The 72,089-nt window shown below is 41.3% G+C and overlaps 1 protein-coding gene across 3 annotated transcripts; it reads right to left on the reverse strand.

Annotated features, from left to right (window-relative positions):
* Window positions 1–2,163: 2,163 nt before the first annotated feature.
* Window positions 2,164–23,623, reverse strand: ALKAL2 (ALK and LTK ligand 2). Of its 3 annotated transcripts, none has more exons than XM_033935515.1 (6): window positions 23,215–23,623; window positions 22,286–22,597; window positions 20,849–20,902; window positions 20,659–20,739; window positions 12,139–12,214; window positions 2,164–2,897 (listed from the first exon to the last, which is right to left on the reverse strand). In XM_033935515.1, exons 2-5 carry the CDS (start codon window positions 22,551–22,553, stop codon window positions 12,150–12,152), a joined length of 468 nt encoding a protein of 155 aa, XP_033791406.1. In that variant the 5' UTR covers window positions 22,554–22,597; window positions 23,215–23,623; the 3' UTR covers window positions 2,164–2,897; window positions 12,139–12,149. The 3 variants fall into 3 exon arrangements, with proteins under 3 accessions (XP_033791406.1, XP_033791407.1, XP_033791408.1); XM_033935516.1 differs by lacking the exon at window positions 23,215–23,623 and adding an exon at window positions 23,072–23,174; XM_033935517.1 differs by lacking the exon at window positions 23,215–23,623 and adding an exon at window positions 22,824–23,024.
* Window positions 23,624–72,089: the final 48,466 nt, after the last annotated feature.

The following is a 72,089-nucleotide window of genomic DNA, read 5'->3' on the forward strand; positions in this document are numbered from 1 at the left end:
CCAACCTTTTTGGCTGTGGAGGCCATTGCAATGGACCCCAGTCCAGGGATGATGGTCAGCCTCCCAGATAAAATTTTCTATCAACAGACTGGAGCTTTGGGCTATTCAATTGGCATTACAAAATCTGGAAAAACAGGTGGTCTGAGTCTTCTCAGATGATGCAACAGTGGTGGCATATGTCATTTACTAAGGAGGCACAGCTGAGCTTGGAAGCCCACTTATTCTGGTGGGCAAAGCTACACCTATAGGTGATCTCCAATTACCTAAGCAGGCAGACCTTTGGCCTGAGAGAATGGATGCTATCTGCAGCAGCATTACAATCCATCATTCTTCAATGGGTCGGCCAATTTGATCTGATGGCTATGGCAAGAAACAACAAAGTAGATCAGTTCTTCATTTGAAGGTCCAAGTCTGGAAGTGAATGTCTGGATGCCCTAGTCCAGCCATAGCCAAAGAATAAGCTCTTGCACATGTTTCTTCCATGGCCCATGATAGGGTGAATACTTCACAGAATAGCAAACACTCCAGGGAGGATAGTTCTCATAGCAGCGGATTGGCCATGTAGGTATGTGGACCTAGTGCATCTTCAGAGGGACAAGAGTCTCAGGCTGCAAGTACAGCCCAATCTTCTATCTCAAGACCCAGTGATCATAGATCTAGATTGCTTTGGTCATACAGCATGGCTCTTGCGCGCAGTGTTTGAGCACAAAGGATACTCATATCTCTGCTTACATTAAGGCATGGGAGACGTTTCAACACTACTGCATGAAAGAGATGGTGGAGCCGTTTAGTGCTCCAATTGCGATGGTGCTAAATTTCCTCCAAGCACGTCTTGACAAATGCCTTCCTGTGGTGTCCCTCAGGATCCAAGTGGCAGGCCTCTCATGCTTCAGAGCCCATGGCCCTGGCTTCTCATTCAGACATAGACAGATTCCTAAAAGGGACACTAAGTCTCAGACCACCAGTAAAACAACCATTTCCATCATGGAACCTTAACATGGTTTTACATGGCCTCAGTCAGGCTCCTTATGAGCCTATTCAAGAAGTGTCCTTGTTGGATTTTGCTGTCAAGACTATTTTCTTCATGGCCATTACGTCAGTGAGATGAGTCTCAGTGCTGCAGACCTTGTCATGTGGGGAGCCCTTCTTCCGGATCCAGAATTTCTCCATCTCTTATCTCCTGTCCCCCTCCCATGGTATGGCATAACTCCCTCTCTCCATCTGTGGGTCCAGCTAGTTTTCTCCTTCCCCAACCCAGTCTCTCTCTTCCCTCCTTCATTTGAGGGAGGGAGACACACTGGATTTGAGTTGGGGAGAAGGAGAGAGACTATTGTCTGGCTCCAAGAAGAGTGCCTATATCACCTCTGCCTAAGAATGGCCCTGAGCAAGTATGTCTGCTCACTGTAATGTCAGGGGGCTCATTTGACAAGGGCCAAATTGTGGACAGGCCCTTTTATCAGGGGCTTTTTGTCAGGGCAATTTTGTGTTAGAGCTGATTTGTCATGACTATTTTGGTCTGTACTCTATTGCACTATTCTGTTTTTTTTATATTACAGTTCTAATCTAATCTAATTTCCATTTTATATACCGGATCATTCCGGCAAGGACTCGAGCCGATTAACAAAAATTTAAAAGAATATAATATAAAACAATAATGAAGGTAATTGAAAAATTTTCAATAAATTAGATCAGTCCTCAGTTAAGAATCTCTGAAAGAGATAAGTTTTCAGATTTTTCCTAAAAAGTGATAGAGATAATGATGTTCCGATAATCGAGGGAAGATCATTCCAAACTTTTACCAAGGAATAGGATAAGGAATTGAGAATTTACCTAGGGTCTTAATCCCTTTACCAGAAAGGAAGAGCAATTTAAATGTATGTGTATTCCTGGTAGTGTGAAACCAAAGAGAGTTAAATAATAGAGGTAATAAAGGCGAAAAAATTCCATGTAAAATTTTAAAAATTACATTGGCACACTTAAATTGAATTTGCCATTAAACAGGAAGCCAATGCAGTAACCTCAACAATGGAGAGGCATGATCACATTTATGTCTTCCAAAAATTAATTTGACCGCAGTGTTCTGAATGTTGTGTGCTATGAATTCCTTTAACATCAAAATTTGCTACACCTCAAAAGGGAAGTCAAAATATATTTCTAAAAGTGTGTAATATACCAAACACATATTTTATTACACTCATCTTATATACAGTATTTACATATTGCACATATTAGCTGACTTTTTTTATACATTTAATGTACAGAGAACTAATGACATTTGCCTGAATATGCTTATACAAGGTCACCCACAGTTCTCCCAGAAGGTACAATATAATACACTGCATTCTTCATTTTACAGAAAGTGAATGTTAGCTAGTTCCTTCTCCATGTAATGGCTTCTGGTTCAATATGAATTTCTTGCAAGGCAAAGGAAAATATCACATCATTCATAAGTTGGACTGAGAGTACATGAGTTGGCCCTAACATTAAATTAACAAGTAAAACCTTAATCAAATACTGTTTTTGATTGCATTATGTATGAGATCAATTATCAAGCTGGTGCTATAAAGCAGGTTCTGGTGACAACAAAAAATATATTTTGAAGTATAAATTTAGTAGGTGGTATATGATGATATAGTTTTTGACAGTACAGCACATTAAACAGGAGTGTCATCAATTTTGTTCTTTAAAGTATATCTTATGCCATTGGCAATTATACTAATATACATATTATAGCTCTGCAAACAGTGTTGACAACATACAAAATGCATTTTAAAGAAATTAATCTGTAAAAATAAATCTTTGTTCACAATGGATTGCTACAAACATATTGATCTATTTTCCTGTTGGTTTCCAAGGCACTTTTCTTGGTTCTTGGTGTTGCTTTGTGATATTGCCATCTGGTAAAAGAGAAAAATACCAAATTACATTATAATTTTGTACTACTATGTATCCATCCTAAATTTCTGCCTCAAGCTGTGATACATTATCCATCTTAGAGAACCTTTTATTAACCTGCATTAGGCACTATGGCCCTGATTCTCCAAAGTGCCGTCCCGATTTTAGGCAGCTGTAGGCATCCTACAGCTGTCTAATCAGCCAATCGGGATGCACGATTTTTTTAAAAAAAATGCTCCCCAGGCAGGCCTGAAGGCACCTCCGGGAGCCTAGGGAGATCCGCAAGATGCCTAAGCTCATCTAAGGGCCTTAGGCGAACCTAGGCGGCCCTACGCGTCTCCCTAGTAGAGGAGAAGCTTAAAATGTAGGCCAGCAAAATGCTGGTCTACATTGTAAGTAGACGCGGCCGCTATACTTATCGCGGCAAGGGATCTCTCTGCCGCTATGAGTATAGCGGGCCGCGGCCTGTCCGATCGCTGGCAGGAGGGTGCCCAATCCCTCCTGCCCGAAGACACCCCCCCCCGGCGCTAACAACCCCCAAACCTCCACTCCACCAAACCTGTTCTTACGCCCAGATGGGTCTTGCACGTCCAGCCAGCAGGCACGCCTCGTCAAAATGAGGCGGGCCCGCCCCTTCCCGGCCCATCCCGCCGAAGCTTAAGGCCTGATTGGCCCAGGCTCTAGAAGTCTGGACCAATCAGGCCTTAGGCATAGCGGGTCCGCCCATCCCCACTAAGTCTAAGGTCTGATTGGCCCAGGCTCTTAGGCACCTGGGCCAATCAGGCCTTAGACTTAACGGGGATGGACCGGGCCCGTCTCATTTCTCTGATTGTAACACTGTACCATTTTCGCTGATTGTCCAGCCCTTCTTCGTTGTAAACCGCCTCGAACTACTATGGCTTTGGCGGTATATAAGAAATAAAATTATTATTATTATTATTACTTGTTAAACGCTTACCTGCAGATAAAGAATGATCTTAATAGACTGTGTCCTATCATACAAACATGATGGCAGATAAAGGTCAAATGGCCCATCCACTATCTCCTCCTCTCCCTAGGAAATCCCATGTGCTTGTCCCGTGCTTTCTTGAATTCAGACACAAGTGAAAACGGGCAAAAAAAAGCACGAGCAGAATCTCAAGTCTCACAAAGAAGATAGCAGCAAATCAGAGAGAATTGTATAGAATGCCATTGGCAAGTCCAATTGAATCCAAGGAACATCAAGCCCCTCGACTGAACTCTGAGGACTTTAATAAGAGATCAGTTTCCAAAGATGACCCTTGAGGGGAGGAATGCTGGCCTAGTGCCTAACCCTCAGTAAGCCTGGTTCTAAGAGATTGGTTGTAGAGATCTGCATTAAAAATAGTTTTCACAGCAATCTGTGAACTACTTTCTGCCCTTTCTTTTTTTTTTTTTCCTTCCAGTAAGTACTTCTGCACCACAGTATGGCTGGGAAACATCGTATCACCAAAGCTGCTGCTCAGGATACAACTTCTGTCTCTGTGCAGACAGAAAGTGTTACCCAGGCAGAAGGAGTAGTTCCATGTACAAGCTGTCCAGCTTGAATCCCTCATGAAGGAAGTAAAAGAACTGAGAGAGGAGGTGGCAAGACTAAGAAGCATCCGTGAGAATGAGAGGTACATTGATGAAATGGTTCATGAGGCGTCAAAAATTTCCAGCAGTGGGGAAGAGGAGGCTGTGCTGAGGGAAGGCAGCTAAACTCAGATTACGGAACACTGTGACTCCCCCCTCCCTTGAACTGAATCTCATGAGAATCTCGGAGAGGGTGAGAGCCAGAAGGCCTTGAGCATGCACAGATGCTCAAGGTCCCGCAGCAGCCCAGCAGAGAACCGGCGGAAGGCACTTTCAGCACCGGCGCACAGGTAAGTACAAGGTCGGTCAGTGGGGAGAGGAGGTAATCTCGGTCGCGAAGGGAGGGAGCAGCGCCGGTGGCCTCGGGGAAACAGCAAAACCGGTTCCCAGGGTGGGGACTCACAAATCGAGTCAACACTCAGCTTGCGAGTTACAGTTTCCTTGAGTGTTCTGCTCGTCTTGCAAAACACTCGCAAACTGTGTTACTTGCAAACCGAGGTCTGACTGTATATCTAAAAAAGGGGAAGTCTTGCTAATAGGTGATTTAACATGCTAGATGTTGAGTGGGGTATCCCTATTGCGGGGTCTTCTAGAAGTAGGGAGATTCTGGATTCTCTAAAAAGAGAACTGTTCCAGCAGTTGGTAATGGAACCCACGTGGGTTGGGGGTCATACTGGACTTAGTGCTTACAAACAGGGAAACTGTTTCTGATGTTACAATGGGTGATCATCTGGCATCCAGTGATCACTGCATGGTATGGTTTCATATTAACATGGGTATAGAGAGGGCTCATTCAAAAGCAAAGGTTCTAGACTTTAAAAAAACGAACTTTGTTCGGATGGGGGTTTATGTCAAGGAATTGTGTGGGTGGAAACTAGTGCTGCCCGATTCAGAGAAAAATATTTCGATTCGATTCACCCTGTTGAATCGATTTTTCAATTCGATTTGATTCACTGTTAATGACACAGCTTTTTAAGTTTAAACATTTTATTTAACCAAGGCAATATCATGTCAAAAATAGGAACATCCAAACTATAACATAGCTGTAAAATTAGAAACATAGATTCACAGCTTCCCCAAAGCAAATCATCCCCAAAGTTTCCCCAGCCCCACTGCCTGATTCTCAGTTTTTCCAGGCCCCTGCCAATTCTCAGCTTCCATCCCCAGCCCCCAAAACTCACCAGTCCCCCTGCTGATTTCAGCTTCTACCCCCAGCCCCCAAGACTCACCAGCCCCCCTGCCGATTTCAGCTTCCATCCCCAGCCCCCAAGACTCACCAGCTCCCCTGCCGATTTCAGCTTCCATCCCCAGCCCTCAAGACTCATCCCCAGTCCCCCTGCCGATGTATTTACTTACTGCCTGGACTGGATATTAAATCGCGGGGAAGAGCGAGCCAAATCCAGTATTTGTTGCTGCCGAGTGCCGAGGTCTGCTGCACGAGGTCCACTCGCTCGCCGCTTGACCATTCCTTTCGTTTCTTCCAATGTAACTTCCGGTTTCGCAAAACCGGAAGTTACATTAGATGGGAAGAGTCTGGCGGCCGGCGGCATGAAATAGCCCAAAGTTCCCCGAACTCGTCTTACGGCTGAATCGGTGAGTCCGGTTTTTATAAAAAACGAACCGATTCGAATCGATTCACCTGATTTGAATCGGTGAACCGATTCGAATCGGGCAGCACTAGTGGGAACGTCTGGAAGGAGCGGAAATGCGGTGGGCAAAACTAAAAAGGAGCGATTGTAAGGGCGACAAACCTTTTTGTGAGGCAAGTAAGTAAAAGTAAGAGGAAAAGAAGGCCACTTTGGTTCTCAAAAGTAGTAGCTGAGAAGGTAAGGAATAAGAGGTTAGCTTTCATAAACTACAAAAGATCGCAGAAAGAGTTAAGAGAGGTTGGTCGTGTAGTCAGGAAAGCAAAGATGCAAATGGAAGAAAAAATAGGTGACACGGTAAAATGGGGAGACAAGACATTTTTTAGATATATTAATGATAGGAAGAAATGCAAAAGTGGCATTGTGAGACTCAAAGGTGAAGGGGAGAAATATGTAGAAGCTGATAAAGATTAAGACTAAATTGCTTAATACATATTTCTGTTCTGTGTTTCTAGCTGAAGCACCAGGAGTGGGACTGCAGAAGGAAAACACAAATAGGGATGGAAGTGTGGTAGACCCTGATTGATTTTCAGATGTGTTCTTGAGGAGCTAAACTAAAAGTGAACAAAGCAACTGGGCTGGATGGTGTACATCCGAGGGTATTGAAGAAACTTAGGGAAGTTCTGGCGGCTAGGGTTTCTCTTTTTATTTTCTTAACCTTTTGGAAATTAGGTTTAGTATACAATATATATATATATATATATCAATGGAGATCGCTCTGAGGAAAGGGATATTACCAGTGCTGTGCCTCTAGGTTCAGTTCTTGGGCCTGTTCTTTTTAACATTTTTGTAAGCGATATTGTTGAAGGACTGACTGGTAAATTTGCCTCTTTGCAGATGATACCAAAATCTACAATAGAGTAGGCACTCCTAATGGTATGGATAACATAAGGAAGGATCTAATGAAGTTTGAGGAATGGTATGAAATTCGGCAGCTAAGATTTAATGCTAAGAAATGCACGGTCATGCATTTGGGCTGCAAAATCCAAGGCAGCGATACATAGGGAATGAAGAACTTTTGCGTACGAAAAAGGAATGAGATTTGGGTGTGATAGTATGTGATGATCTTAAGGTGGCCAAACAGGTTGAAAAGGTGATGGTGAAAGCTAGAAAGATGCTTGGGTGCATAGGGAGGGGAATGGCCAGTAGGAAAAAGGAAGTATTGATGCCCCTGTATAAGATTCTAGTGAATATAGAATATTGTGTACAATTCTGGAGACCACAACTTCAAAAAGATATAAACAGGATGGAGTTGGTATAGAGGAAGGCTATTATAATGGTTGGTGGTCCTCATCATAAGGTGTATGGGGACAACCTTAAGAACATAAGAATAGCCTTACTACGTCAGACCAAAGGTCCATCAAGCCCAGTAGCCCATTCTCACGGTGGCCAACCCAGGTCCCTAGTACCTGGCTAAAGCCCAAAAAGTAGCAACATTCCATGATACCGATCCAGGACAAGCAGTGGCTTCCCCCATGTCTTTCTCAATAACAGACTATGGACTTTTCCTCCAGGAAATTGTCCAAACCTTTCTTAAAACCAGCTATGCTATCCATTCTTACCACATCCTCTGGCAATGCATTCTAGAGCTTAATTATTCTGAGTGAAAAAAATTTCATCCTATTGGTTTTAAAAGTATTTCCCTGTAACTTCATTGAATGTCCCCTAGTCTTTGTAATTTTTGACAGAGTGAAAAATCAATCCACTCAGGATTTTGTAGACTTCAATCATATCTCCCCTCAGCTGTCTCTTTCCCAAGCTGAAGAGCCCTAACTTTTTTAGTTTTTCCTTGAAAGAGAGAAGTTCCTTCACCTTTATCATCTTGGTTGGTCTTCTTTGAACCTTTTCCAGTGCCACCATATCTTTCTTGAGATAAGGAGACCAGAATTAAACGCAATACACCAGATGAGGAAGCACCATGGAGTTATACAGGGGCATTATAACATTCTTAATCTTGTTAAACATCTCTTTTATAATAATTCCTAGCATCTTGTTTGCTTTTTTGGCTGCTGCCACACATTGGGCAGAAGGTTTCATCGTATTGTCTACAATGACACCCAGATCCTTTTTTGGAGCACTAACCCCCAATGTGGACCTTAGCATCCAGTAATTGTGATTCGGGTTATTCTTTCCAATGTGCATCACTTTGCTTAAGGGCTCCTTTTACTAAGGTGCGCTAGGGCTTTAACGAGCGGAATAGCGCGTGCTACATTGCCACACGCGCTAGACCTTAACGCCAGCATTGAGCTGGCGTTAGTTCTAGAAGCGTAGCTTGCAGTGTAGCGCACGGTAATTTCCTACGTGCGCTAAAAACGCTAGCGCACCTTAGTATAAGGAGCCCTAAATTTCATCTGCCACTTGGTTACCCAGTCTTCCCATTTCCTAAGGTCTGCCTATAATTTTTCACAATCTGCATGTGTATTAATAATAATAATAATAATAATAATAATAATAAATTCTTATATACCACCAAACCTTCAGTTCAAAGCAGCTCACAGCAAATAGAGATGAACATACAATTAATTCCAAGCATAAGCATTAAAATGTTTCTCGGAAAATACAATTACAATTAAGTCAAGTATTTCTCAAACAAATAAGTTTTAAGAATTTTTTAAAATAAATAGTAAGACTGAGCTTGGAGGATTAGAGCATTCCAACATGAATTCATTATGCTAGCCTGAAATGCAAGGGTTTTCCCCAAGAATCTCTTGCTGCAACATGCTTTTACTGAAGGAAACATAAACCAACTAATTCTTCATGTATTATTTTTTGGATTATGAAATTCAACTTTAAACAGTTTAGTGTCATCTGTAAATTTAATCACCTCACTCATAATTCCAATTTCCAGATAATTTATAAATAAGTTAAATAGCACCACCAGTCCCAGTACAGATCCCTGCGGCACTCCACTGTTTACTCTCCTCCATTGAGAAAAATGGCCATTTAACCCTACTCTCTGTTTTCTATCTGATAACTAATTCCTAATCCACAACTTAACTTTATCACCTATCCCATGACTCTTTAAATTTCTCAGGAGCCTCTCATGAGGAACTTTGTCAAAAGCTTTCTGAAAATCTAAATACACTACATCAACCGGTTTACCTTTATCCATATGTTTATTCACACCTTCAAAGAAGTCAAGCAAATTTGTGAGGCAAGATCTCCATCAGCTGAATCCATGCTGACACTGTCTCATTAAATCATGTTTGTCTATGTGTTTCATAATTTTATTTTTTATAATTGTTTCCACCATTTTGCCCGGCACTGAAGTCAGGCTTACTAGTCTGGATCTTCCTTGGAACCCTTTTTACAAATCAGTGTAACATTGGCCACCCTCCAATCTTCAGGTACTACAGACGATTTTAGCAACAGATTATAGATCACTAACAGGTCAGCAATTTCATGTTCGAGTTCTTTTAGTACCCTGGGATGCATACCATTCGGTCCAGGTGATTTATCATTTTTTAACTTGTCGATTTGGCTTAGTACATTTTCCAGATTCACCAAGATATCTTTTAGTTCCCCCGCATCATCAACCTTGAAAACCTTGAATCTTGAAAATTTCTGGTTCAGGTAGATCTCTTACGTCTTCTTCCTTAAAGACTTAAGTAAAGAATTCATTCAGTCTCTCTGCTATGGCCTGAGCGTCCCTTTTGCTCCGTGATCATCCAACAGTCCCACGGATTACCTCAGAGGTTTTCTGCTTCGGATGTACCTAAAAAAATTGTTATGAGATTTTGCCTCTTATGCAAGTTTCTCTTCATATTCTTTCTTAGCTTTCTTTACCAATGCTTTGCATCTAACTTGCTAGTGCTTGTATCTCTTCTTATTTTCTTCATTCGGATCCTTTTTCTGTTCTTTAAAGGATGTTTTTTGGCTCTAATAGCCTCTTTCACTTCACCTTTTAACCATGCCAGCTCTCGTTTCCTCTTCTTTCCACCTTTGCTGATATGTGGAATACATCTGGCCTTGGCTTCCAAGATGGTATTTTTGAATAACATCCACACCTGGTTTACAGTCCTAAACTTTGCAACTGATCCTTTTAGCTTCTTTTTAACCATTTTCCTTATTTTATCAAAGTCGCCCTTTCAAAAATTAAACTCCCCTACAGTAGATTTCTTTTGCGACGTCACTCCCGGAATCAGCTCAAATTTGATCACGTTATGATTACTGTTTCCAAACCCAACACAGTTAATTCCTGTACTATACCTTGCATTCTACTAAGGACCAAATCTAAAATAGCTCTTCCTCTTGTTGGTTCTTGGACCAGTTGCTCCAAGAAGCAGTCATTTATGATGTCTAGGAATTTTACCTCCTACTCCCCGATGTAACATTTAACCAGTCAATGTTGGGGTTTTGGGTATGTGGCTTGCAGTACCCTGGACTGGAGTTTTGTTTTGGAGGACAACTCGGGTGCTTCAGGATTCCACGATTTACAAGCTAAGTGTGTTGGTCTTTCACCTAAGCAGGATATTGGACTTGCACTGTGCCTTTGAGTACACTTTTCTGTTAAGAGGAGTGCCCCTTCCACCAGAAAGACTGTATTTTTCATCATGTTTGAATGTATGAGCAGCAGATTTACTGTGCTTTATTAAGTGTTGGTTTTTTTGTGTTTTAATTTTTTTACCAATAAAGCGGAACTGAGGTTTTTCCCCGCTTCTTTCATTTTTTTATATGTTTATATGATTGAGTTCTGGTAGTTATAGGTAGGGGTTTCAAGTTTTATTTAAAATTTGATATACCACTTAAAAAAATTGTCTAAGCGGTGTACAAAACTAGAATATAAAATATTAAAATCTATTGGGAGACATAACTAAGACGTAAACAATATCAAACGCATATATACAATTGGGAAAGGGGGGAGAAATACAATTTGTAATAGGATAGAAGAACAAATAAGGCCAGCACAATAGGAGGGGGGGAGGCTATGCTCTTCCTTCATTGATTATCTATCTCTAATGGTAGTTATAGATTGTAGGCATCCTTAAATAAGAATGTTTTTAGATTTGTTTTAAATTTCTCGGTGTGGATCTCTTCCCGTAGATTCTAATGACTTGGGGGCAGTAACTGAGAAGATCTTTTTTTCTTGTGGTGTCACAGAAGAGGTGACGTAGTAAGGGCACATTCAGAAGGTATTGATTGCTGGATCGGAGTGTTCTGGGCGAGCTGCAAGTGATTCTATGGGTAGCCAATGTGATTTTATTGGGAGGTGTGACGTGATAAAATTTTTTGCAGTTGGTGTATGTTAGTTTCCTGCCTTAAAGTTTGTTAAGTCAAAAATCTAATATACTGTAGTAAAAGACACCCATATTCTTATATTTTGCAATTAACCATGGAAAATTCAGAGCTGATTACATTACGAGCCAAGCATTTCTTGGAATTGCAACTAATTAAAATTAACATCTTATAAACTAGATTAAGATATCAAGATTTTAATATAGAAGAGAAAAATGACAAGATTCTTCCTAAATTACAAATAATAAAGTTATACATTAAGAAATCTCTTTTAAAAAGATTTTAATTTCTTTATAACTCTTGCTTAGCTGGTTTTGGAGTTAACTGCAAAGGGCAAAGAGTTCCAGCATTTCACTTCTTGATATGACAATGTAAAGACAAATATTATTTTAAATGTTATTCCCTTAGCTAATGGAAAACATAGCAACAACTAGTTGTTGTTTTCTGTGACTATTTGAAGAAGTAAGAGTTATAAATCAAGTCAAATAGAATGCAGCTAAAACAAATAAAGAAAATTCTATATATGAATTTACAAAGCTTAAAGTAGCAACAGGCATAGATAGAAAGCACAAGTAACTCTATACCCAAGGGAGTGGCACTATCAAGCTTTCTAGCCCTAAACACTAAACTAGCAGCTGTATTCTGCAGTATTCAAAGTTGCTTATGAATATTTTACAGTTTTAATGCAACATTCAAATCTTTTATACCACAGCAAAAAAAAAAAAAACAACAAAAAAACAATTGTAATTAACCATAACAGAAAGCTTACCTTTGATTACTTTATCCATCCATACACATAGGACTCACTGCCAGTCTAGTAAGCAATCTGGCACATCGCTTGTAGACTGCCAAGAAAAACAAAAGTCTATAAAATTGTGCAAGCAAAGGGTTTTGTCATGGGGAATAGGGGTTTGCATGAAGAGGACAAATCTAAAAAGGCACGGCCATGGGTAAATTAAATTTTTATATGCATTAAGAGGTTTTTTTTTTTTAATTGAATTGCTCCTCCAGCCAAGGTGTAAAGTATATGAAGACAAGCCTGTATGCACAGACGTTTTATTGCACTTAAAAGGATGGTCATGGATGGGGCTATATAAACACCAGTGTATGTGTATACTTGATAAAATATTATATAGATATGTAAGTTGTTTTTAAAAATGAAAACATGTCTGCGGCAAAGCAATGCCTCTGCTGGGTCAGCCCTAAGGTCCATCATGCCCAGCAGTCCGCTCACGCGGCGGCCCAACAGGTCCAGGACCTGTGCAGAAATCCTCTATTTATACCCTTCTATCCTCTTTTCCAGCAGGAAACTGTCCAATCCTTTCTTAAATCCCAGTACCGTACTCTGCCCTATTACATTCTCTGGAAGCGCATTCCAGGTGTCCACCATGCGTTGGGTAAAATTTCTTGTACTAAACTTTCAATGTTTGGAAAATTTGCTTTTACCCACAGTGATATTTACCACAAGTTACTAATCTGAGATACCTTAATACTGCAGGATAGCAGCTTGCATGTCAATACAAATTTGTGTTGCTGCAGCCAGAAAAATTGTGTATTCTTGGCTGCAGTAATGCAAAAGATAGCATGGTCTTGTTTTAAAGCGGCCCATGATGTAACCAACTGCTGACATGAACAGCCCCTTTCTGCAGTACCTTCCCACTGCCAACAGCCCTGGCAAGAACAGAACACCTACCAGGATCTCCATGATGACTAATGGGTGGGGGTGAGGTTGGCATTTAAGCCACTGCCTCCTTTAAAAGGTACCTCAAGAGCATCAGACCATACATTGTTGAGCCAATACTCTAAGGAAGAAAAGATAACTCCAACTCAAAGTTGACATTATCTTTCAATGAATAATGCAGCTTGTGAGGTTAAATCAGGGATGAGCAATCTTTATAAACAGAGGGCTCCATGAATCAGTACTATTTCCAGCAGGCTGCAAAATTATGAAATGTCAAAACTGAAAATCCATGGAGCTCCATAGACCTTCTGTGATAAATAAGTAAAATTTTAACTGCTAGAGTGACTATTCTGGAAAATTTTGCAAAGTACAGTATTTAAAATCTCCAAAATTCTAGTTAATTACATTTTCTTTGTATACTTTCCGTGGTCTAGAAGGTCACATTCAGTCTGCGGGCTGCAGGTTGCCCACCCAGGATTAAATAGAAGTTGTACTATATAGTCTGCTTTGCATCTCATCATTAGGTGATATTTGAAACAAATTTTGCCATTTAACATGTGTTATTCCTTTCATGTACCTTAGTAACTACTCCTTTAATTGTGTATATTCATACACTAATCAATTAAATGTACATTATCCCATAGATTAAGTCAATTTGCATGTGTTAATTGTTTTTTATTATACAGTACTCCCCTGAAATTCGTGGGGGTTACGTTCCAGGAACCCCCACGAATTTTGAAAAACTGCAAATACGGTTTTTAGGCAGGGGAGACAGGAGAGAGCAGCTGGGGAGACAGGATAGGGCAGCTGGAGAGGACAGCCGGAGCGCCGGAAAGTGAAGGAAATCACTCGCTGTATGCTCCGACCGCCTCTTCCTGTACTAAAGTCGGCCTCACCAATCAGGAGCTGCTTTGACACGCAGCTGCCCTCTCCTGCCCCGTCATTCGCAGTCAGAAAATACCATGAATGACCGGGACTGCAAACAGCCGAGTGCGAATTTGCGGGGGAGCACTGTAATACACGTTAGGCAAAAAGCAAACATGAACCAAAAAACAGAAAAAAATTGCTCTGTACATATCCCCATTATTTTGTATTGAGTTTGTTAAAGGTAAGAATTGGTAATACTGTAGGTTCCTACCTTTTACTTTCCTTTTCACACTTTGTTCAAATAAATTAGATTAAATAATTAATAGCTGAATATTGACCTTGGTTTTGCTAGCTGCAACAGTAGAAGAGTTATAATTTTTTGTCAGGGAACACAACCACTATTGGAAATATGCTATATTGGCTGATTGCTACTTTGGTATCTTGGGGAAATTGTTTGAGAATGGGTTGTGTTCATCAATTCCCATTGTAGGGGGTAAAAGGCTAGAGAAGCTAGCTTATTTGCTATTTGCCTCTTGACTCATCATATGTTTGGAAATTCAAAACCTTCCTGTAATATGTGCATTAGGTATACTATAATCTGCTCCAAACTGGTTCATTTTCATTTTGTTTATTTCTTCTATACCATATCACTAGTACGAGAGGGTGCTGAAAAATGTTCAGGCCAGCCAACCAACTTCCTAAATTCTGAGTGTTATTTTGCCACTGTAGCTCAAAAGAGTTTTTATCTTATTTCGTTAAATGCCAATTTGCAGAAACAAAAATCTATGTTTTGACATTAGTTTAGATAATTGATTGAATCATATCCACGCCATTCTCTTCTTGGTTGGACTGAGAACTTTTCAGCAGACCCTTGTAAACAATGCTCCCTGTTGTGTAATACCTTATGAATCTAATACATCCTTAAGATCCTCTGGACAACATCTACTCTGGATTTCTTCTTTAAAAATAATAAATACCCGTAGAACAACAATATTCTCAGTTACCTCACCCACACTCTGGAACGCATTACTCACTTATCTTAAGGCAGAGCAGAACTTAGATATATTTAAAGGAGCTTTAAAAAGCTTCTTATTCATTGATGCTTTCGGCTAACTATACTACTATTCTTTTCTTATTGAACCCCTTAGTCCTTTTGGGTTTTTTTTCAAATATATGTTCTCTTTTCTGTATTTATTGTAGTTCTCCCCCCCTATCCTTTTTGTTCTTATTACATTTATTTTGTATCTTGTTCGTCTGAGTATATTTCGTCTGTTTAATATTGTTGTTTTTAATTCTGTTTTTCCCCTACTTTAATGCTGTAATACATGTGGAGGGGCATAATAAAAAAAAAAAAAAAACACGTCTAAGTCCCCTTTTGGCCTAAGGCCCTAAATGTTGAAAGTAGAAGCAGGGAAAATGTCCATTTTCAAAAAAAACATCCAAAGAGGTTTTTTTTAAATAACGGCCTGCCTCTACGTTCAGCTGTTTAAACGCCCAGACCACCACTACGTCTACACTAACAACATATAATCAAACAAAAAAAAAGCCTAAGTCCCAAACGCCCAACAAAAGCTTTTAGGCGAAGGAGGAGCCCCTTAGTATTTTGATAAGCGTTTAATCAAATTTACACTAAACTTGGAATAAAGTACAAATTCCACAATAAATTAAAGCACAAGCATCTCATAAGCTGCCCTCAGGGACTCCTATTAAAACCTGATATCCTAGCCTGCTACCTCCACCCACCAGCAGCTGCAGCATCATGGCTCTTCATCTCCCATCGAGCAGTATCTCTTATTCTCCATCAGAAAGCCACATTTTCAGGAGGGGGTTGTTGAAATTCAAGGTTGGTTAAAGTTTTAAATGGATATTTTTTTATCAGTACTTTTTGCATGAAATGATTTTGGTTATGAAACTGTCACTTGAACTACAGACCAAGAAATTTGTGATAGGCCCAGGCAGATGTTTCTTTAATGGCAAGGCAGCTTCAGTAAAGCATGTGTGAGGGTAATTCTATAATTGTGTGCCTATATATAGGCAGCTAGGGAGAAATTTGATAAAATCACGCTCAAAAATGGGTGCTGGAAAAGATAAGAACATAAGAATAGCCTTACTGGGTTAGACCAATGGTCCATCAAGCCAAGTAGCCCGTTCTCACGGTGGCCAATCCAGGTCACTAGTACCTGGGCAAAACCCAAGGAGTAGTAACATTCCATGCTATCTATCCAGGGCAAGCAGTGGCTTCACCCGTGTCTTTCTCAATTACAGACTATGGACTTTTCCACTGTTCCCACAACCTCTGGCAATGTTTAGTGCTATCCTCTATAGCAGTGATTCCCAACCCTGTCCTGGAGGAACACCAGGCCAATCGGGTTTTCAGGCTAGCCCTAATGAATATGCATGAGAGAGATTTGCATATGATGGAAGTGATAGGCATGCATATTTGCTTCATGCATATTCATTAGGGCTAGCCTGAAAACCCAAATGGCCTGGTGTTCCTCCAGGACAGGGTTGGGAACCACTGCTCTATAGAATACTACGTAGCACTGGTTCCCAGACCCAAGGGCACCAAACTTGTGCCTGCTGAAATCTGGTCTACATCCCAGTTGGGTGTAGAAACCTAATATTCTATAACACTGCACATGTGAATTTACGGAACGTCCATGACCTTCCTATATTCCTCCTATAGCCACACCCCTTTTGGGTCACATGGTATGGAATTTAGGCGCTCAGTGCTATAGAACAGAACAGACCCAGATGTATTCATAAATTCTAATTGGTGGCAATTTATTAATTGATCTTGCTCTTTAAATTTGTGGGAGTTGGATAACAAAAGCGGCCATGGGGGACCCTTGAAAAAACATTTGTTGCGAAACATGTGAATAACTAAAGATAAGTGGTGCAATTTATAAAAGTATTGAAATGCATAGCTCAAAAATTTAGAAATGCACCACAACATGGTATGGTTCAACATCAAGAAAGGCTTCACTAGATCAAACATAGCAACAAAGGTCCTCGACTTTCGGGGCACTGACTTTAAACCCATGGGAGACTTCGTCCATCGGGCGCTACAAAACCAAGCTGAAACCGATAATGTAGAGGCTATGTGGTCAACCCTGAAATGCACCTTCCATGAGGCAACAAACCGCTATACAAAAACAGTAAGCAAACGACGGAGGAAGAACAAGCCCCAGTGGTTCCCTGCAGAGATCTCGGATCTTGTTAAAGAAAAAAGCTTTTATTTCCTAAGCAAACAGGGTGGTAAAAGAAGACTATCTGACCAGGTCTAAAGCAGTCAAAGCGGCAGTCAGAGAGGCCAAGATTCAAACAGAAGAACATCTAGCAAAACACATTAAAAAAGGGGATAAATCCTTCTTCAGATACATTAGTGACAGGAAACGGAACACAGATGGGATAGTATGCCTCAGGAAAACAGACGGGAATTATGCAGAATCGGATTCTGATAAAGCCAAACTACTAAATGAATACTTCTGCTCAGTCTTTACCTGCAAGGCGACGGGGACCGGTCCACAGCTGCAGGCAAAGCAAACCTCGGAAGACCCGTTTCAAAATTTTGAGTTTACATCCAGCAGCATCTACTGCGAACTATCAAGACTCAAGGTGAACAAAGCCATGGGACTGGACAATCTACACCCCAGGATTCTTAGGGAGTTGTGTGATGTCCTGGCGGAACTGCTATCCGTGCTCTTCAATCTTTCCCTGAGTACCGGAAAAGTCCCCTTGGACTGGAAAACGGCTAACGTCATTCCACTGCACAAAAAGGGTTGCAGGACGGAGGCTGCGAATTACAGACCGGTGAGTCTCACCTTAATAGTGAGTAAACTCATGGAAAGACTTATTAAACACAAATTAGATACAATCCTGATTGAGGAGAATCTACAGGATCCCCACCAGCATGGATTCCCAAAGGGAAGGTCCTGTCAATCCAATCTAATCAGCTTCTTTGACTGGGTAACAAGGAAACTGGATATGGGAGAGTCTCTGGACGTCGTATACTTGGACTTCAGCAAAGCTTTTGATAGCGTTCCACACCGCAGATTGTTGAGCAAGATGACGTCAATGGGATTGGGAGCAACATTGACGACATGGGTCAATGACTGGTTAAGCGGTAGACTCCAGAGGGTAGTGGTTAACGGTACCCCCTCCAATACATCAGAGGTGACCAGTGGAGTGCCACAGGTCAACATATACATAAGAGACCTGACTCAGGGGCTTCAAGGTAAAATAACATTATTCGCCGACGACGCCAAACTATGCAACATAGTAGGTAACAATGCTTTGCCCGACAGTATGGAGCAGGATCTGCTCTTATTGGAACATCGGTCCTCGACTTGGCAGCTAGGCTTCAATGCTAAAAAATGTAAGGTCATGCACCTTGGCAGCAGAAACCCGTGCAGAACTTACACTCTAAATGGTGATACCTTAGCTAGGACTAAGGCAGAACGTGATTTGGGAGTGATCATTAGTGAAGACATGAAAACTGCCAATCAGGTGGAGAAAGCTGCATCCAAGGCTAGACAAATGGTGGGATGCATCCGTAGAGGTTTCGTCAGCCGGAGGCCCAAAATCATAATGCCCTTGTACAGATCCATGGTGAGACATCATCTGGAATATTGTGTTCAATTCTGGAAACCACATTATCAAAAAGATGTGCGGAGAATTGAGTCGGTTCAACGAATGGCCACCAGGATGGTCTCGGGACTCAAGAACTTCCCATATGAGGAAAGACTGAATAAATTGCAGCTATACTCGCTCGAAGAACGTAGAGAGAGGGGGGGACATGATTGAAATGTTTAAATATATCACGGGCCGCATCGAGGTGGAAGACGATATCTTCTTTCTTAAAGGACCTTCAACCACAAGAGGACATCCGCTGAAAATCAAGGGCGGGCAATTTCATGGCGACACCAGGAAGTATTTCTTCACTGAAAGGGTGGTTGATCATTGGAATGAACTTCCACTGCAGGTGATTAAGGCCAGCAGCGTGCTAGATTTTAAAAAGAAATGGGATATGCATGTGGGATTTCTAGCGGGATGAAGTTCGGAGGGTGGGTCATTAGAGTGGGCAGACTTGATGGGCTATGGCCCTTTTCTGCCGTCATATTCTATGTTTCTATGAACGGGTACAAGTGGATCGATTTTTAACTCTGTCAGAAATTACAAAGACTAGGGGACATTCAATGAAGTTACAGGGAAATACTTTTAAAACCAAAAGGAGGAAATTTTTTTTCACTAAGAGAATAGTTAAGGTCTGGAACGCATTGCCAGAGGTTGTGGTAAGAGCGGATAGCGTAGCTGGTTTTAAGAAAGGTTTGGACAAGCTCCTGGAGGAAAAGTCCATAATCTGTTATTGACAAAGACAGGGGGAAGCCACTGCTTGCCCTGGATCGGTAGCATGGAATATTGCTACTCCTTGGGTTTTGGCCAGGTATTAGTGACCTGGTTTGGCCACCGTGAGAATGGGCTACTGGGATTCATGGACCATTGGTCTGACCCAGTAAGGCTATTCTTATGTTCTTATGCATGGCTTAGGTGGTGTTAGGCATTTTGTGGTAGGCACCGGTAAATTAGGCCAGGAAAAATAACAATGCCTACCATTTGGATGCCTAGCGATACCTAAGTGAATCATGCTGGTAGGCATGCTTCTGTAAACAGCACCTAGTGGTTGATTTGACAACCGTGCTGAGCAGCGCCTAGGAGTTAGGCACCGTTATGTGTCATTTATAGAATCAGGTCCAAAATGTTTAGTCTAAGTTGTATGCATAAGTGGGAGTCCTGCCTATGCTCTACCCATGTGCATGCCTACCTACTAAATACATGCAATGTAAGATATGCATATATGTGCAGTATGTAGAGAATAGCACTTAGACCAGTGTCTTGCAAACTTTGCGAGCCGTGGCACACTAAACTGGCGGTCGCAGCTCAAGGGCACCTGGAAGTGCATGGACATTGATGCAATGATGTCACGCATATGCATGACATCATTCCCTCGATGTCCACGCATGCGGAGGTCCTCCAGATGGGGGCCCTGAGCCGCCAGTGGGGAGTGCAAAAAAGAATAGGCAGTGGAGAGGATGAAGAGACACCAGGGAGGAGAGGCGCTGGTGGCGGCCGACTATCTACAGGATTTGCCTATCGCCGCAAGAGGCATGTCCTTTAGGCAGTCAGCTGATGCTGGCACCTCTCCTCCTCCCCGGCGCCTGGCGGCACATCTGAAATCTCTGGCACACAGTTTGCGATACACTGACAGGCAGATTTTTGTCATTTATGCATGTCACTATTCAGAAACGTTTATTTATTTATTTAATTTGATTTATACCCGTCCACCCCAAAGAACCCAGAATGGGCTACATGGTAACTTGTGCAATCAGCATGTAATGCTAGCATCTGTTTTACTGAATTACATTCTAGATGCCTAGGCATGTTTTCCAAGAAGCTGCAATGCACCTTATATACTCTTCCCCTCTAGTTTCATGATGCAAGCCAAAGCCTATTTTTTTTGCATAGACAGTCAAATGTGGTAGTTCACTGGGCCATGGCCTCTCAAATATCTTTCTTAAAGTCAACATCAGCAACTAGAAAGCTTGGGAGCAAAGCTCAAGATTGATTTGTTTGATCCCTCTAACCAAAAAAAAGCACAAGGACTATTGGATAGCCAATGACTTTGGTCTGTCTCCTAATCACTCTTTAATCAATAGCACAAGACATGCCCAGAGGACTTACATGCTGGAATTGTGCAGTCTCGAGTCGTGTGGTAAAGCCTATGAAAGTGTTTACTGCATTTTGGACTAAAGTAGAGAGGACCTGCAATTCAAAAGAGAAGAAAATTATAGTCGGTTGACAAGTAGAAAAGTAAGAAAAAAAAAAAGAAGTGGGGTCGGCAATTGCCATAGCCTATGCACACTGAACAAACCTGTTAAATGATTTAAGAACTTGTTTTTCATCCTTAGGTCTCGAGGAACTATTTCTGTGTAAGAGGAAGAGAAAAAAAAGACAAGAGTATTAACTGTACCCAACAACAAAGGTTACTTTAGTATGTTCAATCAAAGGACATGTAACAACAGTATGAGCCTGCATGATCTGCTGTCATTCGCAATAAAGCAGCCAAGGAACACAGAAGTCTTGGCAGCCTATTTTCTTGATATCTTCCTTCACCTGAAGGCAGAGCTCCTAGAACTCGTAGGGTTGGGCTCCCATAAACACCCACACTAACCCCCCCCCCCCCAACTTCCTTCGTCTCAGTACCTGGCAAGGGGATCATACCGTCCTTTACGCTTGGAACGCCAAAGCCCACATTTTCCCAGTAAACTCTTTACAATTCTCCACTACAGTCACGCAACCCTCTTCCCCAACCCCCCCCCCCCCCCCCCCCAGCTCTGGCAACCCGTTTGAGCGCTATAAATTTCCCTTTAGTTCCCAAACTCCACATCCCTCCAAGCTCCAACAAAATGACCACAAAAAGGATATTCTCCACTTTCACATATTCCACCTCCCCCTGCAGACTGGCAGCAGCAGATGAGATCCACCTCCTTTACAGCTACTGTTACCTTTTGATTCTAGTTTCAGCTAGTGGCTGATGGCCTGCTGTATCCTATGTCACCATTTGTTAGTTCATCTGACATGCCCTTTCCAGCGCTTTTATTCCCCTGGTACTCTGTACATCAGGCAGACCCGAACCGTTTAATCCATATTTAGCTCAATTGCTTTGCTCCAATATTTCAACGAAAGTCACTCCATTTATAGTTTGGCTAATTGCGAATGACCTTCGCATTTCTGGGTTGCAGATTGCAGGGCAATACCGGCTACTTGGAGAACTTTCCCATGACCCAGGCACGCTGGGAAAAGGCTACAACGACGGACACAAGAGGTTCCCCCACCCCCAATCACTTCTTTCTTTTCTGCGCGCGGCAATTACTTGCGCTGAAGATATTAATTAATCCTAGTGAATCATCGAGTAGCGCTCACAGGAAGTCATACTGCAATGACACTGAGGCTTTTTCAGAGGCTGCTTGCTTTTTAACTTTAAAAGAGTGCCTTTTTTTTAAGTTCATCTCTCCATCACGTGCTGCAGTTTATCTCTGCGAAAAAAAAAAATCTCTCAGCGTTGCCTTTCCAAAACGGATCTGGAATAAGCGTCTATGACGTCTCGCTTTCGAATTACTTTGTAAATGGGTGGGGTGGGGTTGTTGGTTTTTTTCTTTTTTAAATTATTATTACTATATGTTTGATGATGGGAACCCTTACCGTTTCACATAATACACATGCATATCAATCCAAGTCTTACATAAAATCAAACATCCTAGACTCGTCGTAAGGAAGATGCAGAAATAGTTGGAAGGGCGAGACTTACCCACTCGTCGCTCCTCGTGGTAAAGTCCATAGTCAGGTAACGCCTCGCGGTCGGACACGTGGTCGTCTTCGTCGTCTCCTTTGGAGAAATACTCGACGCTGTTCGATTCTCCCCCCTTGTACCCTTTCAAGTTTTGAATGATCTCCATAATGAAACTCAGGAGCGTTTGGTCCTCGATCTCCGTGGCCTCGGTCCTTTCTTTGCAATATCCAGCCGACAGCATTAAAAAGGCTAGAGCTAACAACACCGGACACCGCAGCGCGTTCATTCTGGTTCCACCAAAGGTGAATTGGAGCACTCCAGTTTGAGCTCCTGTTATATTTAAGGGAAGAAAACAAAAAAGAAAAAAAAATATGAGGCGTTTTGGATGCTGCGGTGCTGCTATAGAGACAACAGGCAAAGAGGCGACTTTTGCGCCGATTGTCAAATTAGTCTTTTCGCTAAACCCCTAAATACACAAGATATTTCCATCCAGAACCCCCTTTTCAGAAACAACTATTTCTCATGCTATAATAACTGTCTATTTAGAATTAACTACCTTCGTTTCTTTTCTTCTTCTTTTTTTTTAATTACTTTGAGTTTTGGAGCATTGGTTTCTTATTCTAAAGCATGCACACTATATATTTCCGGCCACAGTAAACCAGTTTAACTCTGAAAATACTCCGTACGCATCTGCTTCCCTGGCTGCAAACGGAATACCGTCGTCTCAGACGGTCCCTAGCATCTGAAATAAGAGAATAATGTTGTCTATGTGCCATGTAAGAGAACTCTGTCCCCTTCTTATACCTTGCCTTTGCTTCCCTCGAAGGCGGATTACTTTTTGCGATCACCTTTCCCCTGGCTCCCCTTTCCCTATTTGCTAATAAGGAAGAATCAAAGAGAGAGAAAGGAAGGAAAAAAAAAAAAAAAAAAAAGTCAAGCAGCAGCACCTTCTTGGCGTAGAAAACTTTGCAAGATGCCCGCAGTGTCCCTCAAGACTACACCATTCCCGTCCCAGCGCTGCCTCTTATATACTCCAAGATGTTTCTGAGGTGGCTCGATCTGATAGTATCGACTTAAGAAGTGGGTGGAAAACAATAAAAGTCCACTCGGCGGTCCCCTTTTTTTAGCTTACTGCTGAAGTTGTTTTTGTTTTTTTTTTTTTCTCCCCCCCTCACTTCTGCGTTTTTGGCAGGAAACGCAGTCACTTCTCATCCTGTAAGACGTAAAAGAGCCGGTCCCAAGCGAGTGGAAGCCCGACTGGTCTTTAATTACAAAGGCGTTAACAATCTTCTGAAATATTAATTCCCCTTTCCCGATCGTCAGATCTCTTCTTCGCCGCTAACCTTCGGGCAGGCTTCGTTTTGCCTCTTTTTTTTTTTTCCGCCAATTCATGTGGATGATGAAAGCTGCGTGTTTACCAGGAACTTTTTTTCTTTCTCTCTCTCTCTAATCTTCTTAAACCGGAATGGTACTATGTGTCACGGGTCTTTATTAAGAAGCCGCGTAGGTGCAATGGTATTTTATCTCCTAATTTTCTTGTAAAGGATGTCTCTCAATCGATATCAGCTTCAGGAGATATTTTGGGTTTTTTTTTTCCTTTTCTTTCTGTATTATGATTATTATTTTCTAGCTTTACTTTCTGGGCACTGACTGGAAGTGTTCAGCAGAATAGACCTAATTGTGATAAAAAGTACCGGTAGAAATTAGATGTCTGGGATAATTAAATAAAAAGACTGTTGTGGTGCCCATTATGAAGCCCTTCCTCGCTGAAGGGATAAGAAAGCTGAAATATGATCTTGTTGAACTTTTATGTTTGCTTTCACTTGTTTATCTACCACTCCCAGCTAAAGAGCAAATAATAAGTTGGATCGCTCAGCCTGCAGATTCTATGAACATTAGGGATATATAAGGAGATTTAAAACAAGAAGTAACTTTTAGAAATATACTCAATGTACGATAAAAGAATAATTTCAGTTGTTAATTGAATTGTTTAGAAACAACTGTCCTACACCATTGCACAGTAAAGTGACAGCTCCAGCTACTGTCATGTTTAGACAGTATGGACTGCTGTCGCATAGTGGCCAGAAGGGGAAAGTCAATCTTAATCTCTAGCTGTCTCGTATCATCATTAACATAACAATACCTAAGATCTAGTGAACTTGCATTGGGAAGATCTGTATACTGTACATTTGTCTCGTCTGTGTTTACATTCTAGCTTGAGAATTCATATTTCCTGTTTTAGATAAAATGGGTAAGGCTAGATTTTCTACTTTTTCCCTTTTTGTGTTTTATGGTCTTGTGTGATTGAAAAGTCATTTTTGTGGCTATTTTTTAGAAGCCCTGTTTATGATTTGGATAAACCAGCATTTAGATGTGTATATGGCCCTACATATGCAGAGCCTAATTTTAGAACGCTAGGATATACATTTAGGTTCATAAAGCAAAGGGGTGTGTGGTCTGGGGATGATTTGGGTGATATTAAAATATATACAGGTGCATTTTACATTTCAGGGATTTTGGGAGAGATTAGGGAAGATCACCACCTTTATTGCCAGTGTTTTGCACGCGCGCACACACACACACTCAACATAGTGAAAGCAATACTGTTTGCTCTGAATAACTACATGAACAGATTTCATACCCCTCAGCTCTTTCTTCCATCTCTAGAGGAGACCAAGGAAAAGACTACCAGATACAATTTGTAGTATAAACATTCAAGGCCTTGGGAATTCTTGGCATCCAACTAACTGGTAGAATACCAACCAAGAATCTCCTGAAATTACAAGTGACTGGCCATTTTATTGGGAAACATACGTAGTTAATACATCTTCCAACTGAATTACAATTGTTTCATTAAAATCCAATGATAAATTGCATACTCCAGCAATGTTCTTTTGGTTAATTTCCATCACATGATTTCTTGTCAATATTATTTCATTAGTAATTTTCCCTAGCAACAATAATGACTTAGTTATCACATGCTACTTAATTTCATTCCTTTCAGCAATAGAGGGGGTGTTCTATTTCAGTGCATTAAACGTCTTGTAACAACGTGTTCATTTAGAGCACACTGACCTTAGGCACTTCCTCTTAATGGAACAGGATATATTATTTATTTATTTTTATTATAAAAATTTCTTCTCTGTTTAATACCTAAGTAGATTACAGTAAAACAGACATAATCAACAACATATAGACTCAAACAGAAGAAAAACATTATCACTTCAACCTCTTTCCTACAAACCTTATATTACATCAAATATACTTAAAAACAATACCATTCTAATTTAAAAAAATTTACAAATGGACTGTGAAAAACTGCAGGAAGACCTTAGGAAATTGGAAGACTGGGCATATAAATAGCAGATGAAATTTAGTGTGGAGAAATGCAAAGTGATGCACATTGGGAAGAATAATCCAAATCATAGTTACCGGATGCTAGGGGCCACTTGGGGGTCAGCGCTCAAGAAAAAGATCTGGGTGTCATCGTGGACAATATTCTGAAACCTTCCACCCATTGTGTGGTGGTAGCGGTGGCAGCTAAGAAAGCAAACAAGATGCTAGGAATTATTAGAAAAGGGATGGTAAACAAGACTAAGAATGTTATAATGCCTTTGTATAATCAATGGTGCGACCTCACCTTGATTATTGTGTTCATTTTTGGTCTCCTTACCTCAAAAAAGATATAGCAGCATTCAAAAAAGTTCAAAGAATGACCAAGATGATATAGGGGATGGAACTCCTCTCGTATGAGGAAAGACTAAAGAGGTTTGTGCTCTTCAGTTTGGAAAAGAGGCAGCTGAGGGGAACATAAGAATTGCCGCTGCGGGGTCAGACCAGTGGTCCATTGTGCCCAGCACTCCTCTCCCGCGGCAGCCCTTAGGTTAAAGACCAGTGCCCTAACTGAGTATAGCCTTACCTGCGTACCTTCTGGTTTAGCAGGAACTTGTCTAACTTTGTCTTGAATCCCTGGAGGGTGTTTTCCCCTATAACAGCCTCCAGAAGAGCGTTCCAGTTTCCCACCACTCTCTGGGTGAAGAAGAACTTCCTTACGTTTGTACGGAATCTATTCCCTTTTAACTTTAGAGAGTGCCCTCTCATTCTCCCTACCTTGGAGAGGGTGAACAACCTGTCTTTATCTACTAAGTCCATTCCCTTCATTATCTTGAATGTTTCGATCATGTCCCCTCTCAGTCTCCTCTTTTCAAGGGGAAAGAGGTCCAGTTTCTCTAATCTCTTACTGTACGACAACTCCTCCACCCCCTTAACCATTTTAGTCGCTCTTCTCTGGACCCTTTCGAGTAGTACCGTGTCCTTCTTCATGTACAGAGACCATTGCTGGATGCAGTATTCCAGGTGGGGGCGTAACATGGCCTGGTACAAAGGCATGATAACCTTCTCAGATCTTTTTGTGATCCCCTTCTTAATCATTCCTAGCATCCTATTTGCCATTTTCGCCGTCGCTGCACTTGGCTTCATCGACCTGTCAACCAGCACTCCCAAGTCTCTTTCCTGGGGGATCTCTCCGAATACTGCACCAAACATCCTGTATTCGTGTATAAGATTTTTGTTACCGACATGTATCATCTTACACTTATCCACGTTGAACCTCATTTGCCATGTCACGGCCCATTTCTCAAGCGTGTTTATGTCACGTTGCAGATTTTCACAATCCTCCTGCGTCTTCACTACTCTGAATAACTTAGGGCTCCTTTTACTAAGGTATGCTAGCATTTTTAGCGCATGCACAAAATTACCGCGTGCTAAACTGCGCGGTATACTTTTAGAATAATGCCAGCTCAATGCTGGCATTAAGGTCTAACGCACGTGGCAATTTAGCACGCATTAGTCCATTTAGAATTAAGTCCAGAACTGCATTAGTAGTATAATGGGTACACCTCGTCAAAATGATTGACAGCTGTCAGAGATAAGGATCGACCAATCAGTGTTCACTTCCGGGTTAAGCCCCGCCCACACCACGCCCCTGCCTGCCCATTGCCCAGCCCCACTCTGCCCATGCCCTGCCCCTCCCATAGGAATGAATGGTGGTAGCCCCGCCCATGCCCACGGCCCTGCCCCTCCCCTCCCATAGGAATGAATGGTGGTAGCCCTGCCCATGCCCCACCCCACCATGGCCCCGCCCCTCATGCCCCGCCCATGCACATGGTCCCGCCCGGAAATGCACTTTCTGATGACATCACCAGAAATGGGGGCGTGTTTGACCCCGGAAATACGCTTTCTGATGACATCACCGGAAATGGGAGTGCCTGCCCTACCGGAAGTGCACATTCTGATGACGTAGGCGGAAATAAGGTAAATGAAGCGACGGAAATGCGCTTTTCTGACCACGTAGGCGGAAATAGGGGAAACAGACTTAGTCAAAACCCTCCCGGAAATGATGTGGCCAGAAAAAGAAGTGTCTTTATTTTAACAGTTTTTAGTTAAAAGACAGGGTTTAAGAGCTCATGGATAGAGCAGATCACAAAACAAAAGACATTCACAAAATCTTTCCTGTTTTTAAAACAGACCAGGGGCAGAAACAATTGAGAAAAGGTTGCATTTATTTATTTATTTTTTCTTTTCTGGTTTTATCACACTTTCAGTAGGAATTCTGAGCTAATGGTTAATGGGCCAGCTCCCCTATTGTCATGGTAACAGCTGATAAGCCCCTTGCAGTCCCCCCCCTCCCCTGATAAAGCCAAGGAGGAGAGGTGGAGGTGTGTTTAAACATGTCTGAACTTATCCCAGCCCCCTACTGTTGTCTTAACAATCTGAAAAAAAACAACAAAAGCAGCTTTCACCTAACAGGGCTCTGTTAAAAAGGCAAAGTTTTAAGACCAATTTTTTTTTTATTTAGAGCTATGAAAGAATCTTTATTGAAGCAAATTTATTATGATCCATAGGCGGCAGGAAGCTATGGAGGCATTAACCCTCTACTTCAAGCGGCTAAAAAGAGCGATATCACAGTCCGGAGAAAAGATGTAGTGGATTGGGTCACCGGTCAAAACGCATACAATTTACACAGACCGGCTAGAATCCATTTTAAAAGAAATAAAACAATTGTGTCGGAAGTTGACAGACAGTGGCAAAGTGACTTAGTCGACATGTCAGCCTTTGCCCGTTATAACAACGGTTCCAAATACATCTTAACGGTAATAGATATCCTGTCAAAATATGCATGGGTCGTGAGTTTAAAAACAAAAACCGGTCACGAAGTTACCAAAGCCTTTGAAACAATATTTAATTTAGGGCGTACACCTGAAAAACTTCAAACAGATAAGGGTAAAGAATTTTTAAATACGTCTCTGAAGTATTTATTAAAACAAAAAGGTGTTAGCCATTTTGTGACCCATAATGATGTTAAAGCAGCTGTAGTGGAAAGATTTAACAGGACTTTAAAATCCAAAATGTGGAGATATTTTACAGCCCATAATACCTTTACTTATCAAGACGTCCTACAGACTATAGTGCACAGCTATAATTATAGTTTTCACAGAACGATTCAGGTGAGGCCTGTAGATGTGACACCCTCAAACTCTTTGCAGATTTGGAAAACAGTCTACGGCAGTAACATCAAACGCGATCCCACCAAGGATCTCTTAATGAAAGGAGACCATGTGAGGCTATCAAAAGTTAAAGGAAAATTTCAGAAAGGTTACGAGCTGACATGGACAGATGAGATATTTATAATAAAAGATGTTTTAAACAGGGGTCAGAGAACAATATACAAGATACAGGATTACGATAGCAAAGCTATACAAGGTTCTTTTTATCCTGAAGAATTACTAAAAGTCAAGCCTCTAGAGGACAGAATATACCATATCGAAAAGGTTCTAAAGGTAAAAGGAGGGGGTAAGAACAAAATTTGTCTCGTGAAATGGAAGGGGTGGCCTGATAAATTTAACAGTTGGGTGAAGGCCTCAGAGATTCAAGACATCTGATTTTGTCTTTTGAAGCAGCACAGAGAGAGAGAAAAAAAAAAAGAATGACGGTGGCTTTTATATCACATTGCCTAGCAATGCTTCAGCAGCTATGTTTCCCCATAATACCAGCTCTAATTTCACCATACAGATAGCTAGGCCTTTGGACTTACAGGGTCCGTGGGAAGCGGGGCTGGTGGAAATACAATACCCACATACTTGGGAAAATATTAAGGAAGACATAAAGTATGTTGTCACCTCTGGAGAAGGAAATGTACACCAATTTACAATCCAGAGAGGATATTATGCGACCATGGGGAGGTTATTGGAAACCATGAATCATGACATTAGATGCGCCTATGAGTCCGAGAGACTGCCGAGAATCATATATGACCCCAATACGCAAAGAATTCATGTAAAATCAGAGGATAAGTCTGTTATTTCTGCAGGGGGTGATTTGGCAACCATTTTGGGGGTAAAGGCTAACGTTAATACAAGGCATTCTCATTTCTCAGCAAATATCGAGGCCGGGTTTAATACCCTCTATGTGTACACCAATATTGTAGAGCACCAGTTAGTAGGTGACCATTTTGTACAACTGTTACGCTGTGTTCCAGCTCTAGGGTCAGCGGATAAGTTTATCACCCTCACATACGATAAACCGCACTATGTACCTGTGAACAAGCAGCACATTGATACCATCACATTTGAAATAAAGACGGATCAGAACAGGAACGTCTCATTTCGTTACGGGAAGGTGATCCTTAAGCTTCACTGCGGCCCAGGAAGACTGTTGTGTTTTAAAATGTTGGTGTCTAAAGATTACGGAGACCCCAAAGCATACAAAAATTATTACACAGCACAAGCCGGTTATGGACTTTCAGGATATCACGGGGCCCCTGTCATGTACGGTGCCGGTGTAGGTGGCGTATTTCGTAGTCTCTTTAGAAAAGCAATACCGCTTTTGAGAAGGGGTTTTGAAATTAATAAACAACATGTGAAAGGAGCCGCAAAAAACATAGCTAAAGATGTCATGGGTCATGTCGCAACAACCGTTCTAAATAAAATAAACCATTCCACAGAGCAGGCAGGGTCGGGACTGGCTGTGGTTAGACAGGCTGTTAAAAGAAAGAGGACCCATCCTCAAGAGATTCTGCAAGGACCTCCAAAACCTTTTAAAAGAAAGAAACCCCAAGGTAACAAATCACAGAAGCTATCCAGTGGATCCAAGAAGAGAAGGACTCGTTCTACGAAGCGTGATATATTCTAAAAAACCATGGCTTTTGTATACAACGGCTCTGAAGAATGCGTTAAATCAGAACTAGATCTGTTTGAGCTATCCCCAACCCAAACCAGTATCGAAAAAAGCATCTATGTGGAAATACCACCATTATCAGCTTTATCGGAAACAACACCTTTGGACTTCTACATAGCGGGGCACGGTGAAGACTACATTGATTTAAACAACACTCTCCTGCATCTGACCTGTAAAATTGTGAAAGAAGACGGTTCAGACATTGACGCAGCCGCCAAAGTAGCCCTGGTAAACTACCCGATTGCATTTTAGCCAATTGGATGTTACCCTGGGAGACCAGCTGATTAGTCAGAGTAATAACTGTTACCCCTACAGAGCCCTCATAGAGCTGATCCTCAATTACGGTGAAGGAACCCTCAAATCATCGTTCACAAGCGGCCTGTTTTATAAGAATACAGCTGAACATCACGACGTTAGAGATATAGGTGCACGTAATGTGGGTTTTACCGAAAGAGCTCACTTTACAGCATCTAACCACAAGGTGGAACTGTTGGGACATTTACACAGCGATCTATTTTTTCAAGAAAAGCTACTCATCAACGGCGTAGATCTTAAAATAAAACTGTCTCGTAACAAAAACTCTTTCTGTTTAATGAGCGGTGATGCTGACCAAAATTATAAACTCCTTATCCTAAACGCTGCCCTCTTTGTAAAGAAAGTTAAAGTGGCCCCTGGAGTGCGCTTGGGACATGCTGAAGCTCTACTGAAAGCTAACGCCAAGTATGCGATAGACTGTGTGGGCTTGAAGGTGTTTAGCATACCGGCCGGCGCCCGTGTGACTAATCAGGAAAATCTCTTTTTGGGACAGTTACCAAAGCTCATCGTGTTGGGCTTTGTGGATAACGACGCTTTCAGTGGTAATTATGCTAAAAACCCTTTCAATTTTAAACATTACGATATTAATTTTGCAGCTCTGTATGTAGATGGTGAACAAGTACCCGGAAAACCTCTACAACCCGACTTTAAAAATGGAAATTGTGTGAGAGAATATATGCAGCTGATTCAAGTGACCGGTAAACATCTGAAAGACAACGCCCTCCTGATTGATCGTCAGGAGTTTTACAAAGGTTATATGCTGCTAGCCTTTGACCTATCGCCGGACCAGGAGTGCGCTGACCACTACTCGCTGATCAAAACCGGTAACTTGCGGGCTGAAATACGTTTTGCCAGAGCTTTACCTCACACTGTGAACATGATTGTGTATAGGGTTTTCGACAACGTGATAGAAGTTAATCATAGAAGGAATGTTCTTTTTGACCATTCTTGAACACCGTACAGATCTTCCGTGTTTTAAAGAAGGACTCCTGTGTTGCAGAATCTTTTTTAGATGTACTGCCCAGTGACTAGTTAACAGGATTAGAAATACCAAGGAAACCCGTGGGAATTGTCGTGAACACACACCCACACAACCTACCAGGTGAACACTGGTTGGCCCTCTATGTGACCGGGGACGGGACAGGAGAATATTTTGATTCTTACGGACAACCACCGGATAGTTTATTCTTTCCTAACAGCATTATGAACTTTTTCAATAAACACTGTAAGGCCGTATTATATCATAACAGACAGTTACAACACCCGCTGTCTGAGGCCTGTGGCTATCACTGTGTGTTTTTTTTACATCATCACTGTAAAGGGCAACCTTTTGAAAATATTTTAGAAATGTATTCTGAAGATTTAATGCAAAATGATGAAATGGTACTGAAATTTGTAAAAAATAAAAAACAAGTCTTGTGTAGACCTTTTCAAAACCCGTTTCATACACCCCAGGGCTGTGTTTCCTACCATGAATGTCATGCTGTTTCTAAAAAAAAAAAAAAAAAATCTTAAAATCAAAATGTCTGCAGTCTTTTATTTTCATTTTTAAAAAGCATTATTTTATTGAAGATATGTTTTTATACACTCAACCACCGGTAACTGGGTAATAATTTACGTCTTTTATGAGGAAGGAGTTCTTTGGTCTTTGCAGGTTTTGTATATAGTTCAGGAACCTTCATAGCTGAGTTCTCCTTGAGGCATAACAGTACATCTCTGTTGGCTGCGTTACCCACAACCGAGGAAGGCATATTTAATTCAGCTAAGGTTTGCATGAACTCCCCCCAGCCTAGGTGCCTTCTTTGCTCTGAAAGAGCATGGGTCTGCGTAACACTGTGAACGAGGTCGAGCAAGTTAGAACCACTGATAGGTTTTCCTTGGTATACAAATGTACCATCTCCCTCCCAGGATGCAACACTTTTGTTTTTTGACAGTTTGTTAAGCAGGACTTCGGCATTTTTCTTATAGCGCGTATTGATGCTGTTTAACACTTCTTGAACCACAGAGTCGGGAGGTATACTATTTTCTGGAGCGGGGGTTGTTGAAGCATCAACTAGTCCCTGTAGAAACACATTTAGCTTTTCTTTTTCCATATCCCTTTGTCTGTTCAACACGAGATAACGTTGTAACACTTCTGAGTAACGTTTAACTTTTTCATGGTCTCTGCAGTATGTTTTTCATTTCCTCGTCTAACCTAAGTATGGTTGAGGTTCTAATATTTTCTTCCCGATCTATGGGGTTTCTCAAGCGCTCGAGTTGTTGACCAGGGACCAGGTACATTTTTTCAGCATGATGCATCAGCGGTTTGTCAGAAGACCCGTTATCAACGGTATAGCAAAACTTAACAAGGGCCCTATAAATCCGCCCGATTGTTTCACCAACTACTTCTTTTTTTTCTTAAGGGTTAATCTTTTATCACACAGTCTTTTTATAGCGTGCGCTTCCCTTTTAAAACCTTTATCTGGTTTTGTGAAAGCGGGATGTTACCTTTTAGGGTGTTGAGAGCGATTTCAGCTATAGCAGCCACCAAATCATCAGAAGCTGTATTCAGGATGGCTTTTCTGTGCTGCGGCGAGGCTTGGACTAAAAGTTTTAAAAGGGGCAGGTTTCTCTTTACACGGCTAGACATGTTACCTGAGACACTCCCCAGCATATATGAAGGGATCTGGTTGTGTATTCACAGCCTTTTACGGGTTGATTGTGGTTTTACACAATATACTGTTGTCCTGTCTGGCGGGAAAATATCCGTTCTCAATCTGTAAGCCTCAGGCGTTGTGGTATTTAAGTCCACACAGAGATAGCCATACGGCTTTCTGGTGGCATCCTCGAAGGCCTCTAAAAAGAATTGTGATTTTCTGCCTAGCCAGAATGGCTATCTGTAACTTATCTCTAAGATTCTTAAAGAGAACCATGTATTTGGTGTTTAAAGTTATAGTCCGGCTTGTTTTACCCTGGCAGAAAACATTCTGAACTATATATATGATGCTCAGGTTTCTGTGATGTACGTACTTAGTAAAGGCATTCTCTATTTCGCCGCTTTTACAGGCAGAATCCATTAGATCATCCATAATAACCAAGTTTACTTTATGGGTTGGAAACATTCGGTCATCGTTAAAAGTATCAGGCAAAATGTCCGTAAAAGCAATAAAAGGATATTTAACATTTCTTTATACAAAGGTTGCCAACAACTATAACACCAAACAATATTGTCAGGTATGACAGACAATACACGGCCAGCGTGTTCTAACAGTTTTTTAACAAAGAAGCTCTTGCCTGAATTGGACGGTCCTGCTAATATACAAAAGAAAGGATGCGACCAGCGGACATCCACAGTGCTAGTATCTGTAGGGTAGTGTGCTGAACCCATCCTCCTCCTTCACTCTTTTATCATACACAACTTGCTGTGTTTTTTAAATCACACCGGTCTCTATAGCCCACCTCTTTTTGTTTCTTATAATACCGGTTTGTTGCACCCCTATCTTTTTCTGGGGTAAACCCTCTGCACCTGGTTTGTAGTCAAAAACTAGATCTTTTAAACTAGTAAAATTGATTTTCTGGCTGTTTTCTACATTTAACGTTATCCCTTTCACTTTCATACAGGTCTTTCCACTTGTCAGTTTGTAACTGTATGTTTTAGGACCCGCTGATACATACTCAGTTATATGTTCATCGGCAGGTATCTCACTGGTGAGCTCCCCTAAATAATCACCCAGAGGGGGGTTCCAGTCACCCTCATGGCTCACAAATATCACAGAATCTGTATCGTGGTACAGACAACGTTCTTGTAGACTGTCTAGAAGTTTGTACAACTCTAAACGAGCATAGGCTGTTGTAAAACAGGCTATGAAAACATTAGTGTTACCGGGCAAAGTAGTGCGGTCTTTTGAATGCTTCCAAGACACGCAGGCCATTTCATCATCGATAAAGTCACACGATGAAACCTCAAATTCAGGGGAAAACAGATATTTAAAGAGATCATCAGGCTCTCTGACAATGCTAACGGTAGGCAGGTTTGTCCTTTGACCAAATTTCCCCCACAGAGAATTTAAGAAAAGTTTTGCTATTTGGCGTTTAGCAGGGTTTAGCTGAATATGGTCTGCCTGCAAAAGTACACCTTCTTTTCTATAGAAATCAGAGATGTACATGTTTTGTTTTTCTGTATCATTGCACCACCGGGGGTAGTCAGAAGCCTCTTGTTTTTGACGGAGGTGTATTTTGATGTATTCAGAAAAGAGACTGTCAGATTTTTGCTCGAAATGCCAGATTTCATAGATTTCAACAACCACATAACCTTTTGCAATGGCAACATCCATCTCCACCGTGCACCAAGTCCCCACGAAAGCTCTCTCCTCATCCGTATGGGCACACGTTTCCTGTTGCCGTGCGTTGGCGCACGTACAGCATAAAGGAAACATAAGCTTACCGCCCACCCTGACGGGTAACACCGGGAAAAAGAACTTTCTTGGAGGTTATACTTTTGCTTTTATAAAACCAAAGTAATTTGTGGGTGGACCAAAGTTGTCATAAATGATTTGCGGATGGCATGTTGGATATTCCTTTGTTTTATTGACAAAAGGGTATAGGCTGGTAAAATTGTAGTAGTGTATTTTTCCCCAGGTTTTGTTTTGTAGTATAGAGAAACAGCATTTGTTCTACCCCCAAAAAGGGCATCTCGTGGGACCAAGTGTTGCGGTAATGCAGCGCTAGCCAGGAAGTCTGCACAGCCCCTATCATTTTCTTTGACCATCCGTTTCCACTCATGCTCCCACAGACTTACGACCTTGAAGCCCAGGCTTTCCAGGTAGGCTATCTTTAGCTGCTTTTTGTAATAAAGAAAGCCATAGGTCGTGGCTGCTACAGGATTCTGGTCTTTGTCATTATAACAGACCGGACAGCCGAGATAAAAGCAACTATTAAATTCAAAACCTGTTTCTACCCCATCAATGACAGCGTAATCGTCAAGAAAATAAGACCCCACCTTTCTTTCACTCCCGTTCAGAGCATGCATTATCTGTATATTTTGTGCAGCCTCTTGATACAGCAACCATTGAATAGAGGGGGATGAATATCTCTTTTTGTGTCTGTGATAGTTATCCGGGGGGGATGAGCGCCACGGTCTTGAGTTCTAAAAACATAAATCTGAACATGGCCATACATACAGAGGCTAGGGTTATATATTGGAAAGGGTCTAAACAATCCATTAGAATTTCTGAAGTACCCTCACATTCTACAACCACATCTTTCTGTGTCATTTTCATGATTTCTGCTCTGTAGAGAACACAAGCCTGTCGCAAAATAGCCACATCCTGTTGACAGTAATAAGCCAGCTCTTTTTGCAAATCAAATGTCTTGTGCTGGTTGTCCTTGTACCATTTTAAAAATTCCTCTTTTTCTTCAGGCATCATGTTTCCCACACCATAATGCTCCATATCCGGCATATGCCCCACATAGTTTTGATTTTCCTGAGTATTAAAAAAATGCGGGAAATAACCCTTACAGCCTGAAAAACGTAAGGCCTTTGGAAGTTTGCTAAGTTTCATAGGTAGGAAATTTAGAGTGTCTATGAAACGAATAGCTAAAGGTTCTACTGTGATTTGTAAAAGCTTACCACCTTGAACCAACAGATCTGTGTACATCTTTTCCTTTAACAGTTGGCATTATGGGCTATGAAGGTATAGTCTTTAAATTTTTTGTCACTAAAAATCTGTATAAAGTCAAAAATACACTCAAGACTCTTGAATTCCCATTTTCTTGCTTCGTACAAGTCCTCGGCATATATGTAATTAGGAATGTGCCAGCCCGTTTCCTGCATACATTCGCAATTGTAAATAATATACTTTTCAGATGTTTTGAGTTTATCGATGGGTGTCATAAAACATAAGTGTATGTCATTACCGCTTAAGGGTTCATGGCATAGCTTACACATCCTATCCTTACATTTATGTTTTTCGTTCACATAGGACTCACATTTCAGACACAGTGTTTTAGATAAACACTACACTTCTTTTTTCTGCGCCAGCTGCATATGTCTATCTAAACAGTCTTTAGAGCGACAACACATCTTGCAATTAGGACACCTCTGCTGTATACCGTCATTGTTCAAACACGTCTGTGTTGAACAAAGACGACACCATAACGTACAGGAGTGGTCGTGACTATAGGGCTTCTGGCAAAAAGTACAGAAATTACGCTCCCCGTATAATTTTTTGACATCAGTTATGCCGTAGAAATGATCGTCATGTAGCAATAAGAAAACCGTTTTTGGATAAACGGGCTGGTCTGATGTTTTAAAGCAACACCACGAGTTTGTATAAAATACAACTCTTATATTTATCTTTAAATGTTGTTCTATGGTTGCTACATCATCGAGCATGACTTTATTATGTACCGACCACCCCAAATCATTATGTAGCTTTTCAGCACCTATTAACAGTTCAGCATCTGAGAGTTTTACGGGGGACATAAGTGCTGTAAGGCTACCGGCAAAACACAGGTTATTGCCTGTGTTATTCAAATCTATTAAATACATCCTTTTTTTCTGCAAAATCTGTCTAAACAGTATAGATTTTAACACCCTACGACCCCCACCACCCTTGTTTCTTATTACAAGTACAACAACACGGAATAAATCACAGACCTGTATTTCTCTGTGACTTTGAAGGAGTTTAGCAACCTGGTCTAAGAAATCATCAGCATCTAGCGATTCGGGATTTAATTTACCAGAAAACAAGGAGTTGTGAAAAAGTGACGAATGCAGATGCACTTGTACGTAGTCACCGGGCGATACTCTGTTGCTAACATCGTCCAGAATATGTTGAATGCCTTGGCGTATAGCATTTTGAGCATCACGTAATGATGTTATCCTGTCTAAATTAATGAAACGAAATTCTTCTGAATAAAGTACACCATGAAACTTGTCCAGTTTACGATCCCATCTTTTCACAAACTGGACATAGCTGATTGGTTCTGAATCTCAGAAAGACCTAATGCACCCTTATTTAAACCATCCTCTGACACTTTGCTGCTATTAGAATAATTATCAACTTCATAACATTCTCCTTCTTCTGTGCTGTCCGGCTGTGCTTCTGTGCTGTTAAACTTTTCTGTCGGCTTCACGGTATCTGCTTGTGACTTTCTAACATTTTATTGATCTACAATTTATAACATAGCATGACCGTTAATACTTTTTCCCCTTTGAGGATCTATCTGTGCTTAACATTTTCTTCATCAACCATTATAAAAGTAATGACATTTTCTTTTACACTAGTCTCCTTACAAAATCAGAATACTTACTATTTTGTTTATCTTTTGGTTTCCTGTAAGCACCTTTCGGCTCTGGTTCCCCATCTAAAAAGCTTTTACTATGCGATCTTTTCCTGTTATACTTTTCCGTCAGGTTCATGGTATCTGCTTGCGACTTTCTAACATTTTCCCAATCTACAATTTATAACATAGCATAACCGTTAATACTTTTTCCCCACCCTTGAGGATCTGACTGCCTAATATTTTCTTGATCAACCATTATAAAAGTAATGACATTTTCTTTTAACCCTAGTCTCCAGGATACCTACTATTTTGTTTATCTTTTGGCTTCCGGTAAGGAGCCGGTTGTTGGTTAGAACTTGTCGATGTAGAAGGTGTCGGCTCTCCAGCCGTTTCTTGGTCTAATCATAACGTAAAAAAAAAAAAGAATGTTTTGTAGATGCTGTATTTAAAAACCAACATATGTGCCAGATAATACATTTGTCACTTACTGTTTAATATCTGTTGTCTTTTTCTGATAAGAGATAGTTTATTTCTACCATCAGATCCCCGTTCCTGTTTTTAAATGCAATGATAGATTCAGAGAAAGAAAAAATGATATCCCTAAAACCAAAAATAAAAGCCCCTTTTCTACTCACCATGTTAGCAGTTGATGTATCCGGGGTCCGGTGTAACACCCACAAAAACCAGAACGCTTGCTGGTCTTCTCACAGCTTATTTTATACACTTACAAACCTCTATAGAGGTTATCCATTCACAAAGGCTTTATTGTATGTCTAAGGCCTCTGCTAGAGCTTGTTTGTCTTGGTTAGTCATTTTAGATATCAAAATGACCCCTACGTGTCTAGAGTCTAGTTCCTTATAACCTGTCACACCTTCTATTGTTTTAGTTTGGGCTGATAATACATGTGGCTAGCCATTTCTAAAACACACCACACATTTTGTAATTTTTAAAAAATCTTTATTTTACAACAATAAAATGTTTAAACTTTTATACAAACAAACATGCCGTTACACACTGTATTTCCCATAATCCCGAGAATAAAAACATGTTTTAAAAAGCATTTATTTTGAAGAATGATTTATAATCGGTGTCACGGATTAAATCATTTACAATCTCTACATATTCACCATCTCTCATGAAATTGACCAATCTATTGAGTAGTCGTGGCCCGTTTATAGAGGTCTTAATATCTCTGATTAAATAAATGATTATATTAATGCTTTCATTACAAAGCATCAATATTTTCATTTTTTAGCCTACAAAAGTGACTACATTTACCACACGTCCTAGGCACAGCATGTCACAAGTTTTTTTGAGTTTCTGCCGTATTTCCTTATGTCCCCATATCAAGCAATCGTAGTGTTTTTGCTCCCCAGCACATATTAAGCAGGCTCCACAATCTTCATGCTTCACGCTTTGCAGACATTTATTTAGAATGCAGTATACAGCTACTTTTATAACTGATTTAAGTTCTGTTGGTGTTTTGGAAAGGCCTATGCCGGTCCACAGACCATAATCACAAGAATCTTCAGGTTTAGGCTCATTCAATGCTGGTTCTCTTTGAAACGAGCAGAAAAAACACAAATATGATAGATTTATCATCGGTATGTACACCTTGTCCACAGGTTTCTGTGATCGTGAAGATCCGCCACTTCCCTACAAAAAAAAAAACCATACAGAAATAAATTTTCCTTTTTAAAACACATGAACACATTCAGCTTCATAAACCCTTCAACGACCCCTGATAATAAAAAGTGTATGTGTGTGTCTCTCTCTCTCTTACCGTGGAAGATCCTGGCTTTACCAACATGTCTGTTGCTTCTGCGTCAGCAGCAGCTTCATAAAATTTAATATCTGAAGTATTATCCTCTGGTAGTTCATCGCCTACATCTTCATTTTCTATGTCCAAATCATATAGCTTTTGAGCATCTGGAAACTCTTGTATTTCAGAATCTATTAATTTGTGCGTATGCTCCCCGGTATCTGCCGTCGCGTCAATCGGTTTGTCAGCCGCATTACAGTCTTTAAGAAAGTTACGAGGCCTTACCTGCGTGTTAAAGGGGTCCATGTTTTCTTTGTCTGATTCGTACAGTTTTTCTGTCTTCAGATAACCCTCTTTTTCTATATCACGATCTTTAAGAAAGTAACTCAATCTACGAGCCTTCGTGACAGTCATTTTGTTTGACGGCTTGAGAACCTTTATTTCTGTTGCTAACAGCTGTGAGAACTTTTTTATTTCTGATGTTAACAGCTGTTAAAGATCTAAGACATACGTCATCATGACAACACCAGGGGGGGGGCCGGGACAGGTTTAAACACACCTCCCCCCTCTCCCCTTGACTTTATCAGAGGGCCGTAAGAAGGATGAACCATTGAGCTGTAAAGTCCTGTTAAATCTTTCCACTACAGTTGCTTTAACATCATTATGGGCTGTAAAATATCTCCACATTTTGGATTTTAAAGTCCTGTTAAATCTTTCCACTACAGCTGCTTTAACATCATTATGGGTCACAAAATGGCTAACACCTTTTTGTTTTAATAAATACTTCAGAGACGTATTTAAAAATTCTTTACCCTTATCTGTTTGAAGTTTTTCAGGTGTACGCCCTAAATTAAATATTGTTTCAAAGGCTTTGGTAACTTCGTGACCGGTTTTTGTTTTTAAACTCACGACCCATGCATATTTTGACAGGATATCTATTACCGTTAAGATGTATTTGGAACCGTTGTTATAACGGGCAAAGGCTGACATGTCGACTAAGTCACTTTGCCACTGTCTGTCAACTTCCGACACAATTGTTTTATTTCTTTTAAAATGGATTCTAGCCGGTCTGTGTAAATTGTATGCGTTTTGACCGGTGACCCAATCCACTACATCTTTTCTCCGGACTGTGATATCGCTCTTTTTAGCCGCTTGAAGTAGAGGGTTAATGCCTCCATAGCTTCCTGCCGCCTATGGATCATAATAAATTTGCTTCAATAAAGATTCTTTCATAGCTCTAAATAAAAAATAAAAAAATAGGTCTTAAAACTCTGCCTTTTTAACAGAGCCCTGTTAGGTGACAGCTGCTTTTGTTGGTTTTTTTTTAGATTGTTAAGACAACAGTAGGGGGCCGGGATAAGTTCAGACATGTTTAAACACACCTCCACCTCTCCCCCTTGGCTTTATCAGGTGAGGGGGGGGCTGCAAGGGTCTTATCAGCTGTTACCATGACAATAGGGGAGCTGGCCCATTAACCATTAGCTCAGAATTCCTACTGAAAGTGTGTTAAAACCAGAAAAGAAAAAATAAATAAATTACATTACATTACATTAGTGACTTATATTCCGCCTTTACCTTGCAGTTCTAAGCGGATTACAGTGTAAGACAGCTGGACATATCCAGGAAGTTACAATTCAGGGGATGTATACAGATCAGGCATAGAATAGAGGGGGATAGCTGGGGTTTTCTAGGAAGTTATAATTGGATGATGCTTACATAATAGATGCCGGAAATTACAATTTAGGAGAAGGGTTTAGGCTCGGTTGCTTGTTAGTTTCGGTTGGGAGGTTGTATAGTTTTTTTGAAAAGTAGGGTTTTGATTTCCTTTCAGAATGATTTAAAGTCGATAGTTGTTGACAGCAAATTGGAGATAAAGGGGTCCAGTTTCGCTGCCTGCGTTGCTAGGAGGCCGTCATACATCTTCTTTCGTTGAGTTCCCTTGAGTGGGGGATAGGCAAATAGGTTCTTGGTTCTTCTTGTTCTGGATGAGAAGTTGAAATTAAGGCGGTTGTTAAGGTAGGTGGGTGCGGATCCATTTATTGCTTTGTATAGTAGACAATAAAATTTGAATTGGATTCGGGCACTTATTGGTAGCCAGTGAGAGGCTAGGTAGGCATTGGTGATATGGTCAAATTTTCCGAGGGAGTAGAACAATCTGAGGGCTGTGTTTTGAATGGTCTGCAATTGGTTTAGCAAGTTTGTGGGGCATGGAAGATAAAGGATGTTGCAATAGTCCACTAGGACTAGGGATTGAACTATGATCCTGTAGTGGTCTTTTTCGAAGAATTTTCTTATTTTTCGGAGGTTGCGCATGATGAAAAATGCTTTTTGCGTAGTTTTATTGATTTGTGTCTGCATTGTGCAGCATCTATCTATCGTCACTCCAAGGATTTTGAGGGAAGGTTGTATGGGGTATTTGGTGGCGTTAATTACTAATTCTGTTGTGGATGGGGTTTTGTCTTTTTCGAGTAGTAGGAAATTTGTTTTGTCTGAATTCAGTTTCAGTTTGTGTTTTAGCATCCAATCTTCCACTGCTTCTAGTATTGTTATTATCTTGCTTAAAGAAGTGGGGTCTAGGGTATCGAAGGGGAAGAGTATGGTTATATCGTCTGCGTAGCTGAAAGAAGTTGCGTTTAGGGTATCAAGAGTGAAGCCCAGGGAGGATATGAAGAGGTTGAAGAGCATAGGCGATAGTTGTGAGCCTTGTGGAACTCGACAGGGGTTGGACCAGGGTTCCGATTTAAGGTCGTTTGACTTGACTCTGTAGGATCTTGATTTCAGGAATCCTTGGAACCAGTTGTACATTGCTCCGGAGATCCCTATGGCGTCCAGTATCTGGAGTAGTATGGTGTGGTCTACTAGGTCGAATGCTGCTGAGAGATCGAGTTGGATTAGTAACATTCTTCCTCCTTTACTAAGGTGCAACCTTTTCTCAATTGTTTCTGCACCTGGTCTGTTTTAAAAACAGGAAAGATTTTGTGAATGTCTTTTGTTTTGTGATCTGCTCTATCCATGAGCTCTTAAACCCTGTCTTTTAACTAAAAACTGTTAAAATAAAGACACTTCTTTTTCTGGCCACATCATTTCCGGGAGGGTTTTGACTAAGTCTGTTTCCCCTATTTCCGCCTACGTGGTCAGAAAAGCGCATTTCCGTCGCTTCATTTACCCTATTTCCGCCTACATCATCAGAATGTGCACTTCCGGTAGGGCAGGCACTCCCATTTCTGGCGATGTCATCAGAAAGCGTATTTCCGGGGTCAAACATGCCCCCATTTCCGGTGATGTCATCAGAAAGTGCATTTCCGGGGCAGGACATGAGGGGGTGGGGCCATGGGCATGGGCGGGGCATGAGGGACGGGGCCATGGGTGGGGGGGGCGGGGCATGAGCAGGTCAACCACCATTCATTCCTACGGGAGGGGCGAGGGCATGGGCAGGGCTACCACCATTCATTCCTATGGGAGGGGCGGGGCATGGGCAGAGAGTGGGGCTGGGCAATGGGCGGGCAGAGGTGTGGTATGGGTGGGGCTTAACCCAGAAGTGAACGCTGATTGGTCGATCCTTATCTCTGACAGCTGTCAATCATTTTGACATGAGGTGTACCCATTATACTACTTGCATTTCCTCTCGTATTTTCCTTGGCATGTTGTTCCAGGAAGCTATCGCCTACAGCATCCAGAAACTTGGTCTCCCTACCACAGCCAGAGGTGTCTAAGTTCCAGTCTAACCCTGGATAATTGAAGTTGCTTCCCTTGCAGTTGCGTTTAATCTTGTCCTTGATTTCTCCATCAGTTTTTTTGGACTGCCCTGGGGATCGGTAGTAGATGCCGATCTTCATTTCCATTTTATTTGTTCCCGGAATTTTGGCCCATAGAGCCTCTATCTTATTTTTCATTTTGGCGTGTTCTCTCCGGTAGACTCAATTCCCTCTTTGGCGTATAGGGCAATACCCCCACCTTTTTGACCCATTTTGTCTCTGCGGTATAGCTTGTAACCCAGTAGCACAGTATCCCAGACGTTTTCCTCATTCCACCATGTTTCCGTGATGCCGATGATGTCAAGGTTATCTTTTTGTGCTATAGCTTCCAATTCTCCCATCTTATTCCTTAGGCTCCTTGCGTTCGTGTACATACACTTGAGTTTGCGGCCTGTTAGTTTTATGCTTTTCCTCCTCTCTTGTGTCTCTTTTGATCCATTAGGATTTCTGCCTTGCCTATGATCCAGTGAGTCTTCCCTGCAAACTTCCTGCACTGTATCCTCTGAGTATACCGTTTCTCGAACCATTGACTCTTGGTCGACTGTCAGCTTTCCCCTTCTTCCTAGTTTAAAAACTTCAATTTCTTGCTTGATGTTGCTTGAAAGTAACCTCATTCCGTCTCCGCTGAGGTGGAGTCCATCCTTCCTGTATAGCTTGCTCTTCCCACAGAACGTTCCGTCTCCACTGAGGTGGAATCCATCCTTCCTGTATAGCTTGCTCTTCCCACAGAACATTGTCCAGTTGCGTATGAAGTGGAATTCTTCTTCCTCACACCAGCGCCTCATCCATGAATTGACTGCTTGCAGCTCCATCTGCGTCTTCTCATTGGCCCTGGGTACCAGCAGGATCTCTGAGAACGCTAACCTCGGCGTTCTGGTCTTCAACTTCCTTCCTAGCATCCGGAACTGGTTCTTCAGTACTTCCCTGCTGTTGTTCCTGGGATCGAAGTCTACAAAATCCTGAGTGTTGGAGAATGGGTATAAGTGGATTGATTTTTTAATTGCATCAAGATTTACAAAGACTAGAGGACTCTCAATGAAGTTACAGAGTAATACTTTTAAAACCAAGAGAAGGAAATATTTTGTCACTCAGAGAACAGTTAAGCTCTGGCATACGCTGCCAGAGGATGTAGTAAGAGTAGTTAATGTAGCTGGTTTAAAAAAAAAAGGTTTGGACAAGTTACTGGAGGAAAAGTCCATAAGCTGCTGTTGAGACAGACATGGGACAAGCCACTGCTTGCCCTGGATCAGTGGCATGGAATTCTGCTACTATTTGGGTTTTTGTCAGGTACTTGTACTTGGATTGGCCTCCATGAAAACAGGATACATTACATTACATTACAGATTTCTATTCCACCATTACCTTGCGGTTCAAGGCGGATTACATAAGAATTATATGACATTAAGAAGAATTTAAGGAATAGTCTGAATATTTTCTAATTTGCTAAGGAGTAGATAGTATTTCAGGTGAAGTTTGGGACATGTTTGTTTGTGTTATATTGGTTTTATATATTTTTTGAAGAGTAGGGTTTTTGTTTCTTTTTTGAAGGTTTTGTAGTCTGTGGTCGAGATCAGTAGATTGGTGATTTGTCTGTCCAGTTTTGCTGCTCTGGTGACCAGAAGGTTGTCATATAGTTTTCTTTGTTTGACATTTTTTGGTTGGCGGGTGTGTGAAAAGTGTGTGGGTTCTCCTGTGTCTGGTTAAGGTGGATTGAATTAGTTGATTGTTCCAGTAGGATACTGGGCTAGATGGACTATTGGTCTAATCCAGTAAGGCTATTGTTCTTATGTTCTTATATATATACTGGTGTCTTTTCAGGTTTCCTGCTTAATATTATTATTGCCATTAGCCTCATTCTCCCCCCCCCCCCTCTTTTTACTGTAACTATCCTTCAACTTCATCTTTATATTGTTCTTATGTTCTTATTTATATACTAGTGTCTTTTCAGGTTTCCCAGTCAAGGGGAGTCTCATATATATTGGGTTATGGGCCCCCCTTATATCCTGCTTAATACTATTATTGCCATCAGCTTTCCCCCTCAGATTCCAGGAGGAATCATTGATTTGCCCCAAGTGTGTCAATCCTATTCAGGAGGGGTACAGTTTTCTGTATTCTTTAGCAAACTCTCCAGACCGATATAGGCTTCTTACAGATGGGTTATATTAGAGAATGACACGGGGAAAAAATCTGTCCCCGTCACCGCCCCGTCACCGGCCCACCATCCTCTGCACCGCCCCGTCACCGCCGATCCCTTCATCGCCCCGTCACCGTCACCGCCATCCCTTTCACCGCCCCGTCACCGCCACTGCCATCCCATTCACCGCCCCGTCACCGTCCCCGCTGCATCCATATAAGCCTTTTTCCTTTCACTCCCTCCTTCCAATTTGAGCCGGGAACACTAGCGATCGCACGGTCCCCGCGGCCACTACCTGCCTGCCCGGTCGATCCTGGTGTTTGGCCGGCTCTCTCCCTTCTCCTCACCTTGGTTTGTGGGTTTTCTTTTTCGGCAACCTGCGCGCTTTCCTAGGGAGCCGCACACGCGCGGCTGCTCAGTGTTCGATCTTCTGCTCTGCTGCAACTTCCTGTTTCCGGTTGCGTCAGAGCAGAAGATCGAGGCTGAGCAGCGGCGGGTGTGCGCGGCTCTCTGGTAGCGTGCGGGTCGCCGAGGAGGAGGATCTGCGGACTGGGGTGAGGAGAGGGGAGAGAGCTGGCTGGACACTGGAATCGATTGGGCGGGCGGGTGTGAGCTGCGGGGACCGCGCGATCCTTCATGCCTCACTGCGGGGGACAAGACCATTCACCGCCCCGCGGGCGGTGAATGGCCTTGTCCCCGTCGCCGCAGCGACTGCTAGTTTTCTTCCCCGTTTTCGGCGGGTGACCCGCGGCTAAAATGCGGTGGCCGCGGGTAAACCGCCACCGTGTCATTCTCTAGGTTATATCTCATCATGACCAGTAGGTGGAGGCTGAGACAAAACTTTGAAATAGTACATAATAGGTGTCTCCCTATCTCCTTCAGTCTTTTCTCTATATTATCAACCCTACAACATCTGAATAGAGAAGTATGTGTGAAATAATTCTTCATTCCAATATATTATCCACATAAAATACTATTCTTATACATTTGAACACTTAAATATACTTTTTGTTTTCATCCTGTCAAGAGTTTACTGTACCTAAGGAAACAAGTTAACAAAACTTTTCACTTCAAGCCAGACTGTTTCTCTGCTCTCCTAAGAAAGCTGTGACCAGTGTAGACTAGGTTACTTCAGATTGAAGAGTTGTTGTTAACTTCGACACTTCAATCTGTGAGCATTACTTGAAGATGTCTGGGTGACCATGATAGGATCTCTTATGCTCTCATGTTCAGCAATGCACCCTCCAATCCAGAAACCTCCATTTCTGGACAGGATAAGTGGTTGGGTTTCAGTCATGAGGCAGTATCTGTAGCAGCAGCCATGGCCTCCATTCCTTATCAGTCAATGGAATCCTTATCTTCCTTCACTGCACTTCACTCCAGCTGGGCAACAAGGAGGGCATGGGAAGAGTCTCTTGAAGTGGGAAAAAGATAAGAACATAAGCAATGCCTCTGCTGGGTCAGACCTGAGGTCCATCGTGGCCAGCAGTCCGCTCACGCGGCGGCCCAACAGGTCCAGGACCTGTGCAGTAATCCTCTATCTATACCCCTCTATCCCCTTTTCCAGCAGGAAATTGTCCAATCCTTTCTTGAACCCCCAATACCGTACTCTACCCTATTACGCTCTCTGGAAGCGCATTACAGGTGTCCACCACACGTTGGGTAAAGAAGAACTTCCTAGCAATCGTTTTGAATCTGTCCCTTTCAACTTTTCTGAATACCCTCTTGTTCTTTTATTATTTGAAAGTTTGAAGAATCTGTCCCTCTCTACTCTGTCTATGCCCTTCATGATCTTATAAGTCTCTATCATATCCCCTCTAAGTCTCCTCTTCTCCAGGGAAAAGAGACCCAGTTTCTCCAATCTCTCAGCGTATGAAAGGTTTTCCACCCACTTTATCAGGCGGGTCGCTCTCCTCTGAACCTTCTCGAGTAACGCCATGTCCTTCTTAAGGTACGGCGACCAATATTGGATGCAGTACTCCAGTTGCGGACGCACCATCGCCCGATACAATGGTAGGATAACTTCTTTCATTCTGGTTGTAATACCCTTCTTGATTATGCCAAGCATTCTGTTTGCCTTCTTAGCGGCCGCTGCACACTGTGCCGTCGGCTTCATTGTCATGTCCACCATTACCCCCAAGTCCCTTTCTTGGGTACTCTCATTTAATAACATCCCTCCCATCGTATAGTTGTACCTCGGGTTTCTGTTTCTCACATATAATACTTTACATTTCTCAATGTTGAACTTCATCTGCCATCTCGTTGCCTATTCTCCTAGTTTGTTCAAGTCCCTTTACAATTCTTCACAGTCCTCTTTAGTCTGAGCTCCACTAAATAGTTTGGTGTCGTCCGCAAATTTTATTATCTCACACTTCATCCCTGTTTCTAGATCATTTATGAATATATTAAATAGCGGCCCGAGCACCGAGCCCTGCAGGACCCTACTCGTGACCCTCCTCCAGTCCGAGTAGTAGCCCTTCACTCCTACCCTCTGTTTCCTACCCGCCAACCAGTTTCTGATCCATCTATGTACGTCTCCTTCCACCCCATGGTTCTTCAGTTTCCGGAGTAGGCATTCATGGGGCACCTTGTCAAAGGCTTTTTTGAAATCTAGATATATGATGTCTATGGGGTCTCCTTTGTCCATCCATTTGTTAATTCCTTCGAAGAAGTGCAATAAGTTCGTTAGGCACAATCTCTCCTTGCAGAAACCATGTTGGCTGGTTATCAGAATTTCGTTTCTTTCATCAATGTTTTCTTTTATCAGTGCTTCCGCCATTTTCCCCAGAACCGAGGTCAGACTCACCGGTCTGTAGTTTCCCGAGTCACCTTTTGATCTCTTTTTAAAGATGGGCGTAACGTTGGCTATCTTCCAGTCCTCCGGGATCATGCCTGTTTTCAGGGATAGATTGCAAATTTGCTGCAGTAGTTCCACTATCTCCTCCTTTAATTCCTTCAGAACCCTTGGATGGATTCCGTCCGGACCCGGGGATTTGTCAGTTTTTAGTTTTTCTATCTGCCTGCATACATCTTCAAGGCTCACTTCCATGGATGTTAATTTTTCTGCTTGATTTCTATTGAAGAATTGCTCAGGTTCTGGTATGTTGGATGTGTCTTCGTTTGTAAATACAGACGAAAAGAACATGTTAAGTCTTTCTGCCACTTTTTTCTCCTCCTTCACCACTCCCTTCCTGTCTCCGTCGTCCAGCGGACCCACCTCCTCCCTAGCCGGTTGCTTCCCTTTAACATATCTAAAGAACGGTTTTAAATTTCGTGTTTCCCTGGCTAGCCTCTCTTCATACTCTCTTTTGGCTTTTCGAACCACTCGGTGACATTCTTTTTGATACTTCCTGTGCTTTTTCCAGTTCCCCTCAGTTTTGTCCTTTTTCCATTTCCAGGATGAAAATGCATACAGGCTTTTCTAAAAATTAGATCCAATAAACCACATAATTCTTTCAATATGCCTATCACTGTTTTGTCATTTTACAAACTTAGTCATAATTTCAATAGTACACATAAAACATTACTTCACAAGTGCTAAAGGAAAGAAAAAAACCTCCAAAACAACAAGAAGTCCTTAGTTGCAGGAAAAACAAAACAAGCTGTAAAGCTTTGAGGTTCAGTCTCATAAATTTTATTCTGCAGTTGTAAGCCAGTGATCCTGGTGGCAACAGTCAATCAGTTCTTTCATTGGGCTAGGTGACAGCTTAGGGAAGCATAGACATCTATATTTCTAAAATGGCAGGCATCCATTTCCACATACAGTTCAAAGTCCTCTTATTGACTTACTAGTGCATTTACTCTGTAGCTTCTCAGTATCTCTCTTATCTCCCCTTACTCCTCCCTGGGAACTCCATTCATCAGGTAAGTTTCTCTTATCTATACCCCTCTCCTCTACTGCCAATTCCAGACTCTATACCTTCAATCTTGCTGCACCGTATGCCTGGAAAAGACTGCCTGAGTTAGTACATCAAGCTCCGTCTCTGGCAGTATTCAAATCTAGGCAATGAGGAGATGCTGAAAAGCTATCAGCCCAACCAACTTCCTAAATTCTGAGCATTATTTTGCAACTGTAGCTGAAAAGTGTTATTTTATTTTGCAAAGTGCCAATTTGCAGAATCGTAATGCTATGTTTTGACATCGTTTCAGATCATTGATTGAACCATGTCAAGGAAAAGTATGGAATTTTCAAGAGTAGAACTCCAAGCTGTCATGAAGTTCCTATTCCTGCAGAAGAAAACTCCAAAGGAAATCCATGAATGTATGATGCAAACATTGAGTGACAAATGCCCATCATACTTCACAGTGAAGAAGTGGTATGCAAATTTTCAGCGTGGAGACTGAGACCAAAAATGCAGCAAGGTCTGGGAGACCTCAAACCCTATCAGTTCCTGAAATTGTTGACCATGTCTATGATTTTGGCAGATTGGTGAATATTGGCTAAAACAATTGCTGAGAAACTACAGTTATCCAGGGAACATGTTGGGTGTATAATCCATGAGCAGCGGGTATACAGAAGCTGTCAGCCAAGTGGGTGCCCAAATGTTTGAATGTTGATGACAAATGACATCAAGTGGATACTTCAAAGTTGATTTTGCAGCATTTTCAGTGAGCTTGTGGCAACTTTTTGTAACAACTAGTTACTGTTGATGAAATATAGTTACATCACTATAATCCTGAGACAAAACAACAGTTCATGCAATGACAGCACTCAGTTTCTCTAAGGCCAAGGAAATTCAATACCCATAAGTCAGGATCATGGCAATAATTTTTTGGGATCAGGAAAGTGTTGTATTGATTGAATACTTTCCAGGGGGCTTGTCTATTGCATGTTTAATGTACAGCATTGCGTGCATCTGGTAGCGCTATAGAAATAATAAATAGTAGTAGTACTGTAACTTGATTAAAGGAGGCATTGAAAGAAAAAAGGAGAGGTAAGTTGCGGAAAGGAGTTCTCTTTTTGCAAGACAATGCACCTGCTCACAAGGCTGGAAAAATGATGGATGTTTTGATGCAGTTGGGGTCCCAGTACATAGACTATCAACCCTACACACCAGATTTTGATCTACCTGACTATTTTCTGTTTCCAAACCTCAAAAATAAAGTTTGAAAGGGTGACAATTTTGAGTGATTCAGAAGTGATTGCAGCAGCGTAGTAGTATTTCAGTGATCAGACATCAGAGTATTTTTTGGACGTGTTACAGAAACTTCAGACACAATGTACCGTGTTGAACTTAGGGGTGAAGATGCAGAATAACTTGTAAGTTTCATGGACCCATATCATTCTCTTCTTGGTTGAGCCGAGAACCTTTCAGCACCCCCACTTTTGAGGCTCTGTTGTAAAGTATTATAAACCAAATAATTCCCACTTATCCTAACATGTAAATGAAAGTTCTATTCTAACAACAGGAGTCGGCCTCAGTAATGGAGCCTACGCGTAGTCGAAATCAATGACTGGGGTGTTCAGCGTAGTTATTTATGCTCCTTATTCTCCAATCATTGGCCTCACTCCCCTTACTTCACTTTATTCAAAAAGATTAATTATTTCTTATTTTAAATATAAGTTAATATTTTCTTTTTTTCTTTTTTCTAGTTTTTAAACTTATTTTCATTAAAACATTCTATTTACTTCATTCATTACATTATCATTCTACTCTTTTCACTACACTATCATTCTACTCCTTTCATTACACTATTATATATTTCTCATGAAACTGCATTCTTTCCGTTGTATCTACTGGTAACCATAGGGAACATCTGTTAACCCCTAGAAATAGGAACAATGATAAAACATGTGAGAAAATTATGACATGTGTGTTAACGTACTCTAATCAGAGTTATAAAATTGCTAAAGCTTTGAGAAAACACTGGGAGATTTTGAGCATAGCAGGAACCTTTAAAGACTATTCCCTTAGGATAGCTTATCGCCGTAATAGGAATTTAAAGGAGATACTATGTCCCTCATGTCCTAAAGATACGTCCACCATCTTAGACAATTCTATGTTGGGTCATCAAACATGTAATAAATGTCGGATGTGTGCTCTGATGGAATGCACCAAAATATTTGTGAACCCCAAAGATAATAGGGAATATATCCTGAATCATACATCAAATTGTAAAACTCGTGGGGTGGTTTATGCTCTGAGATGTCCCTGCAACCTATTATATATAGGCCAAACTTCTAGGCAACTAAATGTCAGGTTGACTGAGCATAAAAGCAATATTAAAAATCTGAATATGGGAGCACCATTAGCAAAACACTGTATTACAAGGAAACATGATTTCATGGCATTAAAAGCTGTCATCATAGAAATTGTCAGACCCGATAATAGAGGAGGCAATTTTAGACGTATGCTAGCCCAGCATGAACAGCGCTGGATTAGTAGATTAAATACATTGTATCCTAATGGCCTGAATAAACAAATAGAATGGCAACATTTTTACTGAATGTAAGCCGTTTTTCAACCTGTGGTTTCAGACTGTTTCCTGCTTTAAAGTCTATAGTGGAGATCAAGGTTTTTATCAATGAATCCCTGCACTAATGTAACCTGATACTCTGACTGACGTCAGTACACAACCAAGCTTTTTAAATCGAGGCTGTCGCCATTTTGTTGATCTGAGACCGCTTTCAAATGAATATTGAGCAGCAAGTAAGTGAGCTTATCGTGAAGAGTAAGTAAGACTTTAGTACTGTGCACTAAACAAACTTTTTTTGTGTCTTTTCCAGCGACTTGTTTCCTAAATTATTTGGCCCTGATGCAGTGGGTTTAAGTTTGTGCCCACGAAACGCTGGCCACGTTGGCTGTTTTGAAATGCAAGCGCTGACTCAAGATAAGTAGGCTTTTTGAATAATGAATGTTGCCTAGTTTAAAAAATTACCAGTAGATACAACGGAAAGAATGCAGTTTCATGAGAAATATATAATAGTGTAATGAAAGGAGTAGAATGATAGTGTAGTGAAAGGAGTAGAATGATAATGTAATGAATGAAGTAAATAGAATGTTTTAATGAAAATAAGTTTAAAAACTAGAAAAAAGAAAAAAAGAAAATATTAACTTATATTTAAAATAAGAAATAATTAATCTTTTTGAATAAAGTGAAGTAAGGGGAGTGAGGCCAATGATTGGAGAATAAGGAGCATAAATAACTACGCTGAACACCCCAGTCATTGATTTCGACTACGCGTAGGCTCCATTACTGAGGCCGACTCCTGTTGTTAGAATAGAACTTTCATTTACATGTTAGGATAAGTGGGAATTATTTGGTTTATAATATTTGATATAGCTTTTCCACTGGGGAATTTTGTATTTAGTCTGTTGTAAAGTACCCATGTTTATTTTTTCATCCCCTCTGTGAGAAACTCCCTAACCCCTTTTTATCCTGTTTGTCTGTTTTAATTAGATTGTAAGTTTAAGTTTCAAGTTTATTAAAAAATTTGATTAATCGCTTATTCAAAATTCTAAGCGATGTACAAAAATTAAAATTACAAATTTCAGGGAGAGACAATAAAGAATTTGGACTAACCAGAAAGAACATAGGAAACAAAAGGGGAAAGAAATACAATTGTTGATTGTAAATAAGACAAAAAAGGAAAAAACAACAGGGAGGGTAAAAGTGGAAGTCTTAAAATAAGTCAAAAAATAAAATTTATTAAAAGATCCTAATCTAGCTTACTAACAGTGAAATGCATCTTTAAAAAGAAAACATTTTAACTTGCTCTTGAATCTGTCAAGAAGGTGCTCTTCCCTTAGATAAATGGTGAGGGAATTCCATGTTTGGGGCACTGTGACGAAGAAGATAAATTGTTGACGTGTGTTAATGTTTTTGAGAGAGGAAACAATTAATAAATGTTGGTCGTTTGATCTAAGTATTCTTGCTGGGTTGTAAAGAATCAATTACATTACATTAGGGACTTCTATTCCGCCTATACCTTGCAGTTCAAGGCGGATTACAAAAGAGCTAACTGGACATTTCCAGTGAAGTTAGCACAGTTTTGGGTTTTTGTTTGGTTTTTTTTTTTTGTTACAAGGGAGGAGAGGTACCTGGATTGATTCCGGAAGAACTTGCAAATTGGATATTAAATTGACTGTACGTTACTGTGTGGATATTAAATTGACTGTACGTTACTGTGTGATATAACAAATAGATTACAGTTAGAGTACAAATAAGATTAAGTTACATTTCAGGGATCTGAATACTTGATTGGTGTTTTGGGGAGGAAGAGATTATTTAAGTGGAGGTTTTGGGGGAGAATTTATCTAGGAGGAGGGGGAAGGATTGGGTTAAGATATCTGGATACATTTTTTGAAAAGTAGGGTTTTGATTTCTTTTCAAAAAGTTTTGAAGTCGCCCGTTGCCGTCAACAGGTTGGAGATGGAGTGGTTAAGTTTTGCTGCTTGCGTCGCCAGTAGGTTATCAAACATATTTTTGCGCTGAGTGCCCTTGAGTGGAGGGAAGGCAAAAGGGTTCGGAGTTCTTCTTTGTCTTGAGGTGAGGATCTGGTTTAGGTGGTTGTTTAGATAGGGGGGGGGGGCGGAGCCGTTTAATGCTTTGAATAATAGACAGTAGAATTTGAATTGAATTCGTGCTTGTATAGGTAGCTAGTGAGAGTCTAGGAAGGCAGTTGTAATATGATCATATTTTCTCAGGGAGTAGATCAGTCTGAGGGCAGTGTTTTGTATAGTCTGAAGTTGTTTTATCATGTTGGCAGGACAAGGTAGATAGAGGGAATTGCAATAGTCCAGTAGACCTAAGACTAGGGATTGGACAATTAGCCTGAATTGTGCTGGGTCGAAGAATTTTTTTATTTTATGTAGATTTCTCATAATTAAAAAAGCTTTCTGGGATGTTTTATTGATTTGGGACTGCATTGTGCAGCATCTGTCTATCGTTACTCCTAGGAATTTGAGTTCGGGCTGTATTGGGTATTTGGTGTTTTTAATTTTCAGTTCTGTAATGGTGGGAGTTTGGGCCTTTTCGAGCAGAAGGAATTTTGTTTTATCTGAGTTTAGTTTCAGTTTGTGATCTACCATCCATTTTTCCACTGCATCTAGGGTTATTTTCAGTTTTGCTGTAGTGGTGGGCTCTGATGGGTCAAAGGGGAGGAGTATGGTGATGTCGTCTGCGTAGCTGAAGGATGTAACATTTAAGTTATCTAAAGTGGCTCCAAGGGAGGAAATAAAGAGGTTGAAGAGCATAGGTGATAGAGGTGATCCTTGTGGAACTCCGCATGGGTTGGACCATGGTTCTGATTTGATATTATTGGACTTTATCCTGTAGGTTCTTGATTTGAGGAATCCTTGGAACCAATTGTAGACCTTGCCTGAGATCCCAATGGCGTCAAGTATCTGTAGCAGTATGGAGTGGTCGACCAGGTCAAATGCTGCGGAGAGGTCAAGTTGGATTAGCATCATCTTTTTGCCTTTGCTAATTTGCTGTCAAGCTATGTCTAGTAGTGTTACAAGAAGTGTTTCTGTGCTGTGGTTGGTTCGAAATCCTGATTGTGAGGGGTGAAGTAGGTTATGGTCTTCCAGGTAGTTGGTGAGGAATTGTGCAACTAGACCTATTATTTTAATGTATATTGGTATTGAAGCGATTGGTCTGTAGTTGGAGGGGTTATCTATTGGGCCTTTGTGGTCTTTCATGATTGGGGTAATTATGATCTCTCCAAGGTCTTGAGGGAATTGACCTTCTGTTAATGTGGTTTGAATCCATAGCATGAGGTTGGCTCTGAATGTGGTGGAGGAGTTTGATAACAGGTAGGTGGGGCAGTTATTTAGGTTGCAAGAAGCTTGGATGTATTTTTTGTAGAGTCGATTCATATCCGACCAATGTAATATGGGGAAGACTGTCCAGCTTCTCTCTGCGGCGATGGCTTCTCCTGTTGAAGGGTTTGTTGTTATCTTGTCGAGGTGGGTGCGAGTATTGTTGAATGCGGTTCTGATCTTGGTGATCTTATTTTTGAAATGATCTGCTAGTTGGATAGCTGTTGGTGGGTGGTTTCCTTGTGTAGCTAGGTGAGGTTTGGTGTCGGTGAGATTCTTTACTAGATTGAATAGCTTTTTTGTGTCTAGGGTTTCCGTGCCTATCATTTTGGAGTAGTAGGCTTTCCATTTTTCTTTGAGTTTGTTCTTGTATTGGTTGATTTGAGTTCTCCATGCTGTTTTTGTGTGTTCTAGGCTCTTTTTTTCCCATTCTCTTTCTAGTTGTCTGCAGAGCCTTTTTAGTTGGAGAAGTTCAGTGTCGAACCATTTGTCTGACAGTCTTCAGATTCTGGATTTTGATTTTTCAGGAGCTAGCTCATTCAGGATGGTTTCACTTACAGTAAGCCATTGTGTTATGAATTTGTTGGTGGCTATATTGGTGATTGCGGGGTCTGCTTTGTCCCAGAATGTGGAGGGTTCTATTTTTTGGCGTATTTTGAAGGATGTTTTGGGAGGGAGTTGCTTGTTATTGCGTTGAGCCCAATTGATGTTAAAGGTGTATTTGTAGTGATCTGACCAGAGGGAGGGGTGCCAGGCCCCATTTGAGATGTGGATTTCGGGATTGTGAGTGTGTTGGGACATGTATGCAGCGACATCTAGTTGGTGGCCTTTTTCATGTGTGGGTTGGGGGTTGAGGATCTGGTAGTTCAGTGCTTTGAGGTATGAGAGTATATTTTCTACTTGTTTGGAGGTGTGGTCTTCTAGGTGGAGGTTTATGTCTCCAAGGAGTAGGTTATGAGGTGATGTTAGGGAGTTCTGATAAATGAATTCTTCGAGAGCTTGTTTGTTAGCATTCCATTTTCCTGGTGTTGTGTAACGAAGAATGCAGGTTAGAGTTCCTATGAGTATGTCGTTGGATAATTGGCAGGCTAGGAGATCTAGAGGGGGAGTGGAGTGTTTGTCTAGGGTCTTTAAGTTGATGTTGTTTTTGAGTATGATGGCTAGACCTCCTCCTCGTTTTTTTTCTCTGCAGACCAATTCTATTTTGTAACCCTTTGGGCAGAGTTCTGTGATGCTGGGATCCGAGTCAGAGGTTAGCCAGGTTTCGGCTAGGAATAAGCAACTTAACTGTTTTTTAACTATCCAGTCCTTTATAAGGTTTGCTTTTGTGCTTATTGATCTGATGTTCATATATGCACAGGCTAGTGAGGTATTGTTTGTGTGGGGAGAGGGGGTGCATTTTGGGTGGAGGAAATTTTTAGTTTGAGGGTGAGAATTGTGGACTGAAGATCTTGGTTTTGGGGGTGGTCTTTTTCCCCAGCTAGTAGGTATGCTGATAGGGTTGAATGAGGAGCAGTCTATCAGGTTTCTGGAAGAGTAGAGAATCAAGAGTCTATGAATGAAAGCAGGGGTTTTATAAAGGAGAGACTTGAGAGTTAGCACATATATTTTATATGTTATGCGATGAGCAACTGGAAGCCAATGTGCTTTCTTAAGGGATTTAGGGTCTTTCTTTTTTATTACTATTGGAAGGCAATTGGTCTTTTTTTTCACTCTTTTTGTGTGTTTTGGTTTTTAGCTTCCTAGAAAATTCTCCTTTTTTTTGTTTTCTTTTGCTATTGACAAATCTTGACCTGGATGTCTCAATTCCAATTTGTAACTTTTTTCCCATAAAATCTGCTTTAATGTGGTTCTTTTGAAAATAAATTATTTTTTTTTATTTGTTTTAGAACTGTGTGGACATATGGATATATTTGAACTTAGTTGTATCTATAAAAAGTTCTAGCAACGCTTGCTTGCTTTTCAGGCAGCTGGTTAGGTCAAAGAGTTACACATTTTATTTGGAAGGTCTTGCTCTTACACACATTTCAGAAAGTTATTAAAATCACTCTTTTTCACAAAATTATTAGAGAACTAAAATGATTATTCGGTATTTCACTGAGAATGTCCAGTTTTTTGTCTTTTGTGAACTGCATCGATCCGTGAGGTTTTACGGTCTATAAATGTGATGTAATGTAATAACTGATAATGCACCACATATTATTCTAAAGTTGTGTCTTTTAATATCCTAGAAAAACGCTCCCCCCCCCCCCCCACACGCCTTTTACTAAGGCACAATAGAGGTTTCTACCATGGCCTGGAGTGCTAAATACTCTGATGTTCATAGAATTCCTATGAATGTCAGAGCATTTAGCGCCCCAGGCCACAGTAGAAACCTCTACCGCGACTTAGTAAAAGAGAGCCTTTATCATATTCAGCGTGGGGGTGAGGATTATATCCAAAAACCATAGGATATATTCTAAATACCATTTCAAACAAGAGTGGAAGTGAACTCAGAAGTGATGTCGTTTCATACCAAAAACTTAGACATTCCATTCTTGGCATACATCTGCTCTGGACATGCAAAAATTATTTCAGTTAATACAGTTCCTCTCTTTTCCTGCTAATGCCATCATAAAGAAGAAATACTCTGGGAATCAGTTTGTGATGCTGCTACATCTGGCCTGCAAATGAGCACCCCTCCCCCCCCCCCAGACACCGTATGGCACAGTGTGTCTGAGGAAGAAAGACAGACAGACTAAAATAGAAGAAAAGTATCTTAGTCTGGAGACATAATGTACCTGCTTTAATTGTAACTGTTTTGACTACAGAGCATTTTTTAGCCCATTTGGAGCCAAGAATAATTTGGAGAATGAAGTCCAGTGAGGATTTTGTAATTTGTAGAATATGTAAACTATAAAGCTGATTCAGACTTCTGCTTATGAGCCAGAAACAAAAAGACGTCATATCAACTTTCATCATCATCATCAGGGATCCAAAATCACCAGAGAAGAGTTATGTTTAAGATACTGCCTTTCAGAGTGGATTCCATATAGCTTTAGGTGAGTGAGTGGTCATTGCGCAAATGTAGCTTCTGTCCCTATATGACACTGTGACATGATCAGCAAAGCTGTCTGTCCCTACAGTAGTTCAGGTGGGAGACTGTATTAGCCTTCATGGATATATCAAGCCCTACATATTAGACAAACCTATCCAAAATATAGGAAGGGCCCCAGTTGTTGTTAGTTTTCCCCTCATGATAACATAAAACATGAAAACCAATGAGATAATCTTATTAGTACTACTAACAAATCGATTCTGGAAGAGATCAGACTGGCTATGTTACCCGAAGCTCAAATGATGAAGATATAAGCGTGAGGATTTGCACCAGGTTTCAGTGGGCATGGAGGGGCATTTTCAATAGAATGTCTAAATCTGAGGTTGGAAGTTTTGGGAAAGATGTCCCAAACCCAGCAGAAAAAAATGTCTGTTTTCAAAAGTGCAGCACTCTTTTTTTTTTTTTTTTTTTTAACAAAAGCCAGCTTTTCGAATATCCAAGTAGCTAGCATGTGGTACCCAACTATCTTGTTCGAATGACTTTCCATCAGCTGATTGTGGAAGGGGAATCCTAATCAGCTGAGCCAGTTTTGTGGAGTCCTGCCAGCTCAGTTGATCGGGTATGCCCCTGCCAGGATCAGCTGAACAGGCAGGGGAGTACCATGATTCCTCTTTCCCTCCTGCCCTCACACCCATTGATCCCCCTGCCCCCTCCACAGAGAGCTACTGCCCTCTGAGCCCTACACTCCTCCCCCTTCAACATCCCCTGACACCCCTCCAACATCCCACAACACCCAACATTCCCCCCGTACCTTCCGATGAAAAATTGGCAGAAGGGAAGTCCACTCCCTCCTGCTGATAGGGTCACCTCTTCAGAATGACGGGCCTTTCTCCTCCTAATTCATCTTGGGATGCAGTGGGAGAGGCCTAAGGCCCTGATTGGCTCAAAATTGAAGGTCCACCACTTTGAGCCAATCATGGCCTTAGGCCCCTCTCACTGGACTTTTTTTTTTTTAAGGTTTGATTATCTCTTCTAAGCATCCAAATCTTAAGCCCACCTCTAACATGCCTCCTTAAGATTTAGACACACTCCATCTGTCTCCAGACCAGACAGATGTTCAGATAATCAGCTTTGAGAATGCCCACTTGGATGTTATGACTAGTAAGACATCCAAGTGCTGGTTTATGCTGTCTTTTGGACATCTATCTTTTTCAAAAATGAGCCTAAGTCCTTGCATCCACTGAAGCACTATTCTGTAAAGGCTGCTTATTGATGCTTAATGTGGATCTTAACAGCACCTAAATTTGGACACCATTTACTCAATCCAGCCCTGGATTTGCACTTCTAAGATTCATAAATATGCATTTTATGAATAAGGAGTTAGGGGTAGATATTCAGCCAGTGGTGATCAGTGTATTTTTAGCTGGTGGCAGAGTTATTCCCGAATATTCAGTGCTAGGCTATATCTGAGCACCAGCATTGAAAAAATAGCCAAGGAGACAAAAAAGTTTAAGCTGTTCTTTCGATATATTAAGGGGAAACAACCTGCGAAGGAAGCAGTGGGGCCGTTAGATGACCATGGAATAAAGGGAGTACTTAAGGAGGACAAAGCCATCGCCAACAAACTGAACACATTTTTTGCGTCTATTTACCAAAGAGTATATATTCAATATACCAGAAGCCAACAGGCTATACACAGGAAATGAAAACGGGAAACTGACAGGGTCGACGGTCAGTCTAGAAGAGGTATGCAGACAAGGGCAATCAAGGAACTGAAAGGGATTATAGCAGAACTGCTTCAACTAATAGCCAATCTGTTGATCAAATCAGGAAAGATTCCGGAAGACTAGAAAGTGGTGAATGTTACGCTGATCTTCAAGAAAGGTTCGAGGGGAGATCCGGGAAACTACACCAGTGAGTCTGACTTCGATACCAGGAAAGATGGTAGAAGTGCTGATAAAGGACCGCATCATCGATCACTTGACAGATACAAATTGATGAGGACCAGCCAGCACGGCTTCAGCAAGGCTTCTTGCTTGACAAACTTACTGCACTTCTTTGAGGGAGTAAATAGGCAAATAGACAAGGGTGACCCAGTCGACATCGTATATCTAGATTTTCAGAAGACGTTCGACAAGGTCCCGCATGAACATCTACTTCGAAAAATTGCGAGCCATGGAATCGAGGGTGATATACTCACGTGGATTAAAAACTGGTTGGTGGATAGGAAACAGAGAGTGGGGGTAAATGGACAATACTTGGACTGGGAAAGCGTTACAAAAGGAGTACCGCAGGGTTCTGTGCTTGGGCCTGTGCTCTTCAACATATTTATAAAAGACCTAGATATTGGCATGACGAGTGAGGTGATTAAATTTGCGGACAATACAAAGTTATTCGGAGTAGTGAGGACACAGAAGGATTGCGAAGACCTACAACGAGACATAAACACACTCGAGGAATGGGTTGCAAAATGGCAAATGAGGTTCAACATGGATAAGTGCAAGGTGATGCATGTCGTTAACAAAAATCATATGCAAGAATACAGGATGTTCGGTGCTATACTCTGAGAGAGCCCCCAGGAAAGAGACTTGGAAGTACTTGTAGACAAGTCAATGTAACCATCCGTGCAATGCATGGCGGTGGCGAAAAGGGCAAACAGAATGCTAGGAGTGATTAAGAAGGGGATCACAAACAGATCTGAAAAGGTTATCATGCTGCTGTACTGGGCCATGGTACATCCCCACCTGGAATACTGCATCCAACACTGGTCGCCGTACATGAAAAAGGACATAGTACTACTCGAAAGGGTCCAAAGAGCGACAAAAATGGTTAAGGGACTGGAGGAGTTGCCGTACAATGAGAGGCTAGAGAAACTCAGCCTCTTCTCCCTTGAAAAGAGGAGACTGAGAGGGGACATGATCTAAATATTCAAGATATTGAAGGGAATTGACTTAGTAGAGAAAGAGAGATTGAAGGTGAAAAGAACGAGAGGGTACTCACTAAAGTTAAAAGGGGATAGATTCCGTACAAACGTAAGGAAGTTCTTATTCATCCAGAGAGTGGTAGAAAACTGGAACGCTCTTCCAGAGGCTGTTATAGGGGAAAGCGACCTTCAGGGATTCAAGAAAAGGTTAGATAAGTTCTTGCTGGACCAGAATGTACGCAGGTAAGGCTAGATTCAAATAGGGCACTGGTCTTTGACTTAAGGACCGCCGCATGAGCGGACTGCTGGGCACAATGGACCACTGGTCTAACCCAGCAGTGGCAAATCTTATGTTCTTATGAATATCTGGGTTTATATGGCCAGCTATCTCTTATCTGGTCAAATGCGATATTCAGCACTTAACTGCCTAAGCAAAACTGGATATAGATAAGATTGTGTTTTATGCAATCCAATTTGTCCAATTAACTTAGGAGGTTAAAGGGGAAATTCTAAAACCGGTGCCTAAAACTTAGGCGCCAGTAGGCACCCTACTGACACATAGGTTAATTGAAGAAAGCTGTTAGAATTGGCAAGACAACCAGCAAAGTTGAAGCGCCTACTGGTGTCTAAATAAAAGGCACCAGAATTGTGCCTATGCAGGTGTTTTAGGCTACTGAATGCCAAAATAGGCGTTGCCAAACCTGGAAGTGGCGTTAGGCGGTCTAAAGTGCCCATATAGGTGTGAATTACACAAAGATAGGTGCCTGAAATGTAGACCCAGCAAACTCTGGCCTTCATGTCCGGTGCCTATCTTTCTCATAGGCACAATTCTGAAACTGGTGCCAATGGATGATTGGCATGTGATCCGGCCGCCGGTTACAGGATCCGGCCCTAAATGCTGAATGTTGGTACTTACCCCCCCCCCTCTCCCTTTTACAAAATTGTAGCATGGTTTTTGGTGCCAGCCCCGGTGGTAACAGCTTCAATTCTCATAGGAATTCTCATAGCAGTTAGTGTTGATATAAAAACAGCACAAAACAATCAAGTGCCAATGAATATTAGTAGATCTAATCTAATCTAAGGCTTGGCTTTATATACCGAGACATCAATCCAAGAAAGCTTGACTTGGTTTACAATAGTTAACTTAACAAATAAAAATCGTAAAGAATAAGACTAAGTTTCGGAAGATTAATTTTCAAAGTTTTTAGCAAATAAAGTGGTTTTTAAAGATTTACGAAAAAATTGAAATGAGCCAGAACTCCTTAAAAGAAATGGAAGATCATTCTATTGAGAGAACTTAAATATCAGAGATTGACTAAAAATCTTGACTCCTTTAATCCCTTTTTTGGAAGGAAGAGATAATTTAAATTGTTGATTACCTCTTGCAAAGCAGAATCTGTAAACGCTTCAAGATAAAGGAAGGAGAGGAGTAAAGATACCATATAGGATTTTAAAAACAGCACAAGCACATTTAAATTGAACTCTAAAATAAACCGGAAGCCAATGGAGACTCTGGAGCAACAGAGTCACGTGATCAAATTTACATTTCCCAAAGATCAATTTTGCAGCAGTATTTTGAATCAGTTGCAATCTATAAAGACAAGTTTTTGTGATACTGAGGTAAATGACATTGCAATAATCAAGACAAGATTATATATGGAAAAATGTCGTTGATGAAAGAGATGTCTAACCTTCCTCAATAAACGCAGGTTAAAGAAACATTTCTTGACCACAGAGTTAATTTGATCCTTAAAAGAGAGAGAGGATTCAAGGAGGACTCCCAAAATCTTAGCAGAAAACTCAATCTGTAGAGAAGATCCAGAAACCAAAGCTACAGAAAGAGGAAGACAATCCAATTTTGGGCCTAACCATAATAATTTAGTTTTAGTTGTATTAAGCTTCATCCGGACAGACTGTGCCCAGGCTTGAAGTTTTAATATACAGAGATTTACTTTAGATACTAGGTTAATAGTGTCCGGATCTATCTCTATCAGTATGAAAATGTCATCCGCATAGGTGAATAAAGTTTCCCAGGATGACAACTTAAGGATATTCAGGGTAGTCATATAAAGGTTGAATAAAATTGGAGAAAGTGGGGAACCCTGAGGAACCCCACAGGGAGGCTGCCAAGAGTTAGAAGTATTTCCTTCAAAGTTCACTAAATAACAGTACAAAAGAAATTTAGAGAACCAGTCCAAAACTGCCTGGTGGAGACCAATGTCTGAAAGCAACTGAAGAAGAATACCATGATGGACTACATCAAATGCTGCAGAAAGATCAGACTGAAGTAGAATAGAATATTTTGGAGATGGATTTATTGAATTTTTGAAAGAAGAGAAATCAGTAGGGTTTCAGTACTAAAATTAGAGCGAAACCTGTGTTGGAATGATTGAAGTAAGGAAAATTTCTCTAGGTAGTCAGTAAATTGACCGGCTACAATTGATTCTAACATTTTTGTCAATAAAGGTATATTGGCGATTGGGCGACAATGAGAAAGAATTGTAGAATATGAAAATATCCATTTTCCAGAGAAAAGTTCAGAAAAGCAATTAGCCACGTTATAGCTTGAGAGGAGATATTAAGAAATAGATAAGATGGGAAAGGGTCCAATGAGCATTTGCACTTTCTCATCCTTTCACACAAGCAATTTAACCTCCTAAGAACCTCTCCTGACCAATTAAACTGCTTTGAATATTGACTCCTTAGGATTTATTTAAGATCCTCTGCTTTCATTTTATTCATCTATGGTCCTTAGCAAATCCTCCCTCCCTGTACTCACAGCTCCAGATGTAAGCAATCTGAAAACTGGAGCCATGTGAGCTGTGTTTTTTTTTTTTTTTTTTAAATGGATCAAGCTAAAGCTGTAGAGCAGGAGTCCCAAGCTCTGGTCCTTAATGGCCACAAAGCAGTCAAATTTTCAGGATACCTCCTAATGAATATGCAAGAGAGATGTGTTGCTGTGGAGTCAGTGGGCATTCAAAACTCTGTTTCATGTTCATTAAGGATAGCTTTAGTATTCAACTAGTTTGTGACCTTCAAGGACTAGAGTTTGCTGTAGCGGGGTTAGATGGAACTGAGGTTTGGGAACTGAGGTTCTGTTTAAGGCAGTGTCCTGCAAACATTTTGGCGCCACGGCACACTGAACTCGGTGCCCTGTCTGGAAGGCATCCAGAAGTGCGCGGATGCCGACATGAAGTCACATGCATGCATGACATCATCACATCGACATCTGCGCATGCATGGAGGCCCTCCTGCTGTGACCCTAAACGTGTCACTTTGCCAGTGGGGGATCCTGCAGGAGGGGAGGTGCGGGGAGAGGAGAGATGCCGGCAAAAAGGAGAGTCGGCGCCGACTGACTGCCTACGGGACGTGCCTTTCGCCGCAAAAGGTACGTCCTGTAAGCAGTCAGCCGGTGCTAGCACCTCTCCTTGCCGGCATCTCGGGACACACCTGGTATCTGCTAAGGCACACAGTTTGTGATGCACTGGTTTAAGGTGTAAAAATCTACTCACCATTATTTCTAGGGCAACCCTTTATATACGAGAACACAAAACAAGACATCTTCAAAGTTTTGAAGATTCTGTACCCTAATATGTTTATCAGATACGTTTTCTATTAACTGTCTAACCTCCACAGTAAGTCTATGCTTTTCAGTTTAACTGATCTTCAAACACAAAAGTAGGTGCCTAGATTGGTGCACCTAGTCAATCTAGGTGCCTAACTTAATTTTCTTAATTGGCTTAATCGGGACTGATAATTGAAAGTGCCATTAAAAAACAATTTTAAAAAAACCATTACAAATATTAATTATCTGGTAGGTGCCTACCACTTTGAGGTAGGTGTCAATTTTGAGGCATCGACCAGCAAGTAAGCGTGGTTAGGGGGTGAATTCTGGACAGATTTGGATTGCGGTTTGACTATAGGCGCTGGTAGGCACCCAGAATAGGATGATTCATAGTGGCCAGTTCTTCGTGGGATGTTTTGTCACAGCCACACTGAAATGGCAGCAATGAATCGTCCCATTCTGTGCCAAGTGCCAGCGCTCCAGGGGGCGCTGTAGGCTCACTCATCACCTCTTCTTGCGATGGTTTCTCTTTGAAGCTACCACTGGTCTTTGCCATGCTGCTTCTCCCTTTCACCTGCTGTCCTCGAGAGAGCCTGTCCATGCACCCCATCGCCGGCTCCTAATACTGAAGAATGGATAGAGGGAGCATCCGAAGTGATAGAAACAGAAATAGACGGCAGATAAGGGCCCACGGCCCATCTAGTCTGCCCACCTTAATGCCCCTCCCCTACCTTTGCCCTGTGAATAGATCCCATGTGCCGATCCCATTTGGCCTTAAAATCAGGCACGCTGCTGGCCTCAATCACCTGTAGTGGAAGACTATTCCAGCGATCATGGGAGAGGGCAAGTTGGGCAAGAGCGCCAGGATGCTGACAACTGAAGGGGGCTTGACTACAGGGTTTGGTGGGAGGAGAGGGGGATGGTTTACTTATGGGCATTGCCCCCTAAACACTGAATCATACATGCTAGACCCCAGACTCAGAATGTGACGATTTGTTGGTATCATTCATCATGCTATAACCGCTGTGATTATCTGGCTACGATAAAACGGCTGCGATGAATTATCCTAGACCAGTGTGACTAAAACCTTTTTTTCGCTCTGGCACACTAAACGGAGCAAATGTTTTTTGCAGCACTTTATAATTGAAATGATAGAATTGCAAAACCAACAAAATTAAATTTGAGAATTATTTATTTAAAGTTCTTTAAGCTATGTATGAGTGTTATAACAGTGAAACTAAAGTAGATGGAATAGAATTGCTAATCCATGCGATGGATGTGCTTGCTTTTGAGTGCAAATTAACTCAAAACGTGGCTTGATAGTTGACAAGCAAACACGTATTTCATCATCCACCCTCTGCAGTCATTCTCTTTTTCTCGATTTGTGTCGGAGCTGAAAATCCAAGTTTGCAAAGATGAGAAGATCCAAATGGTAACAAAGCCTTGATTGCTTTGTTGCTCAGGTTAGGATAACTACTGCATAAAAATCATGTCAAAGAATGATGCTGTCTGGGTGGTTGTTTCCTTACGCACATAGATGCTCTTCCATTTGCGATGTTCATGTCATCTATTTTAGTGTATACTTATGAAGGGAATTCTTCAAAATAAAGTAAAATTCTGGAATCTCTTGTGGCACACCAAGAATCTCTTCAGGACAGTTTGAGAGACACAATCCCAGACCCTAGGCATCTGCCTTAGGTACACTCATTTAGACCAAGAAAACCCTGGCCTACATGGCAGGGTTCCTAAGGTTTTATTGCCTATAAGTGCCTAATACCGCTTAGAAACCACTAGACACGATTTTATAAATGGCGCATAGAGGATGATCGACAATTGTGCTCAACAGTGCGTAGGAGTTATGTGCTGTTTATAGAATCAGGACCAAACTGCCTAGATAGTTTGTGCTTGAAGTGCAGGTGATTATGTGGTTACAAAGCATGTAGTACTTTATGTTCTCACTGGAGATAAAGTATATACTTTGAGACTTTAATTCATAACTATTTTTTTTCTCCACCATAGCTGTTCTCCCAGGAATGTTTCATTCTATTCTGGTTTAAAGCAGGCATATTGTGGAAGCACATTCACACTTTTATCTGATGTAATATCCATATAAGTAGATTCAGTCACGAGACCTACATAACCCCTAATTTTACCCATGTAGCTCCTGAGGAAGGTTTAGAAATGTAACATCCATGCTTTTCATTTCATGTTGTCAAAAACTGATTAAGTTTAAGTTTATTAGGATTTTATATACCGCCTATCAAGGTTTTCTAAGCGGTTTTACAATCAGGTACTCAAGCATTTTCCCTATCTGTCCCGGCGGGCTCACAATCTCTCTAACGTACCTGGGGCTCTGGAGGATTAAGTGACTTGCCCAGGGTCACAAGGAGCAGCGTGGGGTTTGAACCCACAACCCCAGGGTGCTGAGGCTGTAGCTTCAACCACCGCGCCACACACTCCTCCACAGTGCTCCCACGGTCATTCGTGGTCAGTAATTTGCAGTCCCGGTCATTCACGGTATTTTCCAACTGCAAATGACTGGGCAGGAAAGGAAATCCAGAGAGGCAGGAGAGAGCAACCGGAGCGCCGGCGAGTGAAGGAAATCACTCGCATTATGCTCAGACTACCTCTTCCTGCACTAAAGTCGGGCCTCACCAATCAGGAGCTATTTTAGTGGGGGTGGGGGGTAGGGGGTCCGCCTGGGCAGGAGGGGTTGGATTCCCTCCTGCCCGATCTTGTAGGGGGTGGGGGTCGAGTGGCCAGAAGGGCTTGAGCTCCCTCTTGTCCCGATGTTGGGGGGCTCCCTCTTGCCCTGAACATAATTGGGGGTTCAGGGGTGCCGCGGGGCAGAAGGGCTTGGGCTCCCTCCTGCCTGATAGTGTTGGGGAGGTCGGGGTGCCGCGGGGCAAGAGGGCTTGGGCTCCCTCTTGCCCCAATGTTGTGTGTGTGTGTGTGTGTTGGGGGGGGGGTGATTATGTAACCGATGTTGTTTTTGACAGACACCGGTTACAGAATCCAGCTTATAGGCGAAGGACTGGCTCCTCCTTCACCTAAAAGCCCTTGTTTTGGACGTTTGGGGCTTAGGCTTTTTTTAGGTTGATTATATGGTATAAATTTCAACGTAGTGGTGGTCTGGGCGTTTAAACAGCTGAATGTAGAGGCAGGCCATTATTAAAAAAAACCTCCTTTTGGACTTTTTTTTTTGATAATGGACATTTTCCCTGCTTCTACTTTCAATGTTTAAGACCTTAGGCCAAAAGGGGACTTAGACTTTTTTTTTATTATGCCCCTCCACACCGTTATGTATGTTTTACTGCCACTGACAGGGTTTCAATGAGTTGACTGAGTGAATATATTTGTATTAGTATGGGTTAGAAAGCAGTGACAGGTATTTCTAAAATATGGATGACAGAGGGAATTGGCTAAACTAAACTACAGGTTAGCATTATATACCAGGTCATCAACCAGAGGAAGCTCGATTCGGTTAACAATAATAAAAAAGGAATACTAAAGGAAAAACAACAGGAAATTATGAGGGATTAATTTTCAAAGTGTTTAGCAAATAAAAAAAAGCAGAGGGAATTGATAAGAGGAATGATTTATATATAGAAAACACTTTAAGTGTTTACTCTGTTTGAATAATACTTTGAAAGATACTTATTGTATATCATAGTTGTTTAACTGCTGAGAGCATAAACTGTCATGGGAACATTTATAATAGATGCATTATTCTTGAAGACTTATTTGTATGCACATCTAGAGAATGGGTAGCAAGGATAATAGAGGTTAATGTTCATGTAGAAACTGTGGTCAGGAAAGATATGTAGGTCTGAGTTGTCTATAGAAATGTCTAACGGTTAGGTACAGAAGTAGCTTGACAAGAAACAAAAAGAGATTGAGGAAGAAAAGTGAGACTAACAGAACTTATTAAAGATGTACTAATACTGACACGGAGGGGCATAATCTAAATGTGCCCAAGTCTGAGATTGGACATTTTGTGTAAAACATCCACAAACCCAGCAGGAAAAATGTCCATTTTCAAAACTGCCAAACGTCTATCAATGAGCAAGGTATAAGTTTTGGTCCTTAGGGCATCTACCTTTTTTGCCCATTTTCAAAAACAAAAACATCCATGCGATAAACGTACAAAAGCAAGTTTTGTAGATGACGGCAGATTAAGACATGAATGGTCTATCCTGTCTGCCCTGTAATCATGTGCATTACAATTTCATGATTAAATTAAAATGTCTTTTTTTAATTATTATTTCTGGACCATAGACCTTAGAAGTTTGCTCATTTACAGTATATTCTAATTAGCAATCCTTTGTGTTCATTACACCAGGAGGGCATTCCAGGTAAAGAATGACACGGGGAAAAAAATCTGTCCCCGTACTGCCCCGTCACCGGACCACCGTCCCCTTCACCGCCCCGTCCCCACCATCCTCTTCACCGCCCCATCTCCGAACCAGCCATCCCCTTCACTGCCCCGTCCCCGCTGTCCCCTTCACCGCCCTGTCCCTGCAGCAACCACCCTTCCCTCTCGCCACCTCACCGCCCTTCAGCGGCCTGAGAATCTCCCTCCCCCTTATGTTTGTGGCGTAAAGAAACTTAAAGGAGGGAAGGCGCATGGTCACCGATCGCATGCAGCCCCTTCCCTACCTCCGGCCAAATCTATCTCCTTCCCTCCCCCTTACCTTCACAGCGCTTTAAAAAAGAAACTGATGCCGGCGAAGCCTGCCTGTGCCACCCTGCAGTCACGTGTGTGTGGGCGGAAGCTTCTCCTCTGACAATTGTCATTTTATAAACACAAATAAAACAGAGCAAGGTTCAACAAAACCCATTTCCCCTCCTCTTTCACAAATATCCCCATCACTATTGTGAAAACTGAACAAACCAAATTACTCCAGAATGCTACATAGAAAAATCAAGCTAACAGAATACTTTAGTCACACATGGCAAGAATAATGTTAGGGGAGTTCAAGTAGGGCAACTGCCTCCTTGTCAGAGAGAAAGAGCCCTAAGCCAGCTGGCAGCTAAAGAAGCACAGCCTGAACTTTGCGGGCCCCAGTTATGTTTAATACCAGCTCTAGCAGGATCCATATTTCAAATCTGAAATATTCTAATCACAAAATATAAAATATTTTTTTTTTTCTTTTTGTTGTCTGGTAATTTTATTCTTCAAATCACATTGGTCTCAGGCTTTGGTTTTAGGTTCCTTCTGTCTTCATCGTGGCATGGCTGGCTCCTGAAGGTAAAATAGGCGTAAGAGGAGCTGGGGAGAAGATGCTGAGTTTGACACGGGTGCTAAGAAAGAATATGAAGAGAAACTTGCAAAAGAGGCAAAAACTCATAGCAATTTTTGAAGGTACAGTACATCAGAAGCAGAAAACCTGTGAGGGAATCTGTGGGACCATTGGATGATCAAGAAGCGAAAGGGGCGCTCAGGGAGGATAAGGCCATAGCGGAAAGACTGAATGAATTCTTTGTTTCGGTCTTTATGGAAGAAGATGTAAGAGATCTACCTGAACCGGAAATGGTTTTCAAGGGTGATGACGTGGAGGAACTGAAAGAAATCTCGGTGAATCTGGAAGATGCACTAAGCAAAATCGGTTAGCACACCTTAGTAAAAGGATCCCTATATGTTTTTTATTTAAAGCATTTATAACTTGGATATCCAGACTTTTAAGCAGATTATAGTACAATATACTTTATAAATATATTCATGAGTCACCTCTGTAAAAGTTAGAATCTGCTCTACCAAGCATTTTGGAAATAACATAAAACTATGCAAAAAATCAACAACCACATTCTGAACACATATAGCAAACTTACCATACCTATAAAACAGCATTACCTCCCGGCATTCAGATTGCAAAAATCCTACCAATGAAAAGCAGTACTGCAAATATTAAAATGGGACCTGGACAAATTCCAGCAAACACAATCAGAGACAAAAAGAAATGTAGCAGAAAGATTAAGAAATATTCCTAATTGTATTGGATTGAAAAGAAGTTCCACGTGCATCTTGATATGATATCTCTGCTTATTATATCTTATAAACTGCAGAAGAATGTTCTTTGGAACAAAGTAAGTGTTGAGGAAAGCATTAGCAGTAAGCCTGGATAAAATCTCCAGCATACCATGGCACTGGAGTGAGGTTCATTTCCATCAAGGCATGAACTATACTGTTTGTTTGGTATCACCTGAAGCAGATAGTTTTAACTGGTGAAACAAAGATCTAGGCCGGGAAATGTGAACAGAGAATAAGCAGGGGGACTTCTGTGGACTTTGTAGTACTCAAGTTTAGTGCATGATTTGGAAGCAATCATTGAAGAATACAGTACAGATAAGTAGAGTTTTGAAGACCTGTGGATTCATGGTGATTTTGTGCACTTTTTGTCTGTTGTCTGTTGAGGGCATTGAAGAATAAATACTGCTGGAGTATTTTTATGCTAAATGATAATGTTAATGGCATCCATTAAGAGCTGAATTTTCATTCAGGAAGCTGTCACATTAGTTTGAGACTTTTTTCTCCATTCAGTATATTTTGATTTTATACATACCTCTATAAGCAGCATTTAAAAAAAAGAATATTTAGTAACATAATTTTTATATAGTGTAACAAATGTGTTTGATATTACCCCCAGTTGACTAAGTATATGCCCACAATTAACCTATTTGGAGACATTATCCTGAGAAGACCCTAAAAGATACAGAAGATACTAATATTTAAAAAAAACCTAAGAACATGAAATTAGTTTCAAGCTATCAGTTCACTTGGCAATCTCTATGCTTTCGTACTGTAGCTTTTCAATCATAGAATGGCCTCATAAAGATCTTGAAAAACAGAATCTAAGAACAAGAAAATTCCTCTGTGCCCACAGGTGGTTCCAAGTTTCCAAGTTTATTCAGTTCTTGATATACCATCTCTCAAGGAATGTCTAAATGGTTTACAATATTAATTGCAAACAAAAAGGGGAAAAAAGAATTTTGCCTCAATAATATCGTAGAAACCAAAAAATAAGAGGCAAAAGAGATGTCAAACTATCAACCAAGGAAATACTT

Source organism: Geotrypetes seraphini, chromosome 3 (assembly GCF_902459505.1).
Source record: "Geotrypetes seraphini chromosome 3, aGeoSer1.1, whole genome shotgun sequence".
NCBI classification, from domain to species: domain Eukaryota; kingdom Metazoa; phylum Chordata; class Amphibia; order Gymnophiona; family Dermophiidae; genus Geotrypetes; species Geotrypetes seraphini.

Bases quoted from the DNA above. Each gene is read 5' to 3' on its own strand.
- ALKAL2 (XM_033935515.1), bottom strand. From the start codon at position 22,553: ATGAACGCGCTGCGGTGTCCGGTGTTGTTAGCTCTAGCCTTTTTAATG. The intron at 20,740-20,848 runs GTTTGTTCAGTG...TTTGAATTGCAG, and splicing joins GTTCTTAAATCATTTAACAG to GTCCTCTCTACTTTAGTCCA. The intron at 12,215-20,658 runs GTAAGTCCTCTG...TTTTCTTGGCAG, and splicing joins AGACTGCACAATTCCAGCAT to TCTACAAGCGATGTGCCAGA.